The sequence below is a fragment of the Pristis pectinata genome, chromosome 33, assembly GCF_009764475.1.
Source record: "Pristis pectinata isolate sPriPec2 chromosome 33, sPriPec2.1.pri, whole genome shotgun sequence".
In the NCBI taxonomy this organism is placed as follows: Eukaryota; Metazoa; Chordata; class Chondrichthyes; order Rhinopristiformes; family Pristidae; genus Pristis; species Pristis pectinata.
This window is the reverse complement of record NC_067437.1, coordinates 20,041,944-20,104,472: the sequence shown is the minus strand read 5'-3', so window position 1 is coordinate 20,104,472 and position 62,529 is coordinate 20,041,944. Positions and strand designations below refer to the sequence as shown.

Below are 62,529 nucleotides of genomic sequence, written 5' to 3'. Positions count from 1 at the left end.
TTGTAGATGAGCCCACCAGGGGATCAGCTGTTTTGGATTGGGTGCTGTGTAATGAACCGGAGGTGATAAGGAAACTAAAGGTAAAGGAACCATTAGGAAATAGTGATTATAATATGATTGAGTTCAGTTTCAAATTTGAAAAGGAGAAGCTTACATCAGGTGTATCTTAGACAATTTGGACTGCTGCCACCAATAGAACAGGGGTTAGCTCAATTAGAGGGTAGCTTTCTGGCTGCCTGTTGGCCAGTTTTCGGGCTGTTGGGGGAGGGGGGTAGGGTTGTTTTTTGTTTTTTTTTCTTCTGGGCTAAACTACGAATTTTTCTAAGTTGTCGTCACATCCGTTTCCTCTTTGAATTTTTTTTTAAAACTTCTTCCTATTGGTAAGACTCGGAAATACCAAGATTAACCCTTTACATACCATGTTTTTTAATCTGTTAAAATGGATAAGACTATTAATTTTATTTCATGGAATGTTAACGGCTTAAATAATCTGCTTAAACGCAAGAAGATTTTTAAAGTTTTTCATAGATTATTTTCATTCAGGAGACTCACATCAGGAAAAAAGATAATCAACTTTTTTTTAAGATTTTGGAGGGGTCAACAGTTCCATTCAAATTCACAAGCAAAAGTTTCTATTTTTGTTATATAGAGTCCTCAATTTCGTTTGTCCATCATGAGACAATATCAGACCCAAATGGTAGATTTTTATTAATCTGCTTCATAATAAAAAAGTTGTTACGGTTGATGTTTATGCACCCAATGTAGATCACCCTGAATTTTTTAAACATCTATTTGCATTTTTTCCAATTTAAATTAATACACTGTGATTATGGGTGGAGATTTTGACTGCTGTTTAAACCCTCCAATGGATAGATCTGTGTCAAATCTTGCACTTCCAAACAAATCCGCTGTCTTTATTAATTCCTTTTTAGTTGAATCCGGAATTTTAGATGTTTGGAGATTTCTACACCCATATGATAAAGAATTTTCATTCTTTTCTCATGTTTACCATAACTACTCGAGGATTGCTTTTTTTTATTGATGCTAGATTAGCTCCACTTACTATGGACTGTAAATACAATGCAATTGCCATTTCTGATCATGCACCATTGACTTTATCAATTAAATTACCAGATGTATCCTTTGATGTCAGACAATGGCGATTTAATTCTTCTCTATTACAAGACTCAGATTTCGTCCAATTTATTAAAGAACAGATTTCATTTTTCTTTTCAACTAACTTTACTGAAGAAACTTCCAGTGGGATAATATGGGACATTTTTAAAGCATATATCCACGGTCAAATTATTTCATATTCCACTGGTTTAAAAAAAACAAACTAGGAATGAAATACGTATATTGGTTGACAAGATTAAAGAAATCGATAAAAAAATATTCTGATACTCCGAATCTGAAGCTTTTTAAAAAGAGAACAAAACTCCAATTACAACATAGTTTATTATTAACATCTTCAGTTGAAAATCTACTACTAAAAAACAAAAGTCAATTTTATATACATAGTGACAAATCCGGTAAATTATTGGCCAACCAATTGAAAGCTACTTTATCTAAACATCAGATTAATAAAATTTGTAAATCAGATGGTACCCATACAATAGATCATGTTCAAATCAACAAATCCTTTCAAGAATTTTATTCTTCTTTATACCAGTCAGAATTCCCTGAGGATCCTACATTAATGTATGAATTTTTAAAGAGATCTGAAGACTCCCCAACTATCTTTAAATGAAAGTTCTACATTAGATGCTCCCATTTTGGAGGAAGAAAATAAAGAAAGTAATATTTCAATGAACTCAGGTAAAGCACCTGGCCCTGACGGATATACAGCTGAATTTTTTAAATCCTTTTCTGATATTCTTGTTCCCTGGTTAGCCGAAATTTATTAAAGTGCCCTACCACAATCTTTTTATGAAGCAACTATTTCTTTAATTCTTAAAAAGGATAAAGATCCCACTAATTGTGCATCTTATAGACCTATTTCTTTATTAAATGTAGATTCCAAGATATTTTCCAAAATATTGGCCTTTAGATTGGAAAAGGTTCTCCCACAAATTATCTCTGAAGACCAGACAGGATTTATTCAGAATCGTTATTTACATTTTAATATTAGGAGATTAATGAATATTATATATACCCCTTCATCTCAAATCCCAGAATGTGTTGTTTCACTAGATGCTGAAAAGGCGTTTGACAGAGTCGAATGGGAATATCTATTCACTACACTTCAAAAATTTAATTTTAGCCCTAAATTTATATCTGCAATTAAAATGATTTATTATATACCTATGGCTTCAATACTTACTAATAATCAAAGATCTCCTTTGTTTAGGCTTTTTTGAGATACTAGACAAGGTTGCCCATTAAGCCCTTATTATTTGATATTGCTTTAGCACCCTTGGCTATTGCAATCCGGGACTCTTCAAATGTATGTAACATTACTTGCAGACAGAAGATTCATAAGATATCTCCCTATGCAGATGACCTGTTACTTTATATTTCTAATCCAGACGAATCTATCCCCGCAGTACTATCACTACTAGATCAGTTTAGTGTTTTTTCTGGCTATAGATTAAGTCTTAATAAGAGCAAACTTTTTCCATTGAATATGCAAACCCCAATTTACAGCCAGTTACCTTTTAGATTGGTAACTGACTATTTTATGTTTTTAGGTGTTAAAATTACTAATCTATCGCCTTTAATTGACCAGGTTAAACAATTATTTACTAAATGAATATTTTACCAAAATCTTTATATTTATTTCAAGTGATTTCAACTTTTGTCTCGAAATCTTTCTTTGACACTTAATTCTAAAATTCTTTCATATATTTGGCAGAATAAAAACCAAGGTTAAGTAAGAAATATTTACAAAAACTAAAAAAGGATGGTGGTATGGTCTTGCCTAACTTTAGATTATATTATTGGGCAATTAATATCAGATATTTAATTTTTTGGATACAAGATTTAGATGTAATTCAATGCCCCCTTGAGCACCAATCAGTACTTGAATTTTCACTAGTTTCTATTTTAGGAGCTTCACTCCCTTTTGCACTTACCAAATTAAGTAAACATATGACTAACCCAATTGTAAACGTACAATACGAATATGGTTTCAATTTTGTATATTTTTTAATTGAATAAATTTAACTTGTCAAGTCCTATTCAATCTATTTTTTTCTTTCATCCATCCAGAGTTGACTCAACTTTTTCCATATGGAAAAGGAAGGGAATAGTATGTTTTCGTGATCTATTCATTGATAACTGTTTTTTGAACAATTGTCTAACAAATATAATTTGCCTAGATCACACTTTTTTTAGATATTTGCAGATTAGAAATTTTTTAAAAGCTACTAAACCCTCTTTTCTGACACCTTACAAAATTGAAACTACAGAAAAAATTTTAGGTCTTAATCCTTATCAGATGGGCTTGATAGCAATAATCTATAATTTAATTATGAAAATATGTCCAGAATCATTAGACAAAATTAAGAATGAATGGGAAAGCAAACTCCAGACATCTATACCTACAGAGACTTGGAAAAAAATTCTTCATTTAGTTAATACATCTTCAATGTGTGCCAGACACTCGTTGATACAGTTTAAGGTAGTTCACAGGACCCATATGTCCAAAGATAAGCTAGTTCATTTTTATAACCATATAAATCCTATACGTGATAGATGTAAATCGAATGTGGCTTCTTTGACACATATGTTTTGGTCCTGTCCTCTTTTGGAAAAATATTGGAAAGATATTTTTAACATTATTTCAAATGTATTGAAGATTGATTTACAACCTCAACCCTATCACTGCAATTTTTGGATTACCAAGGATAGAGTCTGGCCACTCATCTGTTTCTGCTTACCGTATGATTGCTTTTGTTACATTAATGGCCAAATGATCCATTTTGCTTAAATGGAAGGATCCAATACCCCCTACTACTTTTCAATGGTTTTCTCAAACTATATCATGTTTAAACTTGGAAAAAATTAGGAGTGGTACTGTTGATCCTTCATTTAAATTTGAAGATATTTGGAGTCCATTTATTCAATATTTTCACATGATGTAGATCCCCTTTCAATAACTTTCCAACTTAGAGGAACGGAGTTGACGACATAATATTGCTCTGTTTCTACTGAGAAATTTTAGCCCATTTTTTTCTTTTCTTGTTTGTTTTTTTTAAATTCTCTTTAGTTTATATTGTTTATAATTTTTCTTATGGCTTTGGGTTTTTTTAAATTTATATAATACACTTTTCTTTCCTTTCTTTTATATTACATTCATTTACTAAGAGATCATTGGATTTACAGATTTTTTATATTTTGTTCTTTATTAACATCTATGCCATGATTGTTATCCTGATCTCCTTGTATTACATGTACAAATATTGTTGCTATATATCAATCTCTATTGTCCAGGGAGGGGCAGGGTGGCAACGACGAGGTTCCCCACAGCGCCACCGCAATGCAGTGGGCCAGACCGTTCGGCCCCTTCGATAGGACCCCACAACCTCCGCCTCAACTGCATCTGGGAGACTTAAATGACTATAAAACACATATTCCCCTCAGCAATCAGCTGTTTAACTGATTCAGCCACAATTGCCTATCAGAGGCAGGGATGTTCAGGGTGCACATTGTCAGGGTGTTTAGTTCACTGGGAGACATAAAACACTACAGCAACTGCAGGCCTTGTACTAATTAATTTTGGGTAGTCTTCTCTGGCATTTATCATTTGCATCAGGGTGCCGTTTCACTAACACAACACTGAATTCAGTGGTGAAAACCTGTTACACTGCACTCACCAAAGCCGCCACAGACCAGACCGTCCTGGAGTGTCCTCCACAGAAACATTTGGGGATTTGTGAGCCAGCCCGAGACAAACTGCCCAGTCCACCAACAACACGGCACAACTGGGTACGCAGCAGTTTTTCAGATGGACTTTAAATCACATCACACTGAATTCAGTGGTGAAACCCGCGAAGTTTCCTTCATTGTCCGCCTGAAACCAGTGAAAACATCGATTAAAATGTTTTTAAAACAAAGCGCTACCCACTCGCGGACCTGACGTCACATGCGCGCTGCCCGGCTCGCGCACCAACCGCCACCTGACCCTCCAACTGTCAACAGAGGAGGGTTGAACAATCCTGTTCCCATTGGTGCAAGGGGACGTCAATCACCAGTAGCGGAGGTGGACCCGCCGAGGGGGCGTTACCCCCGCAGACCCCGCCTCCCGCTCCCTCCCCAGACTCCCGGTCAAACCTCAGAGCAAATGTGCTGTTTTTTTATTTATTCCCATTTCCCTCCGGGGGAAGTTGGGGGCTGTTTGTGAACTGGTTTTCTCACCGACGAGTGAAGCGGCTTCCTGCGGCCGGAGCCGGTGAGTTGACTGATTTATCGGTGAGAGGCAGCAGGCCGCTCGGCCCATCAGCTCCATGCCGACCCCCGGGGGGGGAGGGATCCCCGCAGCCCTGGACTGGAGAGAGTGAGGGGGAGGTTGTCTCCGAGAGAGGGACCCTTTCATTTCGTGTTTAGAAGACCGAGAATGGCTAACTCCTGCTGTTTCTGACTCCGATGTTTTAGTGTTGTTGTTCAGTGAGGCCAGGAGAATGGAAACAGAAATTAGGGTTCATAAATATCTAAGAGATTGGAATCAAATCAGCATGTTTCCACTCTGGGTGTGAACTGTGTGTCGGGCTGGGATGGGGATCAAGCCCGTGTCTCTGGGGGGGGGGGGGACGGTGACGGGACAGATACGGACGTTAGAATAAAATGCAGCTGCTGTAACAGTGAGCTGCGCTGGAGGTGGCGGCCGGTGGGTCGGGCGGCGAGCTTGGGGCGAGGAGCAGGGTCACGTGACCCCGCCTCCCGCTTTACCCCAGGTTTCCACCATCTGTGGGGTTGTTTCCGAGGTCCCGGCCCCTGAGCTGATGACGCGGTGAGCACAGTGCGCATGCCCACAGTCTCCGGATGGGCGGCGGTTTCCTTCCTGACGCAGGAGGTTTTGCAGTTGCAGATTCCTTTCCAATCTCTGTTGAAGCGGGTTTGCGAGGCCGGGACTGGGAGGGGGCGACGACACGACGACGACCATTTTCCATCGGTGAGTATTTTCCGCCGGTCCCGGGCGGGGTCTGATGTTGGGCTGTGACTCCGGTTCTGTTCCCCGAACAGGTGGTCTCGGCTCCGCCGAACCTGCCGGGGCCGGTCCGGGTGGTGGGTCCTTCATACGGAGCTGCCTGAGATCAGCCGCCGCTGGGTCCCTGGTCCTGGGAGAGGGATGAGGCTGGTGACTCCGGGACCACGCCCGTCGTTTCCGTTATATTTGAGGGCTGTTATATCCATCCAAGGAGGGAGTTTAAAACTTTGACCCAAAATGCAGAAGGAGTGGTGATATGTTGCAGGTCTGGATAGTGTGCGACGTGGACAGAAATGTGCAGATATCGGCATCCCATGTAACTGTTGCGTCATCACTGTAAAGTTGTATCTAAACTTTTTTACTTGTGTACTTCACATCCTTGAAATAGTGGCCAACGTTATATTAACCTTCCAAATTACTTGCTTTATGTACATGCTAGCTTTGTACTTCTGTCACAAGAATCCTGGATGTCTTTGTACTGCAACATTGTACCCTTATTTGCAAGTATAGACTTCCTCTTCCAAAGTGAATAACCTCACATTTTCCCACAGAAAACTCCAACTGTCAATTTCTTGCCCTGTCACTTATCCCATCTATAATCCCTCAGGCTGTTTTTTCCCTCCTCACTAAGCCACCTATCTTTGTTCTCAGCAAATTTGGCTACAGTACATTCAGTCCCTTCATCCAAATCATGAACATAAGTTCTAAATTGCAGCACTGATGCCTGTGGCACTCAACCAGTAACTGATAGCTAATCCAAAAAAGGACCCGTTTCTGCTATTGCTGGGCTGCCAGTCAAGAGGGCTGTCCTGGATTTGTGTTGCACTTAGCAGTTGTGGGAGCTGCACTCAACAAGGCAAGTGGAGTGTCTTCCATTAGGTTCCTGATGTGTCCTTGTGCATGATGGAAAGTTTTGGTGGGTTAGGATGCCCAGCCTTTCACCTATTCTTGTGATCACAACAATATGGATGGTTCAGTTTCTCTTTGATGCTGACCCCCTAGCTGTTGATGGTGGGCAGCTTTGTGATGGCAGTGCCATTGAATAGCACGTGTTAGTGGTTTGACTCTTGGAGATGGTCATTATCTGAAATTTGTGAATGTTACAAATGCCTGTGCCTGAATGTTACCTTGGTCTGGATATTACTGAGGGTTCCCATAGTTTCTCCCTCATACTGCCATCACTGGTGGGTTTGTGGTTCAAGCTCCCAGATGCCTGAGGGGAAGACTTTAATGGGTCAAAGATGAAAGAAACTGCAAATGCTGGAATCTGGAACAATAAAAAACAGAACGCTTGGAAAACCCAGCAGGTTAAAGAGCATCTGTGGTGCATACAGTGCAAGTTGATGATTTGGGTCATGGCCCTGCATCAGGATTGAGACAGAAGAGGAAAGTTTGCCAGTATATAGCAGAATGAAGGTGTGGGACAGAGGCTAGTAGATAGGTGGAACCACATGGGGAGGGGATGATGGGCAGATGGAATCAGATGGGGGAATGAAAAAGGAAACATTGAATTTTCACGTTTTTCCAGTTTCAGGTATCCCACACCCTGGTGGTATTCTCTTCCCACACACAGTCAGCTGTTCACCTAGTTTTCTTCTACCTTTGTTCACCTTTCCCACCCCCTCCTTCACCCACCTGGTCCCACCTTTCCAATCCTGCACATCTGGTTCCACCTATCATCTTCCAGCCTCCGTCCGCCACTCTATTGCTACATATCAGCAATCTTTCTTCTTCCCTTTGTCCTGATATAGGGTTTGACCTGAAATATTGATTTTCACCTTTTCCCACCTCTGATGTTTCTTGATTCAGTTCTTTCAGGTATTGGTTTTTATTAGCTGGAACTACCAGAGGATTAATTGAATGCATCGCGAGGCAGGGTAAAAGCAATCATTGGAATTTTAGATTCACTGTTACAAAATGGTTGTGATGCTGAGTTTGCTATTTCCTTTTTCAGTTATTTCTTGTGAGCCGCTCCCACGTTACCAGGGTAACAGCCTGCAAGAGCTGCAATGGGTGTTGCACATTTTTATCGCTCTCTGGTCACTTCCTGAGAGTGGAGAGAGTGGCATTAGGAGCAGATGCAACAGAATGATAGCGGGAGGAAAGGATGCTTTGAGCATTTACTGTGTGAAATACATTATGCCTGTGTTGGAATAAACTGAGAACTAACAAACAGGTGGGAGGGGGTGGGGATGGCACTCATGCAAATCTGTTGATAATTTCAGAATGTTCCAAACATTTTGCAACCAATTAATATTAGTGCATTAAAAGAAAAAAATGTGGTTTCAGGAAACTTCAAGTAAAAAGAGAAAATGCTGGAAAGGCTCAGCAGGTCAGACAGCATCTTGGACAGTCCCAGTTCTGATACTGGTTCTTCCACCATTTCTCTTTCCACAGATGCAGTTCGAAGTACAGAGCTTCCAGTGTTTTGTTTTAAATTTTATATGAAACGCTTTTGTTTTAAATTTTATATGAAACGCTTTTGTTTTAAATTTTATATGAAACGCCTTTTGTTTTAAATTTTATATGAAACGCGTTTTGTTTTAAATTTTATATGAAACGCGTTTTGTTTTAAATTTTATATGAAACGCGTTTTGTTTTGTTCCTGCTATGTTGCAGGAAACGTCAGCCAATTGCCTTTGGCACGATCCCACTCAGCAATAAGAAAATGATCAAATAGCTCAGTTTAGCTGCTGGAGACAAGATGAAGTGTATCCGTGCCCTCCGATGACCCAGAGCCCCGTTTTCCAGCCTGAATCCTGACCCAGGTGGAAGATCACTAGGTTCCAGTTACCCCGTAGTTTGTGAACTGGAAATGGAAGGAACCCCGCAGCAAATTGCTGGCAGCAAAGAGTCCTGGAGCTGAAGCAAAGTGCATGCTCACTGGGTGGGCGGCAGTTTCCTTCCCGACACAGGAGGTTCTGTGGCTGCAGATTCCTTCCTGATCTCTGTTGAAGTGGGTCTGCAGGGCCAGGACTGGGAGGGGACCCTGTTGCCTGCGGGGCTGGGACTTTGGGGGGGGGGGGGGGGGGGGTGCCGCTGCCAGTGGACTGGGACGGGGCTGCAAGGATCCCTCGCCTGGAGGACCAGTATGGAGCCGATGGGCTGAGTGGCCTCCTGCCTGTCACGGATGAATCAGTCAACTCAGCGGCTCCGGCCACAGGAAGTCGCTTCGCTCGTCGGTGGGGAACCCAGTTCACAGATGCCCCCCAACTTCCCTTAGAGGGAAATGAAAATAAAGAAAGCAGGACATTTGCTCTGCGGTTTGACTGATAGTTTGGAGACAGGGCGGGGAGGTGGGGGCGAGGTCTGCAGGGGTAACACGTGCCAGACAGTGGGGAGCCCGTGTGCGATGTCAGACGCGTGCATGGGGAGCCTATGTGCGACGTGCGGTGTTTGTCTCGCTTTGGGTCAGAAATCCCCAAATGTCTCTGGGGAGGACTTTACAGGATGGTTTGCTCTGGGGCAGCTTTGGTCAATGCAGGGTCTCATCGTTTAGGACTTGGATAAACACAGTTTTACTGATATGGTTGGACAAAGGTTTACGCCACTGAATTCAGTATTGTGTGATTGAAACGGTTGCCGAATGGAAACTGGAATTGCCAGCGAGGTCTACACTCAATAATTTAGTCAACTAAAGACCTCCAGACCCTGGAGTAGTCAAAGGCAAAGGAAAGTTTGTGATATGCACAGGTGTAATGGAAAACTTACTTGTGTAACAGCATCATAGGCTCATAGTATAAGCAGTATTCAGAAGAAAAGCAAAATTTAAACATAAATTATATGGAATTTTTACAAGAAAAACTTAATATCAAAAATAAACACCATTTTAGTGCAAAGTGATCCAAGTGGCCATAGTGTTGCTAAACTGTAGTGATGATTTGGATTGTGCCAGTTGGTTCAAAAAAAATAATGGTTGAAGGGAAGTCGCTGTTCTTGAACATGGTAGTGTGGGACTTCAAGCTTCTGTACTGCCTGCAGATGGTAGCTGTGAGAAGATGGCACGTCCTGGATAGTGGGGAGCTTTTTTAACAAATCTGGCCTTCTTGAGGCAGTGCTTTCTGTATGTACGACCAATGTTACTGATAAGGAGCACATGGCACTAGACTACTCATCAAATGCTCCCAGGAGTTTTAGCTGGCCAGGTTTTTCCCCCACAGTTAGTCTCTGGAGTAGTGCTGGGTGCCGATGCTCTCTTTTCCATTTTACCAATGGTCTACTGGGCCCAGCTCAACTCTGTGTGTTCTGGTCCAGCCCACACTGTGTGCAATGTTTGCTCAATGTTTCACAACCTGCAGCAGCTATACACTTGACAGGTATGACATTCCTTGGACACTGTCTGCTCTTTTGCCCACCACACGGCAGATGGAGCCACTCTCCCTGTGGTATTCTCTCCATTAACCACTGTAGTCTTTGGAGAGACAGGTCAGCAGATACTGCACTCTTGGGAGTGGGGCATTCTCCCTGTGAGATTCTGTCCAGGAACCACAGATAGACTATGGAGAAGGAGAGATCAGCAGACCGTGCACACTGGAGATTGTGGAAACTTTTTTCCGTATGGCATTCTGTCCATTACCCAGAGAAAGACTGTATGCACAGTCTGTTTCTGAGCCAGCTGACAATTTTACCTGGGATCCCTTAACTTGTTCCATCCCCTATGCTCTACTGGTCAGCATTCCTCAACTTGGGGGTATAATATTAGGCAGGAAAACATTTAACTTGAGATGACCACGAACATTGTTCCACTTTTCTCTGAAGAGTTCTCAATGCGAATCCAGTCATAGTTTTGTCCCCAGGCCTTCCTCCATTAAAATACTGGGATCCTTCTTCTCCACCTCGACACTGATGGGCTTACACCGAATCACTTACACCAGTGTTTGTACCTCAGGAAGGGCTTCTGCCCCTCAGTTATCCCTTGCCCCCTCACTGAAAGGCCCAAAAACATCATGGTCAGCGGTCAGAGTAGAAGCTGTCTGTGACAGAGAACCTGGGAAAGTAAAGTCACCAACGGACTCTGCCTGCTTTCACTTCCAAGGGCTGGTGATTGCCAACTGCTCACACAAATACAGTTCAGTGCTATGTCAGTGGGCCCTTGTTGAAAGGATGTATGACACTGCACCAGGAGGTACTTCCTGTGGAACATATTGCAAACTGCCACAGCTAATGACCAACATTGCCATAACATACATTTACAGCAGCTAGAGAATCAATGGCAATTCCCCATTTTTGCAATTACTGTAGTATGACTGCACTTGGGGCATTTCAAAATGTGGAGAATTTTCAATGCACTTTGAGATGGTTACAACATAACACAGCCACACGAGCAAATTTCAGAACAACTGACCAAGAACTACTTCAAAAGATGCAAGGCATTGAAATGAGGAAACACTTTTGGAAATGTTTTAAAAGAGCTGGGCTGCTACCACACCTGGAGGGACTGAAACATGGTCTGCCAAAGACGCAACTTGGCACTTCTGGGCACATTCAGTCTCACGCCAACTATCTCCTGCCTTCCTTTGTACAGATCTGTAATGTCCAAAGGAGCAGTGTCTGAGTAAATGAGACTCACCAAGCTTTCTCTCAACTGATGGAAACTCTGGATCAGAAGTTCTGGGGCTGGTTCACTTGTTGCTGTTCCTGAGTCTTCAGCTGCTGTTCACTTCCAGCTGTGAGATTGTTTTTCCCCAATCAGTCTCTCACCACAGGACTAAATTTAACGGGATAGATAATGAAGCAGGTTAGTAATACAAAGGAAAACAAAACATTTCTGGTCAGTGTTCCTAAAAACAAAACTCGTTGAAATTTAAAGGTTGAATACAAATATAATGATCTCAGTGAACTGAATATACAATTGTCCCCCTCACTTCACAACACTCGACATGGGATATGAAGGAGTCAGCATTAAGTTCAGAGTGATATCATAAGACATAGGAGCAGAATTAGACCATTCAGCCCATTGAGTCTGGTCCACCATTCAATCATGTTTTCCAACCCCATTGTCCTGCCTTCTCTTAAGCTCCTCAGCAGTCAAGGACCTATCAGTCTCTGCCATAACAATGACAGCCTTCATTGCCCTTGGCAATGAAGGCTGTCATTGTGGCAACAAATTCCACAGATTAACCACCCCTTGGCTGAAGAAATTCCCCTCCGTTCCTTTATTCTGAGGTTGTGCCCTTAGACCCCAGGCGCTCCCACTGATGGTAACGTCCCCTCCACATCCACTCAATCCAGGTTTCTCAGTATTTGGTGGGTTTAAATAAAATCCCTCCCCCTAATCCTTCTGAACTCTATTGAGTACAGGCCCAGCTCCATCAAACGCTCCTCATATGTAAACTCATCTTTTATCATTCTTTTGAACCTTTTAAGCAACAACTAATAAGCACATTTCCAGGAACAACTTGCAATTTGGTGGCAGGGTAGTTTAATGGGAAAATCTGTGGTTTCTTTACTACTCCATTAACTTCCACAAAGTTGGACTTAAACAATTCCAAGATGGATGTAATAAAAACAAGCTAGAAATGCTGGAAACACTCAGCAGGTAAAGATCAGCTGTGGAGAGAAGAACAAATTTAATGTTTCAGCTCCTAGACCCTTTGTCAGAATAGCTTCAAACAATTTCTGTTTTCACTGCAGATTTCCAGCATCTTTACATTTTCTTTGATTTCCACCAGCTCACAGGTGACAGTGAGGGGAAAATTCCAAACACGGTTCGAATTCTGAACCACAGGTCCATTTCTCATGTTGCAAATGCAGAACTGCTCATCTATTCATGGCCTCTCCCTGTGAGGAATAGAGTGGGAATTCATTCTCTCCCCAGAGAAGCACTGACAGCTTCCAAAGAAACGCCAGACCCAAACATTTGAGCCCAGAACAGAAATGTTCGCTCAACAGCTCAAACTTGGGCAGCTTGATCCCCGGGTCCATCCTCCCCGGGTTACAAACTGTCATACCCTGGGACCCATCCTCCGTGGGTCACAGTCTGATCTGCCACTCACCCACCCCAGTAGTATCACACATCGTCCCCATGTCTCCCCATGACTTCGCCACAACCAATGTCCAACCCCCTAAACTCCTGCTTCATTGTAGAAGGAGGAACATCCAGTCCCAGTGTAGAACCACCAACCTGGGCCGAAGCCCGAACACTGACAGTTCCATATTCCTGAAGCCTCCATCCCAGGATTATACCCCAGGCATCTATACTGCCAGGAACCTTTGCTGCTGGCAAGCTGCTGCAAGGTCCCCGCCATTCCTGGTTCACAAACTAACTCTACCAAACCATGCCCTGGCAGAATTGTAACCTAATGATCCACAAACTGGACAGGGGCTCAGGCTGGAAAATCAGCTCTGGGTCACTGGAGAGTGCAGATACATTTCAACTTGCCTCCAGCAGAGCTAAACTGAGCACATTTGATCATTATCTTATTGTTGAGTGGGATCTTGCCAAGCACAATTGGCTGCTACATTTTATGCAGTGCAACAGGAACAACATGCATTTAATATCAAATTAAAAACAGAAAATGCTGGAAACTCAGCAGATTGGGCTGTATCTGTGGAAACAGAAATGGAGGGAGACCCAGTATCAGAACTGGGACTGTCCAAAATGCTGTCTGATCTGCTGAGCGTTTCCAGCATTTTCTATTTTAACTGTTCTGCAACAACTTTTTTGTAAACTTTCATGCATAAATATTAATTAATTGCAAAATGTTTGGGACATTCTGAAATAATCAACAGATTTGCATAAATGCCATCCCCCCCCCCCATCCATGCATTAGTTCTCACTTCATTCCAACACAGGCATCGTGCATTCCATGCAGGAAAAGCTCAAAACATCCTTTCCTCCCACCGTCATTCTGTTGCACCTGCTCCTGAGGCCGCTGTCTCTCCGCAGAGGGGCAGAGAGCGATTCAAAATGTGCAACATTCCTTGCAGCTCTGGCGGGGTGTTACCAGGGTAATGGAGGAAATGGCTCACCAAAAATAACTGAAAACAGAAATAACAATCTCAACGTCACATGTTTCACTGTGACAAAGATTAACCCTGAACATTCAGCCATTTTGTAAGGGTAAAACTAAAATTCCAGTGGTTGCAATTATCCTGCCCTTCAGTGCATTCAATAAATCCTCTGGTAGTTCCAGCTTCAAAGAACATTCATCAGTGCGATATCTACAGAAGCAGATCTAAGATCAAGACACATTGCTGGAAATGACTTGTCTGCTCCAAACGTTCATTGGGGGATATTTAAAAATCACACAATGAATTCAGAGGTGAAACCCATGAAGTTTCCTTTTTTTGTCCATTTAACATTAAAAATGCTGCCAAAATATTTTTGAAACAAAGAACTATATTGTCCTAATTAGCTCCAGCACAGTTGTCCTCTAACAAAAACAGATTCCTGAAAGAACTCTGAGTCAAGAAGTATCTGCGGAGGCAACAGGTGCAAGTCAATATTTCAGGTCAAAACTTATATCAGCACAAAGGGAAGAAGAAAGATCACTGATATACAGCAGTGGGGTGGTGGGGCACAGGCTGAAGTTGATTGGTGGAACCAGGTTTCTTTTTTGGGGCGGGGGGGGGTGGAGAAAGGTGTTGGAAAAGGTGAACAAAGTTAGAAGAAAACTACGTGAACAGGTGAGTGACGATGGGAAGAGAACACTGGGGTGTGGGTTACCTGAAACTGGAGTTTCAATGATTCTTTTTACATTTCTTCCCCTGCCTGGTTCCATCTACCTGTCATCCCCTCCGCACTGGGTTCCACCGATCACCTACCAGCCTCCATCCCATACCCTCATACTGCTTTGTCCTGGTAAATTCTCCTCTTCCCCCTCAGTCCTGATGCAGTGCCACGACCTAACTTGTCAACTTACACCATTTGCCTCCACAGATGCTCCTTGACCTGCTGGATTTTCCCAGCGCTTTTTTTTGTTGCTGCAGATTTCAGCATCTGCAGTTTCTCTCATCTTTGACCCTTTTAAAATGTTCCCTTCAGGCATCTGGGGCCTTGAGCCACAAAGCCACCAGTGGTGGCAGCACAGTGGTAGACAGGTACGAGGGAGACACGATGGGAGTCCTCAGCAATGAGCCCAGACCAAGGTAACATTCCGGCACAGGCAACTGTGAGTAACATTCACACAATGACTATCTCCAACAAGACCCAAAGCATCAACACTTGCCATTCAATGGGACTGCCATCAAAAAGCTGCCCACCATCAACATCCAGGGGTCAGCATTGAAGAGAAACTGAACCAGACATTGTTGTTGTGATTACAAGAACAGGTCAAGGGCTGGGCATCCTGCAAACACACCAAAACTTTCGCATCGTTCACAAGGACACAAGTCAGGAGCCTGATATAAGACATCCCACTTGCCTGGATGAGTGCAGCTCCAACAACTCCCAAGTGTAACACATAACGAGGACAAGGCAGCCCTCTTGAGTGGCAGCCCATCAGTCAATGGGATGAACAGGTCATGTTTGGATTACCTGACAGTAGCTATCTGAAATCAGTGCTAGACCTCAGATACTTGCAATCTATGTTCATCATTTGTATGAAGGGACTGAAAGCACTGTGGATAGATTTGCTGAGAACACAAAGAAATGTGGTTTAACAATTTGTGTGGAGGACACAAAGAACCTGCAAGAAATCATAGATAAGTTAAGAGAGATCAAAACATTTACAGTTGGAATATACTGTGGGAAAATGTGAGGTTATCTGCTTTGGAAGAGGAAGGCTCGACATGCTGTGAGCGTACAATGTTGCAGTGTAAAGTCACCCAAGATCACTGTGACTGAAAGACACAGCTGCCATGCATGTTCAACAAGTAATTAGGAAGGTTCATATAACATTGGCCACTATTTCAAGGATATGCAATAGGACATATTGCTGTTCCATCTGCATCTTTGGGCCAGAGTTTTGAACTCCCTCCTTAAACAGCATCATTACCACATGATTGGAATTGGCAGCTCACAAAACAAGCTCAGGGAGAATCACTGACAGTCTTCCAGCAATACACACATGCTGTATTATTAGTACATAATTACTATATAAGAAGCTCCCAAAACAACAGGGCTCAAACAAATGATAAAAATAATTATGTGGAAAGATTAGACAGCCTGGCTGCTTGCTTTGGAACTCCTGAAGGGAGACTTAATTGAAGTGTACAAATTTTTGAGGTGCCCAGATATTTCTCTCCTGAGCCGCCACCTTCTCCCCACAGGCCAGGCCCACTCCCCTGGTGAAGCTGATTTCCTGCTCTCCTCCTCCATCCCCCCCCACTCTGTCCCATTTGCAGCCGCTTGTTCAGCCCTGAGCGCCGGTCCTTGGGGTATGGGAGGGACCCGGGATCACTACGGGTGTCTGTGTCTGTCCATTCCGCACCCCCCCACCTTCCCCTTGCCCCGTCGGGTTGCTTATTCTCAATCCTGAAGTCACAGTATGTAGACAAAATACCCAGATTGATTTCTCTCTGGACTTTGGCAAATTGTTTGAAATCTGTTCCCATCAGTGACTGACTCACTTCCTAGGGGACCGATCATCTGGTTATTTCCTCCATCAGATTTACACAGAATTATGAAAACCTCTGTTGTGCATCCCTCAAACCTTCTCTGTTCCAAAATCAATGATCCTGGGTTTGGGGATCGAACTGGGAGTGTGTAATCTGGGGAGGATGGTCCATGGGGATGGGGGGGGAGGTGGTGTCATACAGTGTGACATGGGGAGGATGGGTCCCTGGAGATCGTACAAGTGTGTGACCCAAGGGAGGTGGACACTGGGGATCGGACAGTATGCGAACTGGGGGAATGGACAGTGTGTGATGCGGACAAGGTGGGTCCCAGGGCTGTCAGCGCTCAGGCAGTGTGTGTGACCTGGGACGGAAGTGGGTGGTGTGTGATGCGGGGAGGATCTGGTCCATTGGATCAGACAGTGTGTCTGTTGGTTCACAAAGCAATGTTTCCCTACCCCTCTCAATTATTGTCTAATGCTCCTGTTGATATTTATTCCAGAGCACCAGAATTTGGGACCACCTGTCACTATCATGGCTGAAGGTGCCGGCGGGGGAGGAGATGCTGTGACTTTCACATCAAGGAAACACGCAGGTGTGTGCAGTCTTCTTGAAAGTATAAATGTAGTCCTGATAGTGGGTCTGGATCCGAGGTTCACGAAGGAAGTGGGAACAAGGAAGGGGCTGAGCACAGAGGGTTGACATCTCCAGGCAGCAGCACAGATACATTGGAAGGAATTGTCTAATAAATCACCATTATTGGGGGGTTTTGATATGCGTAAGGACAGAGACTGAGGAAAGCAGCCACCTGAGGAATGGAGTGAACCGGGAAGCGGGAGGATGCCTGGAGTGGAGCGGTGGCGGTGAGCAGGTCAGAGGCAGAAATGGGAGAGCAACAGTGATGGGGTTTCCTTTGTCACGGGAATACACAGTCTTCTTAAGAGAGCAGTCTGGGAAAGGATGCAGAGGGAAAGCGATCATGGATGTTGGGTCTGAGGGGATGAATGTGTCACATTCTTCAGTCTGAATAAAAAATTCACTAAGGATATTTGAAATGTCAGAAGCAGGAGAGGTGTGATCTTATGGTAGAGTGCAGGTGTTCACTGGGACAGTGATTGGACAGTGTGTGAACCAGGAAGGATGGACCCTGGGGGATCTCACAGTGTGTGACCTGGGGAGTGTGGGGCCTAGGGGATTGGAGAGTGTGTGACACAGCGAAGGTGGGCCCTGGGGGATTGTGCAATGTGTCCAGGGGAGGATAGGGTCCTAGGGATTGGGCAATGTGTGACCCGGATCGGATAGGCCATGGGGGATCGGACAGTCTGTGACCTGGGGAGGATTTTGCTTGTGGAGGATAATCCCAGTAATATTTGCTACCATAGTAGTGCCATAAAGATCCCCTGGTCGTCAGTGTATTAATCTACTGTGTAATTTATAATCAATATTACTGTGTCTGCCCTGTTCTGTCAGACAGTGGGTGTTTCCAGTCACCTGCTTCTCGAGATGGACACCTGGCAAGTGACCCAGTTCACATTCACCAGCATAGTCCATAGAACCATACAGCACAAAACAGGCCCTTTGGCCCACCATGTTGTGCCGTCCATCAAACCACCCTCATACTATCTAGCCCTTTCCTCCTGCATATTCCTCTATCTCTCATTCCTCCATATACCTATCCAACAAACTCTTGAACCTGTCCAATGTATCTGCCTCCACCACCACCCCAGGCAGTGCATTCCATGCACCAACCACTCTCTGGGTGAAAAACCTCCCCCTGACATCTCCCCTGAACCACCCACCCATAACCCAAAGCCGTGCCCTCTTTTCTTGAGCATTGGTGTCCCGGGAAGGAGACGCTGACTGACTACTCTATCTATTCCTTTCAATATTTTATATACCTCTATCATGTCTCCTCTCATCCTCCTCCTTTCTAATGAATAAAGCCCTAACACCTAATCCAGGCAGCATCCTGCTAAATCTCCTCTGCATCCTCTCCAACGCCTCCACATCCTTTCTATAATGCAACGACCAGAACTGAACACAGTACTCTAAGTGTGGTCTAACTAGAGTTTTGGAAAGCTGCATCATCACTTCGCGGCTCTTAAACTCAATCCCACGATTTATGAAAGCTAACATCCCATAGGCCTTCTTAACTGTTCTATCCACCTGTGAGGCAACTTTCAGTGAACTGTGAATATGAACCCCCAGATCCCTCTGCTCCTCTACACTGCCAAATACCTTGCCATTTACCTTGTCCTCTGCCCTGGAGTTTGTCCTTCCAAAGTGTACCACCTCACACTTCTCCAGATTGAACTCCATCTGCCACTTGTCAGCCCAGCTCTGCATCCTATCAATATCCCTCTGTAAACTCCGATAGCCCTCCACACTATCCACAACACTGCCGATCTTAGTGTCGTCCGCAAACTTACTAACCCAGCCTTCCACCCCCTCATCTAAGTCATCTATAAATATCAAAAAATGTAGAGGTCCCAGAACCGATCCCTGCAGGACACCACTAGTCACTGCCCTCCAATCCGAGGGCACTCCCTCCCCCACAACCCTCTGCTTTCTACAGGCAAGCCAATTCCGAATCCAGACAGCCAAGCTTCCCTGGATCCCTTGGCCTCTGACCTTCTGAAGAAGCCTACCATGAGGAACCTTATCAAACGCCTTACTAAAATCCACATAGACCACATCCACCGCACTACCCTCATCAATCTTCCTCGTCACCTCCTCAAAGAGCCCTATCAGGCTTGTGAGGCAAGATCTTCCCTTCACAAAGCCATGCTGGCTGTCCCTAATCAGTCCATGATTCTCCAGGTGTTCATAGATCCTATCCCTTAGAATCCTTTTTAACAGCTTACCCACCACAGACGTGAAACTTACTGGTCTGTAATTTCCCTGGACTAACCCTACTACCTTTTTTGAACAAGGGGACAACATTCGCCACCCTCCAATCCTCTGGCACCATCCGCGTGGACAACGAGGACTCAAAGATCCTTACCAGCGGTTCAACAATCTCCTCCCTCGCCTCTCGAAGCAGCCTGGGGAATATCCCGTCAGGCCCCGGAGATTTATCTGTCTTGATGTTATTTAACAATGTCAACACATCGTCTCTTTTGATATCTACAACCTCAAGAACATTACCCTTATCAGCACTCCCTTCCACGTTATCAAGACCCCTCTCCTTGGTGAATACCGAAGAGAAGTATTGATTGAGAACTTCTCCCACTTCCACCGCTTCCAGGCACATTCTCCCACCTTTGTCTTTAATCGGACCTACCTTTACCCTAGCCATCCTCGACGTATGTGAAAAAGGCCTTGGGATTTTCCTTAACCCTACTAGCCAACGTATTTTCATGTCCCCTTCTAGCTCTCCTCAGCCCTTTCTTGTTCCTTCCTCACTACTCTATATTCCTCACGGGCCCTGTCTGAACCTTGCTGCTTATACCTTATGTATTCTACCTTCTTCTCCCTAACTAGTCATTCCACCTCTCTCGTCAACCACGGTTCCTTCACCCTGCCATTCCTTCTCTGCCTCACTGGGACATATTTATCCCTAACATCCTGCATAAGGTCCCTGAACACGGACCACATCTCCATGGTAGATTTCCCTTCAAAAAGGACATCCAATTTACACTCCCAAGTTCTCTCCTTATAGCCTCATTGTTCGCCCTTCCCCAATTAAATATCTTCTTGTCCTCTCTGCACCTGTCCCTGTCCATGACAATTTTAAAGGTTATGGAGCAATGGTCACTGTCCCACAAATGCTCACCCGCCAACAGATCCTTCACCTGTCCTGGTTCATTTCCTAAAACTAGATCTAACATGGCATTCCCTCTAGTCCGCCTGTCAACATACTGCATCAGGAATCCCTCCTGGACACATTTAACAAATTCCGTCCCACCTAAACCTTTGGCACTAAGCAGGTTCCAGTCTATATTTGGGAAGTTGAAGTCTCCCATTATAACAACGCTGTTATTTTTGCTTCTTTCCAAACACTGCCTGCCAATCTGCTCCTCTATCTCTCTACTGCTACCGTGGGGGCCTGTAGAATACTCCTGGTAGAGTAACTGCTCCTTTCTTGTTCCTTACTTCCACCCATAAGGACTCTAGAGGTGATCCTTCTACAACATCCATCCTTTCCGCAGCCGTAACAGAGTCCCTGACCAGTGTCGCCGCCACCCCTCCTCCTCTTCTCCCCCCTTCCCTATCCCTCTTAAAACACCGAAAACCAGGAATATTCAATATCCATTCCTGCCCTGACGTCAGCCACGTCTCAGTAATAGCCACAATATCATAGTCCCCCATACTTATCCACGACCTCAATTCATCTCCCTTATTCCTGACGCTTCTTGCATTTAAGTAAACGCACTTCAGTCCATCTACCTTACTACTTTTATAGCCTGTATTCTGCTTCTCCTTCCCCAAAGCTTCTCCTTCCCCAAAGCTTCTCTGCCTGTTAGATCTAAATTTTCCCCATCCCTTTCTTCCTCTGACCTACTCCTCCGGTTCACTTCCCCCTCACAAACTAGTTTAAACCCTCCCGAACCACCCTAGCAAACCTAGCTGCAAGAATATTGGCCCCCTTCTGGTTCGGGTATAACCCGTCCTCTCTGTACAGGTCCCACCTTCCTGAGAAGAGATCCCAATGATCCAGAAATCTAAAACCCTCACTCCTGCACCAACTTCTCAGCCACGCATTTATCTGCCACCTCCTCCTGTTCCTGCCTTCACTATCGCGTGGCACCGGCAGCAATCCCGAGATTGCTACCCTTTTGAGGTCCTGTTCCTCAGTCTTCTGCCTAGCTCCCTGAACTCGTTCTTCAGGACCTCATCCCCCTTCCTACCTATGTGGTTGGTGCCAACATGGACCACAACTTCTGCCTGCTGTCCCTCCCGCTCAAGAATCCTGTGAACCCAATCAGTGACATCCCGGACCCTGGCACCTGGGAGGCAACATACCATCCTTGATTCATGGTCACTGCCACAGAACCTCCTATCTGTTTCCCTGACTATCGAGTCCCCTATCACTACAGCATGTCTCTTTCCCACCTTTCCCTTCGAGCAGCAGTACCAGTACCAGTCCCAGTGCCAGAGACCTGGTTACTGCAGCTAGGCCCCTGCAGGTCATCCCCCTCAACAGCATCCAAGGCGGAAAACCTGTTACTGAGGGGAGCAGCTCCAAACTCTGCTCACCCAGAACCTCGGCTCACATTGTAGCCACCCATTCTGAATCTGTTTTGCTCAGTTCTGAATCACTCCACTGTAACCTGTAATTCTTGATTTTTCAGTTAGGAAATTAACTCAGAGAAAGTTTTCAAGAGACATTTGCCAGTCGGATCATCAAGGGAAGATGATCAGGACACAGGAACTACGACACTAAAGCAGGGTCCCAATGAAATGTGTTCCAGCCTTGTGTTTCCTAGATGAGCATGTTTTTCATCATTATCTACTCTTCAGGCCTCTGGACTGGTACCCTTTGACTTTCTCGCAATATTCCCACATTCCAAGCTAACACCATTTTCTCTTTCAACAGCCATTTTGCACACACCAAGGAGGAAATGTATACAATTCTAGCAAATTTTGCCTTTCCTTACAGCTTTGTTGAGGGTGCAGAGGAGCCTCACTAGGATGTTGCCTGGATTAGAGAGTATCAGCTATAAGGAGAAGAAACTTGGACTGTTTTCTCTGGAGCGTTGAAAGCTGAGTTGAGACATCTAACGTTACAAGGTGTACAGACAGGATTGATAATCAGTCTTTTACTGAGGCTGGAAGCATCAAATACTAAAGGGCAGAGATCTGAGGTGATCAGAGGAAAGATTAAAGGAAATGTGCGAGGCACATTTTGATGCACAAAGTTGTCAGTGTCTGGAACACGCTGTCAGTGGAAGTGGTGGAAGCTGATACAACGTTTAAGAATCGTTTAGACAGACTCGTGGACAGTCAGAGAATAGAGGAAAATGCACCATGTGCAGGCAGGTGGAATGAGTTTAAACTGAGATCATGGTTGGTGCAGACATTGTGGGCGTAGGGACTGTTCATGTGCTGAACCGTTCTGTTTCATCAAATTTGGCTGGACTGCACTTATTATTTAGATTATTTAGTCATTAATTTAGATTGTAAATAGTTGAGAATCAGCACTGATCCCTGTGGCACTAGACTATTTGCCGATTCCTCATCCAAAATTGATCTGGTTACTGCAGTGATTGTTGGGCTGCCAATCGGGCAGTTTGCCTTGTCCTGGATGGTGTTGGAACTGCATCAAATCTTGACGTGTGTCTTGTAGATTGGGGGTAAATATGGGCTGTTACGCGAGGAGTTACTCACTGAAGGATTCCCGTGCTGTGACCTGATGTTGCAGTAACTGTTGAAGTGGCTGGTTCAGTTCAGTTTTGGGTTACTGCTGACCCCCAGGATGTTGGTGGTGGTTCCCAGTTCACAAGGCAAAATCTTCCTTGTCGTCTTAATTATTGTCTGATTGTCCTGTTAATATGCTGTTTATTACAGAACACCAGATGTTGGGATCGCCTGTCACCACCATGGCTGAAGATGCAAAAAGGGGAGGGGATACAGTGACCTCAAAATCAAGGAAGGACATGGGCGTGTTCCATAATTCATTCAAATATAAATGTTGTCTTGGCATCAGTTCTGGATCTGGTGCTTCGGCCTGCAGTTCACAATGGAAGAGGGAATAAGGAAGGGGCTGAGAAAGATGGGAGAGAGTTAACCTCTACTGGGGCAGCACAGACACTGGTTGAGAGGGTAGTGGAACTGACAGTAGGGGGGGGAAGATTCAGGTGTGCATTAATGTGAGGAGAGAGTCTTCCTGAGAAATAGTGACCTGGGGAGCCGGAGGTCACCAAGAGTGATGCGATGGTGATAGGCAGGTCAGACACAGTTAAGGAGAGAAAGAGTGATGGGGTTTCCATTGTCAGGAGAATAAGCAGAGTCTTCTCCAGGGAGCAGGTCCCAAACAGATGTTGCCTCCCTGGAGGTAAAGTTAAGGGAAAGACCAAATAGAGGAGCCATCTCTGGGAAGAGAAGTATGAAGGAATGCAGTTGTGGTTGAAAGCAACAACAGTTGAGACGGGCTGAATGTCCTCCTCCGCCAATTCTTCGAGGAGACCAGTGATCCCGTATCCGCAGGACAGAGCCCGATTCTCCATCAGACTTACAATCCAGGTGGTCTTAAGATGGCTTTGAAGGGATAGATGAAATAGTGGTGAGGAACACGTTTAATAGCAGGATCTGGCAGACCACCATGCTGTTGGGGGGAGTGTTCTGGGATTTTGACCTGCCAACGGTGAAGGAATGGCGATATTTCCAAGGCAGGATGGTGTGTGACTTGGAGGGCAACTTTCTATTGGTGGTGTTCCCATGGTTTTGTTGCCATGGTCATTCTAGCTGGGAGAGACTGTCGGTGGGTTTGGAAGGTGCTTTTAAAGGAGTGGTGAGTTGCTGTCGTGCATCCTGTAGATGCTGCAAGTTGCTGCTCCCGTGTGCCGGTTGTGGAGTGAGTGAATGGTTATGTGTGGCGTCCTGTATCGTGTCGAGCTTCTTGATTGTTGTTAAAGCTGCACATCCAGGCAAGTGGAGAATATTCCATCACACTCCTGGCTTGATCCTTGTAGATGGTGGGCAGGCTTTGGGTACTTAGAAGGTGACTTACTCGCCGCAGCATTCCTGGCACTAAGACCTGCACCTGCTCCAGTTCAGTTTCTGATCAATGTTAATCTTCATTGCGGGGATTCTGTGATGGTAATGCCATTAAATGTTGGGGTCATGGCTTGATTTTCTCTTGTAGGATATCGCCATTACCCGGCATTTGTGTGTCACGAATGTTACTTGCCACCTATCAGCCAAGGCCTGAATATTGTGCATGTCTTCCTACATTTGGATTTGTATTCACCTCAATATCTGAGCGGTTCCGAATGGTGCTGAATGTTGTGTAATCATCAGCGAATATCCCTCATTAGTCAAAGAGGGGAACTGGCAGCATAAAGAGGGCGAGGCATATGGAGACTTCTGGATAGTGAAAAGGGTGGCATTTATTGGGCTGTGCATATCCAGAGACCTGGACCAAGATGGGTTGCAATGTCACCAAAGTGTCTGGAATAACAAAGTGATAAAATAGATCTGTCATGAAAGACCAGTGTCTTGTTGGTGAATCTGTAACTGCTGGATTATCTGTGGTACCAAACTGGTCCACACATCCCATTCACAGATGGAAACCCGGCAGTATTATCCTGGCCTATGTATGACTCCAGACCTAATGCAGCCGATTCCCAACTGCTCTCTGCAATGGAGGGGTTCGCTACCTCTGCAATGTGATACACAATAACGGGCGACCTTGGGAGTGATCATGTCCTGTGCATGAGCATATTAAGGGGACATGTTGAAGAAATAATCCGGGAGTAAGTACCTCATGACAAATGGGACTGGCCCAGTTCATGCTGGATGTTGCTACACATGGACATTGCAGGTGGTGATGGGTGGGGTTGGCAGAGCTGGTTGTCGTGTTGGAGATCCACATCTTTCACTCAGTTTCTAATGACGCAGGTGGCAGTGGAAATGTTGCTGAACTGAAGGAGAAATCATCATCGTCAAGAGTGGATGGTGAGGATCATCTGTGGGCTGGGTGGTGAGGGTTGAGCAGAGGAAGGTTTTATTCCTGTGGAGTTTATTTTTTCATTTGTGTTCTGGGTAGTCATTTATATTCCATTTGCGTTTGGGCAGGAGTTTAGCTTCTCGTTTTACTCACAGATCCAAAGACTACGATGTCTGAGCTCCTGGCACAGTGCGGGGATTACCAACTGTTCCAGTTGTCAAACGTCTACCGGGCAAGACTGCAACCTGCGATTGAAGAAGGGGTTGAAGGGCTCAGCTTGATGTTGAGAGAGAAGGGACATTTCAGTGGACAGGAACATGAGGTGAGTGGGAGGAACACTGCGTCCTGTTTATTCTAATGTCATGGAACTGAGGCAGCAGAAGGAAGAGAGACCAAGGTCAGTCTAGCTCCCTTTCTCACATTCCCGGGGCTCTTCACTGCAGTACAAATGGATCTCTGATCAATTTGTGTCCTACAGATCCGGCATCAGGTATAAATCTGAGACACAGCTGGGAACTACAGATTCCCTGCAAGCACGCTGTGCTTAACCCGATGGTGTGGGAGTCGTGAACTAGAACTGATCATCTGATTCAACCCCATCGGGGTATTTCATTTGATTAAACTACAAAGAACCCACCGCTGTCAGATTGTCAGGTAAAGCAGCACAAAGCTCAGTGCCCACAAGACATTATATTCAGTGGCAGCAACAGAGTTGTAACCAACCATAATCCATGGGCTCATGGACCAATATCTTCCTCACTTCACCATAACCTACAATACAATGAACACTGGGGGAGAGGGAGGGCTTATGATGGAGGGGAGATAGGGAGTTGCCCAGCTGATAAAGTTGTACCACACGTCTGCGTTGACACTGGGCAGTGGAAGCCGCATTAGAACAGAAGAATGCAGCACAGGAACAGGCCGTCGGCCCATGGTGTTGTACCAAAGTAATTCAGCTGATGATGCAGAATTAAACTAATCCCTTCTGCCTGGACATGGTCCGCATCCCTCTATTCTCTGAACATTCGTGTGCCTATCAAAGCCTCCTAAAGCCCTCCACCATATCTGCCTCCACAGCACACCCCTGGCAAAACATTCCAGGCACCCAGCACTCTGTGTTTCCAAACAAAACACTTGCCCCACACATCTCCTTTGAGCTTACCCTCTCTGACCTTAATTGCATGCCCCTGGGTATGTATTAGACATTTTGACCCTGGAGAATGATACCAGCTGTCAACCTATGCCTCCCATAATTTTATAAACTTCTATCAGGTCTCCCCTCAGCCTCCGCTGCTCCAGAGAAAACAATTTCAGTTTGTCCCACCTCTCCTTATAGTAATGCCCTCTAATCCAGGAAGCATCCTGGTGAACCTCTTCTGTACCCTCTCAAAAGCCTCCCGATAAGGGGGCAACCAGAATTGAATGCAATGATCCAGATGTGGTTTCAGCAGAGTTTTATAAAGCTGCAACATTACTTCCTGATTCCTGACAATGCCTCGACTAATAAAAGCAACCATGTCATATGTCTTTTGTACCACCCTATCAACCTGTACGGCCACTTTCAGAGAGCTATGGACATGGAACCCAGGATCCCTTTGTACGTCAATGCTGTGAAGGGTCCTGACATTACCTGTGTGCTTTCCTCTTACATTTGACCTTCCAAAGTGCAACATGTCACACTTGGCCGGATTACGCACTATCTGCCATTTCTCTGCCCATATCTGCAGCTGATCGATATCTTGCTGTATCTTTTGGCAATCTTCTACACTATTCGCCACACCGCAGATATTTGTGTCATCTGCAAACATACCAACCCACCCATCACATTTTCAGATACCACAAACAGCAGAAGTCCCATTGCAGATCTCCACAGAACACCACTAGTCACCGACCTCCAGCCAGAATAAGACCCATCGACCATTACCCTCTGTCTTCTATGGGCTAGCCAGCTCTGAATCCAAATGGCCAAGTCACCATGGATCCCATGCATCTTAATCGTCTGGATGTCTGGCATGAGGGACCTTGTCAAATGCCTTGCTAAAATCTATATGGGAAATATCCACTGCTCTCCCTTCATCAATCACCTTTGTCACCTCCTCGAAAAGGTCAATCAATTTAGTAAGACTTGATCTGTCCCACACAGCGCTATGCTAACTGTGCCTGATTAGGCTATGTTTTTTCAAATGCTCATAAATCCTATCCCAAAGAATCCTCTCCAATATTTTCCCCATCACTGATGGGGCACTCACCAGTCTATATCTTCCCTTCTGGAAAAAGGAACCACATTAGCCACTTGCCACTCCTCCAGGGCCTCGCCTGTGGCTAGAGAGGACACAAAGTTCTGGGTCAAGGCCCTATCAATCTCCTATGTTGCCTCTTTCAAAAACCTGGGGTATATCGAATCAGGCTGTGAGGACTCAGTTTTCTTAATGTTCCTCAAGAGACCCAACACCACCTCTTTCTTTATCTCAAAATGCCCTGGTATATTAGTATGTTTCACTCTGATCTCATGATCCTCCATGTTCTTCTCTTTGGTGAATACCAACGCAATGTGGTCAGTTAGGACCTCTCCCACATCCTCCATCTGAAAGTACGTTTTCTCTCCTTTATCCATGAGTGGTTCTACCCTCTTCCTGTTTATCCTTTAGCTCTTGATGTATGTGTAGAATGTCTTGGGATTCTCTTTAATCCAACTTGCCAGTGACTTTTCATGGCTTGTCACGTCTCTCCTAATTTCCTCCTTGAACTCTTTTCAGGCTTCTTCATATTCCTCAAGCGCCCTGTTCGATTTTTTACCTTCCTAAATCTTAAATGTGCTTTCTTTGTCTTCTTGACTAAATTCACAACGTTTCATAACCCAAAGTTCCTTTACCTTGCCATCCTTGTCCTTCTTTCTCACTGGAACATACTGGTTCTGTACTCTGCTGTTTGTCTTTAAATACCCTCCACGTCAGACGTGCACTTGCCCAAAATCAACTGTTCCCAATTATCTCTCCCTTGCTCCTGCCTAATACTCTCGTTATTTTCCCTGCCTCAATTTTGTACTTTTCCACAAGGTGCATACCAGGTCCAGTATGGTCCCTCCTCCAGTTGGACATTTTACATAGTGATTTAAGAAACCCTCTTAGATGCACCTAACATTCTCTGCTGTCTAGCCCCCTTGCACTAAGGAGGTCCTAGCCTTTATCGGGAAAGTTGAAGCCAGCCACTCCGACAACACTGTTGTTTTCGCACCTTTCCCCCATCCGCCTCCATCTCCGTTAATGTCTCAGTGGCTATTAGGGGTATCTTCAGTGTTAACCCATTGCAGTGATTGCACGTTTCTGCATTTTGCGTTCTAGCCATATTGACTTAATTGATGACCTTTTCACTGAGTTTATATGCAGCTCCTCCTCCTCTTTTACCTTCCTCTTGATGTCGATCTCATCTAAAACATGGAAACACTGGAACAGTAAGCAGCCCATCCTGTCCCCCTCTCAACCAAGTCTTTAATGGCCACAACATCATAGATCCAGTACTGATCAATGCTTTGTTCATTTCCCCAACCCTTAATACTCCTTGTATTAAAATAAGCACGCTTCAGCTCTTCTGTCCCATTGTGTTTATCACCTTGCTCCTGCATGTCCTTGCACACTTAATGGTCATGACATCTACCTTCCCCTCAGTCACTCCTCCTTCTGATCTGGTTCTCATCCCCCTATCACACTAGTTTAAATATTCCCGTGTAACAGTAGCATAACTCTCTGCCAGGATATCAGTTTCCAGCTGAGGTGCAATCTGTCCCCCTTGTACACATTGTCCCTGCCCCAGAAGAGGTTTTACTGATCCAAGAACCTGAAACCCTGCCCCCTTCATCAGCTCCTCAGCCACTCGTTCACCTGTTCAATCTTTCTGTCCCTGTCCTCACTAGCACATGGTGCCGGGAGTAATCCAGAGATTATTACCATTGGTCATGCTTTTCAGCCTCTTTCCTATTCCCGATACTCACTACGCGGGACCTCATCCCCCTTTCCACTTATGTCATTCGTGCTGGAGTGTACCACGACCTCTGGATCCTTATTCTCTCCCCCCCCACTTAAGAATGTTCTGCAGCCACTCCGAGACATCATTGACCCTGACACGAGGCAACACGACAACCTTTCCACATTTTTGCAGCCACAAAATATCCTGTCTGTTCCCCTAGCTATTGAGACTCCTATCATTGACGTACTGAATCCTCTCTTCCTCACTGAGCGTCAGATCTGGCTGCTGTTGCTGTGCCCTGATAGGTCATCCCCCCAGCAGTATCCAAAGGCGCACACTTGTTGCTGAGGGGAACGACCACAGGAGAATCCTGTGCTGTCTACCTGCTCCCTCTACCTTATCTGGTAGTCACCCAACTATCTGCTGCTTGCACCTTTAGTTGTGCCAACCTTGGTAAAACTCATCATGGATGATGTTAAGTCCGTCCCGCTCCAGTTCCTTAATGCAGCCAGTCAGGAGCTGCAGTGGGCTGCACGTCCCACAGGAGAAGTTTTCAGTCTGCTAGCAGTTTCCCTGATCACCACATCCTGTAGCAGGAGCATACCACTGCACTCACTGCCATCCCAGCTGCACTGATCCAAAGAGTAATTTTTGAAGAAAATCCTAACCTGCTTTTACCTGTTCCTCTGCTCAGCATCCTTGCCGAAGACTCTCGAGCCACAGCCTCAGCACTTACACTCGAACACTGCACTTGCAATTCACAGCTGTTTCATTTCAGCCTGCCTTTTACTTATTGGCTGGTGTGCTTCAAAATAAGCCAATCAGAGATGCTGCTGCATTGCTCTGCTCCGCCTTCTGGCTTCAAACCAGTGTTGTCGACAGCTTGATGATCCCACAGCCAATGGAGCAATTCAAAGCCCCACGGTCCCGTCATATCCAGTCATGGAAAATTAACCACACACTGGTGGGGACTCAGTGCACATTCTAATTCAATCAGTGTTGTCCTTGAGGGTTTCTAAGGGATGATGCTTGTGGGTGCTGGAGACGTAAGGTGAGGAAAAAGTGGGGAGCAGATGGGCCAAGTTTGGGGGGGGGGGGGGGGGGGGGTTGAAGGTGAAGATACAGAGGCTGGAGGACAGTAAGTGGGGACCCAGGAGTCTGCAAGTGTTGGTGTCTGATAAGTGAGGAAGATGATAATGGAAACCAGACAAGGGGTAGATGATGGGCAGGTGGAGCCAGATCTGGCTCTTAAAGGTAGAGGTCAGTCTGCAGATGACAACGGCACCACCCCTTTTGGCGGATTTCATGCTGATGTCGACTTGGTACAGAGTGCTCCTTCCTCGGTGTGCTGTTTGAGTAGGCGGGGGAAGTGGAGAAGTCAAGGCTGTTGATGCCGTGACAGCAAATAGAAATGACCACCCTCTCTCTGTAACTTCCTGGTCCACTCATGCACCTGGCACATTCCCTGGAACCGAAGGAGGTGTCATACCAGTTCCTACTCCACCTGCCTTACCACCATCCAGGGACTTCAGCCCTTCCAGATGAGGCTAAGATTCAAATACATACTCCTGCAATCTCATCTCCTGCATTCATGGCCTCCTCGACATGAACGAGAGCAAGTGTAGACTATGCGACTGGTTTACCGAGCACCTGCGATCTGTAGCCACCTGAGCTCCTGGATTGATGCTATTTCAAATACCCTTTCCATTCCCACACCCACCGCCCTGTCACTGGCCTCCACTACCAGCGCAAGGCCCAACACAAACTAAAGAACAACACCTTACATTCCGAGTGGGTGGTCTACAACCCAGTGGTAGGAGCACTGAATTTTCCAATCTCAGGTAACCTGCATTTCCCATGTTCTCCTTCCGATCCACCTTTGGTCCTCCTGAATTTTTATCCATACCCCTTCCTGCTCCCATCACCTATTTTTGTGTTTCCCACAGGCCCAGCCACCTGGTTCCATCCACCTATTATGCACTAGATCCCCTCCCCCATCGTCTGCCCATCACCTCTACCTTACTTTGTTCCCATTTATCCACTTCCTTACATCAGATTCCAACACGTGCAGACTCTTATAACTTCAACTCCCTCCTCAACATGACTCAATCTGACTCCCATTTTTCCCCACCTGTCACCCACCTCCCTTTGTTTCTCAACTTGACCTCTGCCCCGAAATTTTATTCCATGACCTCTCCCTTTCCTTACCATCCCTGCTTCCCGGAGGGGAGATAAACAGCACAGAAAAAGGCCCTTCAGCCCACTGAGTCCACGCCAACCATCAACCGTCATCCTTGATTTACTCATTTTCTCTCTGGTCCATTCCGCATGCATGTCCTTCTCTGGAATTGTTTTTATCTGGATTGCATATGATGTTGATGGAAATCCTGTTGCTGGATACGTGGTCCAAGTCGCTGAGGTTTTGTATCAGTAGTGGATGTGCCAAAGAAAGCTGTCAGCGTGAGTAAAGTGATTAGCTATTTCATTCTTGTAATTGGTTGGTGACAAAGATTAAATGAACAGAATTGAGTGAGATTACCTGGTGGTAACTGCAGTTTTTCAACTGTCCCTGTCAGTTAAAATACTTCTTATGTGCTAGTGATGCTTCCATTTATTGCTGGTTATTAAGTGAATCATCGATTATAAAATCCAACCATGTTCTAAACATGAAAAATACTGGAATGTCAACCTGAAATATCTGTCCACAGATGATGCCTGACCTGCTGAATATTTCAAGCATTTTGTGCTTTTATTTTGGATTTCCAACACATGCTGTGTTTTGCTTTCGTGCAAGTGAGTTGTGCTGTTGGTCAGTAAACTGATGTAACATTGGAGAATGAAGGACAGAGGAAACTAATCACTTCAAACCTGAGTCAATGATCCCTCACCCTGCTACAATAGTACTGATTTGTAATTCCCACAGTTAGTGATTCACTGCCAAAGACTGAGTCCAGAGATTTACACAATGGATGAAGAGGCTGCCAGTGACTGTTGTTGTGTTCAAAATTACTGGGACGTCCGATCACTGAGCAGATATCTTCATCATTGTTCTGTGTCCATCAGCCCACTCCTAAATACATTCAGTATTGTTCTTTACAGAAAGTCATTGAGCTCATGGAGAAGAGAAACCGGATAGGGGGTTCCAAATTCTTCTTCAGTCTGGTTATGGAGAAGGGATCCAGAGCCCGGAGAGTGATGTGGGAATCCTTTGTGAAAATGCGGAATGAGTTACCAAAGTTGGACAAAATACTGAATGAAATCCAGGAGCTCGGTACGGTAAAACAGCATTGAACTGAAAATCACATTGAAACACTTTACTTAATTTATTATTCAGGTCTGGTTTCATGAAACCTTGTTAATTTAAACAGGTCCTGATCCATATGAATACATGAACATCATCCAAGATTTATGTGATTTATCCTCACAACTGAAGGGTGAGTGCTGAAACACAATTCAAACCAATTACTTTACATAACTGATGTTGAACTGCAGCTGTTTGAGAGCATGGCAGAATGTGAGTCCAAATGTCAATGTCTGGAGAATAGAATGGATGCTACAGAATTCACTGTCAGTGAATGACTGATCTGTGTGTTCAAGTTACAATTCATACCATTTCTGCCACACTGAATATCTCAATTCAGTGTTTCAGCTAATCCAGCTGTGAAATACACTGTGAAACCCCGTACACTTCTGGCAGGGTCCTGATTAGTGATCGCGTAGTTGAAATGGTACGTTGGAATAGCTGAGACAGAAACTTTAAATTCCAATTCCCGTAGCTGAGCGGATACTCCAAAAAAAAACAACCGTGATTCCATGGGAGAATGTATTCCCAGCTGGACTGTAAGTGATGCACTGTGAAACCTCAGACACACCTGATATGTTCCTAAAGTTGTTCTGCTGGTTCATTTTTTCAGTATCACTCTCACATCCAGGATTTAATGTCACTCATTAAGTAATGGTATAAATGTCAATCTGTTGGTGTGTTCTTTGGAGAACTGACTGGGCACTAAATCTTACCACAAGTACATGCTCATTGCACAGATCTCTGGTTTCACAGAGCTCCCACCTGAACCAAATGGTGTGTGTTTCTGTGCACTTGAAAACTTACCCCATCAGGATGTTCGGGTAAAGGCATGTGGAATGTGGGAATATTGTAAATTCACAGCACGCAGTGAGTTGTCTGCAGTTGTAAGATCCTATCCAAGAAACTGAAAAGATATTAATTTAACAACACATTAGTCAGTGGAGGAAAGGTGAGACTGAATGTGTCACTGTGGGCTGGCTTCCGATTCACAGATACAGAACAGTTACGCAGTTACAAAGAGTATCCCTTTCATTCAGGATTCATTTCCGACCCAAAGTAGTCCATGGATTACAGTAATTTTAGTGGTGGACAGAACTTTATTTCAATTTGTAATTGAGGAATATGACATGTTGAAGATCTGCTAAGTGCACAAAGCTCCTATAATGTTTGCAATTTCAGAAACTGAGTATAGCTCGAATGTTCAGCGCCTGGAATATACCTTGTGGTCTAATTAAACCCATCACCGTGGGAAGTGAGGCAACCCGACACAGACCTCCACCTTCCATTCCCAGTGTCCACAGAAACATGGTCACTTGCCCTTTGACCCTACCTGCTATGTCCCTTCAACCTCTAGAGCTGGTGATCAAACCTTGGCAAGAGAAGAAAGCACTTTCCCCTTTCTGGGCTGAAAAAATAATTATTCTCTTCATTATTTAGGGAATTTTGAGCATGGTTCTTAGACTAGTGCTGGGAATTCCATTTGTAAGATTTTAATGCATCCCAATGGATGGTCAGTCTCTTAAACAACTTGATATAATAAACTCCCTAACACTCCCCTCAGCAGAAAATCCCAATAATTTCCAAACCTTTTCTGATTCCCCCCTATGGCCTCAGTTTTGCAAGAACAGCTGCCTGTAATTCAGTGACTATAAAGTTGCATGAAATATTCCACAATATTTCTCCTAGTCCTGATCGAGGCATTTATGTTGTGTGTTTTCATGTTCTATCCCTCTCTGCGTGTACAGTACAGGAAGTTCTGCTAGAATGCAATGGTTACATTCCTAAGAAACCTCGCGTTTTAGAATGCCGCGTTATAGCAGAACAGACTGCAGTGGTCTTCAAAGCACCGATCTCAACAGGTTTACTGATCGCACGAAAACCAGTGTGGCCTGTGCAATGCAAATAGTGTTCACTAATCCAGTTACAACCAATTCACGTTATGAAACATGGGTTATAGCAGAAGTACTCGTATCCTGGATAACCGAAAAAGTAACAAGAGTCTGAGATGAGGTGGGGAGGTTCCGGGAGGGAAGGTTGTCATTTACATCTTCAGAAGCTGAAAGGCACAGCAGCCAGTGGTCTGGAAATTTGGGAGGATCAGCATGGGTGAATTGGAGGAACACGGGGATCGTGAGGAGTGGAGCAGGTTACAGGGAGGTGGTGTGGACATGTTGTGGTTCAGTAATGGAAATTATCTTAACATGGATGCATTTCTGGAGTGATGGTCAAAGTAGAGAGAGGTGTGAGGTTGTTACATGAATGGGTTTGCTGCGAATTAGGGAAGGCTGTCAAAGATATTATTTATTTATTCATTAGTCACATGTACGTCGAAACACAGTGAAGTACGCCTTTTTGTGTTACTGATAATGTGCTGGGGACAGCCCACAAGTGTCGCCACTCTTCCGAGGCTAACATAGCATGCCTACAGCTCCTAACCTGCATGTCTTTGGAATGTGGGAGGAAACCAGAACACCCGAGGGAAACCCACATAGACGTGTGGAGAACGTACAAACTCCTTGCTGACAGTGGCGGGAATTGAACCCGGGTCGCTGGCACTGTAGTAGCGTTACGCTAACCACTACAAGCAAAGCTCAAGCTGATGAAGGTTGGGGCAAGGAGACCAACTTGAAGTCTGAGGAATAAAAGGAGTGGCTGGTTTCACCTTGGGCACAGAGCAATAGGGAAGTGATTTTGTCGAGCTGAAGTGGACGGGGCTCAGTGTGGTTGGGGTTGGGGTGATATGGCATCAGGAGCCCAAGTCAGGCTCACCTGTAACGTTCAATGGAAACTATCAGTTAGTTTTCTGTTTCTGACCCAGTGCACTGAGAACTCGTATAACCAAGCCTGGAACTGATGCAATCCCAGTAGAAACTGTCTATTCATGCACTGCTCCTGTCGCACTTCACAGAGTGCCCCAGATAACCTGGCCAGGGTCTGAAGCAGCAGCCACCACCAGCTTTGTGATATCTACATTGCTTCTTCCACCTGCATCAACACCGACTCTCTTTCTTGCAGCACTTCCCTTCCCACTATCCAGGGACACAGTCACCTTCCTAGTGAAGCAGTGATTCACCTGCACTTCTGATTCAGTGTATTGCATCAGGTACTGAAGATGTGGCCTCCTCTGAAATGGGAAACAAAACACAGCCTGGATGACCACTTTGCAGTCAGAATCCCCCTCTGTGTAGCCCATTCAGTTGACAAGGGAGGCTAAGTTTTCAATTGCCTTACACTTTAAATCTCCAACCCTCGCCCAGTCTGACCTCTCTGACTTGGGCCTCCCACACTGTTCCAACAAAGCCCAAAGTGAGCTCCTGGAACGACACTTCATCTTCAACATGGCACGCGACAACTTTGTGAGATCCACGTTGAATACAATATTTCCTGATAACCAGCTTCTCCAGTCTGTATCAGATTTTCTCTCTAAAACATTGTCAATCTGTAATGTCGACTCGATCATTCCTCTGCCTGGCCTGTTGGTTTGTTTCACATTTCCAACATAACATTCTTCTCACTTTCGTATTCTATTATCCACACTCTCCACCCCCGCCACCAGACAGATCAGCAGCAATCACCAAGACTTTGTCACCCTTTCCTGTCCTGAACCACCACGATATGCATCATTGACACTGTCTTGGTCTTCACCCCATTTCAGACATCCCATTTGTCGGCTCTTGGACTGTACTCACTGGAGTACAGAAGAATGAGAGGGGACCTCATAGTGACATTTAAAATGTTGATAGGAAAGGACAGAGTAGATGTGGCTAGGCTGTTTCCCTTGGTGGGTGAGTCCAGGACCAGAGGGCACAATCTTAGAATTAGAGGGTACAGTTTCAAAACAGAGATGAGGAGAAATTTCTTTAGCCAGAGGGTGGTGAATTTGTGGAACTCCTTGCCACGTACAGCAGTGGAGGCCAGATCAGTGGGGGCGTTCAAGGAGGAGATAGATAGATATCCAAATAGTTAGGGTATCAAGGGATATGGGGATAGGGCTGGAAATTGGGATTAGAATAGTTTTTTGTTGTTTACCCCCTCCATTCCCCATTTCTCATTTCTTTTTTCCCTTTCCTTGGAGCAGACTCAATGGGTCGAATGGCCTGCTTCTGCTCCCTTATCTTGTGATCTTCCCTCTCCCTTCTCTGCAACATACTTCCAAAAGTAATCAACCTGAAACTTCAACCCTGATGCTGCCCGACCTGAGCATTTCGAGCACAATCTGTTTTTATTTTGATGCAACCGCAGTGAATCTGCAATTTGTCCCTTTGCCAGAATACCCAATGCCCTGCTCCCCATCTTCACACACCAGATCAAGACAACAGTTCTCAAAGATTGGACAACAACAGAATGACATATGCAGTTGTAACAGAAGTTGTCTATGAGAGGGCAGGTAGATCATAAAGTAATGGGGGAACATTCACTGTCACAGTTCAGTTAATATCAAAATAGGAAGATCTGATATTTTCTTGACCAATACAGACCGCCAAGTCACTTGTCTGTGACCCGAGTCTTACTTTCAGCAATAACATCCCTGAAAGCATTGAATTGTGTCTTGTCATCTTAATATCTGAGGATGGTTGAGGGTTTATAAGTTCTCTTTGCTTTGGACATCTGAACTTGAGATTGCTTTCCCTCTGTTCCCTTGGAAGATGTTCGACAGAAACACAAGGAGGCTCTGCAGGCACAAACTGAAACAATGAGAGTAAGCACGATCCTGAGGAGGAAGAAGGTGAAGGTTTTCCAGCTGGTTGATCAATACACTGAGCTCACAATCATTTCTACTGTTCGAGATCAGATACTTGTGGGACATGAGCTGCTGGCAAGAGGCCGAGACCATGAGTGGAGAGAGAAACATCTCTGGGGAGAGCTGGAAAAAGTCCGGACTGATCAATTGTTCCAGAGCAGCTTTTCCCAGAGTAAATCTAAATCTGGGTGTTCAGCAGCAGTGGCCGGAGTTGCGGGGATTGGAAAAACAACAATGGTGCAAAAGATTGTTTATGACTGGGCCACGGGGAAAATATTCCAACACTTCCAGTTTGTCTTCTGTTTCAAATTCCGGGAGTTGAACAGCATTAATTGTAGAATAAACCTGAGTGAACTGATTCTGGATCAGTATCCTTACTTCAGGAATATCCTGGGAGAGGTCTGGAAGAACCCAGAGGGATTGTTGTTTATCTTCGATGGTTTGGATGAATACAAGCACAGAATTGATTTTGCTGATAGTCGGAGAGACACAGAACCTCAGCACATGTGCCCAGATCCCGAGTGGCAGTGTGAAGTGTCTGACATTGTGTACAGTTTAATCCAGCACAAGCTGCTCCCAGGGTGTTCAGTGCTGGTGACAACCCGCCCCACTGCGTTACATTTATTGGAGAATGCTGAAATAAATATCTGGGCCGAAATACTGGGTTTCGATGGTGAGCAGCGAAAGGAATACTTCAAAAGATTTTTTGAAGATAGGACAGTGGCAGAAGCTGTTGTCAAATATGTAAAAGAAAACTACATCCTCTACACCATGAGCTACAACCCCTCCTACTGCTTGATCCTCGGTCTGGCACTGGGCCCCTTCTTCACACAAAAAGACAGGGACCCGCAGCGAGTTCCCAAGACCATCACCCAACTATATTCCTACTATATTTACAACATCCTGAAAAACCACAGCCGTGAGATTGAAAGGCCCCATGATGTGTTACTGAGGGTTGGTCAGATGGCCTTCAGAGGATTGTTGGACAAGAAGATTGTGTTTACAGAGGGAGATTTGATCAACTACAGTCTGCAGCCTTCCCAGTGCCTGTCTGGGTTCCTGGTGGAACTTTTGGAGAGAGAGGATTCTGCCCGGAGCGTGGTGTACACATTCCCACACCTCACCATCCAAAAGTTTGTAGCTGCACTCGCACAATTTCTGATTCTGCATCCCGGAGATATCCTGAAACTCCTCACTGAAGCCCACAGCGAGGAAAGTGGGCAATTCGAAGTATTTCTCCATTTTGTTGCTGGTCTCTCCTCCCCAGGGTCAGCTCAGGGGCTGGAGGAGTTTCTGGGTCCATTTCGCCATCAAACGACCTGCCAAGTGATTGACTGGGTGAAGGAGGAGGTGAAACGTCAGATTGGAAACACAGGGAGTGAAGCTGGTAAAAGGACCCTCCTGAACACACTGCCATACCTGTTTGAGTCTCAGAACAGTGGACTGGCTCAGGCCACGCTAGGATCTCTGGAAACACTTTCATTCTGTGGACTGCGCCTGACCCTGATTGACTGCGCCATCCTGTCTCATGTCATTGGGCTCTGTGATACAATAAATCACCTCGATCTGGAGCGCTGCTCCATTCAGTGTGAAGGAATCCAGCAGCTGCGACCCGGGCTGCACCAGTGCCGGGTGTTGGGGTAACTGTTAATTTGCTTCTATTAATATATTGTAAAACTTTCCCGATCTGTATTGCTTCTGTGTGACTCCCTCCTGGTGCAACTCTCTTTCATCTGTTCCCTCAACAGGACTGTCTCGCCTACCCCCACCCCCAGTGCAACCACTCTCCCTCCACCCTGCATCCCTGGCGTGTCCACACTCACTCCCCGCCATCACTGGCCCATCCACTTGCTCTCCCACCCCTGGCCCAGCCACAAACACACACACCCTCTCTCCCCCGCCACTGTCACTCCCCCCACCCCCATCGCAGCCAGCCCCCCTCCCCCCTCAGTGTAACTCTTCCTCGCCCTTTCTCAGTTGTAGTTTTGTCCTCCCCTCCTAACGCATTGCCTGTGGGTGACTTCCCCCCCTACTCCGCCCAGTCTCTCTCGCTCGGTCTCTCACACACTGAAACTGAAGGGGAGAGTTTACACAGCACTTTGTTGGATAAATTCCTGACATTCTGTGAGTGACCAGGTGCTGGTCACTGAGGGGTGTAATAAGTAATTAATTCCCTGAAGTGCCTCATGTCACATCAGAGTTTTTTCCTGTTATGTCAAACTCTAAATCAGTTTGTTCCTCACTCTGTCTGTCTGTGTTTAGACTGGGGCACAACAACCTGGGAGATTCGGGAGTGAAACTGGTGTCTGCGGCTCTGAGGGACCAGGAGTGTAAAATACAGAAATTGCAGTAAGTCCCAGATTGAGAGAGATTGTGCTTACAGTCACTGGGTGTCTGACACTGAACATTACTGTGGTCAGTAATTGTGTTACTGATAAACCGTGGGGATTTGCACTGTCTCCTGTGTCTCTGTCCCTCACCCTCACTCTCTCTCATCTCCAGGCTGAGGGAAGTCGGTCTCACAAGTTCTGGTGCCAAGGATCTCATCTCCACTCTCAGTACAAACCACTCACTGAGGGAGCTGGACCTGAGTGATAATAACCTGGGAGATTCAGGAGTGAAACGGGTGTCTGCGGCTCTGAGGGACCCGGAGTGTAAAATACAGACTCTGCGGTAAGTCCCAGACTGTGAGTGATTGCGTTTATTGTCACTAGGTGTCTGACACTGAACATTAATGTGGTCAGTAATTGTGTTACTGATAAACCCTGGGGATTTGCACCATCTCCTGTGTCTCTGTGTCCCTCACCCTCACTCTCTCTCATCTCCAGGCTGAGGGAAGTCGGTCTCACAAGTTCTGGTGCCAAGGATCTCATCTCCACTCTCAGTACAAACCACTCACTGAGGGAGCTGGACCTGAGTGATAATAACCTGGGAGATTCAGGAGTGAAACGGGTGTCTGCGGCTCTGAGGGACCCGGAGTGTAAAATACAGACTCTGCGGTAAGTCCCAGACTGTGAGTGATTGCGTTTATTGTCACTAGGTGTCTGACACTGAACATTAATGTGGTCAGTAATTGTGTTACTGATAAACCCTGGGGATTTGCACCATCTCCTGTGTCTCTGTGTCCCTCACCCTCACTCTCTCTCATCTCCAGGCTGAGGGAAGTCGGTCTCACAAGTTCTGGTGCCAAGGATCTCATCTCCACTCTCAGTACAAACCACTCACTGAGGGAGCTGGACCTGAGTGATAATAACCTGGGAGATTCGGGAGTGAAACTGGTGTCTGAAGCTCTGAGGGATCCTGAGTGTAAAATACAGAGACTGTGGTAAGTCCCAAACTGAGATTGTGTTCACAGTCACTGTGTGTCTGACACTGAACATTAATGTGGTCAGTAATTGTGTTACTGATGAACCCTGAGGATTTGCACAGTCTCCTGTCTCTCTCACCCTCACTGTCTCTCTCTCTCTCATCAGGCTGAGGGAAGTTGGTCTCTCAGATTCTGGTGCCAAGGATCTCACCTCCGCTCTCAGTACAAACTGCTCACTGACGGGGCTGGACCTGGGATCAAACTTACTCACAGACCAATCTGTCCCCACTCTCCGCCACCTCATCCTGACCCTCCTGAGTCTGGAGCAGATCGGGTGAGTGTGTGTTCATGTTTAATGTGATTAAAATATCAGTGGTTCCGTGGGATTTTCTGGTGACATTTGTCTGCAAGTGTTGTTGAAACATTAATCCCAGTTACTGACACTGATGTGTAATCTGTTTATTTCCTCTTTATTCTTCACTGTTTCAGGCTGCAGGAGAATCAGTTCAGTTTAAATGGACAGAATCAGCTGAAGTCGCTGCAGGGAACCAGATCCGGACTGAGTGTGTCGCTGTAAACGTCCCAATGTACAGACATCCCCGCCCATGGGAAGCAAACATTTTTTTGGCCGGTTTCCCGCCCTCGCCTTTAAACACATGAGCGATCCTGGTTTAAGTCCCAATGGCTGGAGCAGAGCGCGCACCCCTCCCGCTGTGGCATCGGGGGAGTCCTGCTGACATGCGACTTGGATGCCCCCAGTGGGGCCCTGGGGGATTACACAGACATGAAGGTCCCAGGACAGTCTGGGACATGTGTGATCGCATTCAGTGTCTGGGGTGGGGCTCAGTCTGGGACACGAGTGATGGCATTCAGTGTCCCAGGTTGGGGCTCAGTGTGGGTCACCGGGTTAGGAACCTTCCTGGCCATGTTGCTGAGGGGGTCGGGGTGGAATATTTCCTCCATTCAGCAGCCTGTGTACATAGCAACAATAATTTGTAAAATACCTCAATAGATAACCGCAGACCCGCAGCGTTCTCGTACACGGCCCGAAGTGTGATTTATAATCAGTATGCTGTTAATTTGAGTGAAGACAGAGAGCATCCAGCAACTCCTGGTGCGGAATGACGTTGATAAAAGGGGCTGATTGTTTAACCTGCCACTCATTGTCACATGTCTTAATCGTGCATGAATTGTAACTAGGTTATTTTACCCGCACATCAGAAAGTTACTCTGTTTAAGTTATAATCGGCAAAATGAACTCAATAAAGCATGGAGGTTAAGTTCTGAGTTCCTGTCTTGGTGTCTGTCCTGATAAAAATGAGCAATCAGATACCACAGCGGCACATAGTGCCTGTTTTGCGGAACGCGCCCAACGCTGCCAAAACAGCAGAGTGCAGCACAGCATAAGCCCAGAGCATCCCTCACCAAAAGAACACCAGCAGTGCACTGTAACATCAGCCACAGCGTCCCTCACCGACAGAACACCAGCGGTACAATGTAACATCAGAACGAGGGGACAGAAAGAAGGGAGAGAGGGAAGGAGAGATAGAGGAGATGACGGAGACAGGGAAATAGAGGTGATGGGAAGTGGAGAGAGATGGGGAGATAATGGAGAGAAAGTAGGAGAGAAGGATGAGAGAGGTGGAGGGGAAAGGGGAGAAAGTTGAGGGGAGGGTGGGAAAGGGGTTTCGAATGTGAGAAACGAGGGGGTGAGCGATGGACAGATGGAGGGAGAGGTGAGTGAAAAGGAGATAGAGGTGAGGACTGAGGGCAGATGGGGAGGGAGCAGTGGTGAGACGGGGGTGGGGGAGACAGAAGTGAAAGAGACCTAAAGCAGGAGAGACAAGAAGCTGAAAGGGGAGAGGGAACAGAGAGAGCCAGGAGAGGGTGTTGTGGGAAAAGGTTCTTCTGGGTCTCAAAAGCAGAGGTATAAAAACACATTCTTTTTAAAATCCAAAGACAAACACAGAACCAGAATGATGGGAGCGAATGCACACTCACGCACGCACTCGGGTAATTGCAAAACGTGAGGGGAGTCGCAATGGGGGTGAAGTGTACACACATGAACACACACACAGAGTAAGCTAGTTATAAATGGTCAGGGGAAAACGCAATACGGTGCCTGAACCCCTCCCTGTCTCTGGGAGGAGCAACTGCTCTACGCTACTGCGAATCTACTTAAAAATGCCCCTATAGATGCACACACTCTTAGTGGTCACTTGACATGGTTTTGACCCTGGCAGCAATTGAGAGAGAGAGAGAGAGCCACACACATGGGCATCCTTTATCGTGCTGGACAGCTGGGTGGAGCTAGCTCAGGTAATTCAAGTCCAATGGGTCGTGGCCAGGTAGGAGAGGTGTCACGGGGACCAATGGTCAGAGTGTGCTGCTAAATGGCTGGGTGGGGCTAGACCCTGATTGACGGTGGTGTCACTTTCGACCAGTACTCAGTGGTGTCACATGACAGCCATGACCTTTCACATTACAAAGGGGAGAGTTGAATAGAGAGGGAGGGAGACGTGGAGACAGGTATCGGGGCCAGAGGGAGTTCAGAGACGGAGACTGGTAGAGGGGAGGAGTGTAGGGGCCAGAGTGGTTCACAGAGACTGGGGGGTGGAATGGAGGGCCCGAGGGATTACAGACATGGTGAGTGGTGTAGGGGTCGGAAGAGGTTACAGACACGGCAGGGTGCAGGGGCAGAATGGAACACGGAGACGGGGATAGTTGTTCAGACCGGAGGATGTCACGGAGACTGGGAGGGGTGTAGAGATAGGAGGGGGTCACGGAGACGGCGAGGGGTGCAGGGGCCGGTGTTGGCCACAGAGAGAGGAAGACGTACGTGCGGGGGGTGGGGGTTACAGAGATAGGGATTGTTATAGGGCGATTTATGGGGAGAAATAGTGAGGGGTGTTGGAAACGGAAAGTTTACAGAATTAGGGAGGGGTGCAGAGGCTGGAGGGGATTATAGCGATAGGGTGACTTATGGGGTTTGATGGGTTTACAGAGATCGGAAAGGATGTCGGTGGGGAGGGGGTCACAGGGAGAGGAAGGGTCGTAGGTGCCGGAGGGGGAGTTTACAGATACAGAGAGGGGTGTAGGGACTGGAGGGGGTTACAGAGACTTAGAGGGGTGTAGGGGCCAGTGGCGGGTCACAGAGACGTGGACGGTTGTAGGGGCCGGAAGGGGTTACAGAGATGAGAGGGGTGTTGGGGCCAGAGGGGGTTACAGAAATGGGGGGGGGGGGGGAGTTTAAGGATACAGAGAGGGGTGTAGGGACTGGACGGGGTTACAGAGACGTGGAGGGGTGTAGGAAATAGGAAGTGTTGTAGGGTCTAAAAATGTCTAAGCCTTGGCAGTGTGACTGACTGGGGTTCTGAGTGTTAAATCTGGCATTAACTGTGTTCGTGCATCAGGGTGTTTTCCAATCATCATGGGACCTAACAAGTACGTAGGCAAACCTGTTCAGGATGCAGTCGGAGCAGCTTCTCCAAGACCTTATAAAGGTTTATAAATCCATGAGGGACATAGATATGGTGGAGGATCATAGCATCTGTCCCCAGGCTGGGGAGCCGACAGCTGGAGGGCAGAGGTTTTGGGTAAAAGGGTAAAGATTTCAAAGCGACCTGAGGCGCATGTTTTCCACACAGAGGGTAGTGAGTCAATGGAACGAGCAGCCTGGGGAAGTCACAGAGGTGGGTACATTCACAACATTTAAAAGACGTCTGGACAGGTACATGGATAGGAAAGGTTGAGACGGATATCGGTCAAATGCAGGCCAATATGATGAGAGCTCAGGCAGGCAGCTTTGTTGGCATGGACAAATTGGGCCGAAGGGCCTGTTTCCGTGCTGGATAACTGTAAAATATGTCTGATCAGTTTATTGTCATATACGCCAGGGTGCAATGAAATTCCTTGCTCGCCTTTGCCATCATTTCCTCTTCTTTTCTGCTGGATTTTGGGGATGTTGATTCAGGGAATCCCCTGACTTTCAAGGATCTGGAGTTTGGGAATCCCTGGATTTTAGGAATTCCCTTGGATTTTGAGTGTATGGAGTTTGTGATTCCCCCTGGGTTTTGGACACTCACTGGATTTAGAGAATTCCCCCTGGTTTCCTGGGATATGTGGTTTGGGAATCACCCTTGACTTTTGGGAAATGGAGTTTGCTGGTCACCTGGAGGTTGGGGATCTCGATTTTGGAAATTGGAAGTTTGGAAGCCGTTTGGATTTTGAAGGATCCTGTAGATTTCGAGAACCATAGATAACAGAAATCTCAAGTATTCCCGATTTTTGTGAGCTTCCCTTAAACTTCGGGGGAATCCCGATCACTCCTGACTTCCGGACATTCCCCTTCACTCCCCACTTCCCGGGCAGAGGAGCCGGGTGAGGGTTGGGGCTTCAACCTGGGACCATCTGCGCAACGGGAATATTTCGCCCGGTCCGGGACTTGTCGACTTCTCGGGAGTTTGACAGAGAGGGGTCCCCCGTCCACTGCAGCCAATCAGGAGTCCGCATGGACCGTCCCGCACTCGAGTTTCTCCCGACCTCCCGCCGGCAGCAAATCCTTAATTTTTGATGGTGGATGCAAAGCCGATCCCTTAATCCTGCACAAATTCCCGACTGGAAGTCAGAAAGTTCCGTGGGTTTTTGTTCTGCAACACTCTCTGTACCTTGTTTCCGAGACCATCCTGAACTCCCAGCCCCGTTTCTTTCCTGCGATTATCCCTGAATCTCAAGGAAACTAATGCTGCCTTTCTGCCCCCTACTAGATTGTCAAAGAGGGAGTTTCTGGTCCCCGCACGGATCCAGAGCTTCACCGCCACAGAAGACGTTGGAAAAGCCTTTCGATCGGAGGGGTTTCAGGAATTCGGTTCCATGCAGGGCGCCCCTCCCGGTCTCCCTGCCCGTCCCACTATCCACGGGTTCTGACCCGGGACCGTCCCTCGTTTCCATTACCGAGGTGGGGTGGAGGGGGGAAGTCTGGCACGGATCTCCTGAGCTGCCGTCGGTGTCCACCAACAGCTGACTGCAGGATTCACATTGGGTGGAGCCTCGGAGCTGGAGGGAGAGAGGCGGTGAAGGGGTCTATGTGGGATAGGGGCGGAGAGGGGAGGTGGTGTGGGAGAAGGGCGGTAAGGAGGGCGGCGGTGTGTTAGAGGGGCGGTGTGTATGGAAGGGTGTGGGAGAGGGGCGGTGAGGGAGGGGTGTGGGAAAGTGTCGTTGACGGGGAGGGGTGTGGCAGAGGGGCGGTGATGGGCCGGTGTGGGAGAGGGGCGCTGTGGTGGGAGGGGTGGGATGTGTCATGGTTACATCCCGTAACCACTCCCCTTTTTTTCTCCCCTTCCCACCCTCCTTTTCTTCCCTCATCCTTGTGGCCCCTCCCCTTCTCTTTCCCCTTTCCCCGCCTTTATGTCCTGCCCACCTATTCCCTTTATTCCATGCTCCACTGCCTACTGCGACCGGATTCTTTCTTCTTCAGCCCTTTGCCTCTACTACCTGTCACCTCTCAGCTTCTCATATCTCCACCCTCCCCACCCACCTACCTTCCCCCTATCTCCTGAACTCACCTATCCCCTGCCTGTGTGTGCTCCTCCCCCTCCCCCTCCCCCACTTTCTTATTCTGGATTCTGCCCTTTTCCCTTCCAGTCCTGATGAAGGGTCTCAACCCGACATGTCGGCTGTTAATCTCCCTCCATAGATGCTGCTGGACCAGCTGAATTAGAACCATAGAACCATACAGCACAAAACAGGCCCTTCGGCCCACCATGTTGTGCCGTCCATCAAACCACCCTCACACTACCTAACCCTTTCTTCCCGCATATCCCTCTATCTCACATTCCTCCATATGCCTAGCCAACAAACTCTTGAACCTGTTCAATGTATCTGCCTCCTCCACCACCCCAGGTAGTGCATTCCATGCACCAACCACTCTCTGGGTGAAAAACCTCCCCCTGATATCTCCCCTGAACCTCCCACCCATAACCTTAAAGCCATGCCCTCTTCTCTTGAGCATTGGTGCCCTGGGAAGGAGGCGCTGACTGCCTACTCTATCTATTCCTCTCAATATTTTATATACCTCTATCATGTCTCCTCTCATCCTCCTTTCCAGTGAATAAAGCCGTAGCACCTTAAGCCTCTCCTCATATTCCATACCCTCTAATCCAGGCAACATCCTGGTAAATCTCCTCTGCACCCTCTCCAACGCCTCCACATCCTTCCTATAATGAGGCAACCAGAACTGAACACAGTACGCTGTGGTCTAACTAGAGTTTTGGAAAGCTGCATCATCACTTCGCGGCTCTTAAACTCAATCCCACGATTTATGAAAGCCAACATCCTATAGGCCTTCTTAACTGCTCTATCCACCTGTGAGGCAACTTTCAGTGAACTGTGAATATGAACCCCCAGATCCCTCTGCTCCTCTGCACTGCCAAGTACCTTGCCATTTACCCTGTACTCTGCCCTGGAGTTTGTCCTTCCAAAGTGTACCACCTCACACTTCTCCAGATTGAACTCCATCTGCCACTTGTCAGCCCAGCTCTGCATCCTATCAATATCCCCCTGTAAGCTCCGACAGCCCTCCACACTATACACAACACCACCGATCTTCGTGTCGTCTGCAAACTTACTAACCCAGCCTTCCACCGCCTAAGTCATCTATAAATATCACAAAAAGTAGAGGCCCCAAAACCGATCCCTGCGGGACACCACTAGTCACTGCCCTCCAATCCGTGGGCACTCCTTCCACCACAACCCTCTGCTTTCTACAGGCAAGCCAATTCCTAATCCACACAGCCAAGCTTCCCTGAATCCCTTGGCCTCTGACCTTCTGAAGAAGCCTACCATGAGGAACCTTATCAAACGCCTTACTAAAATCCACATAGACCACATCCACCGCACTACCCTCATCAATCTTCCTCGTCACCTCCTCAAAGAACACTATCAGGCTTGTGAGGCAAGATCTTCCCTTCACAAAGCCATGCTGGCTGTCCCTAATCAGTCCATGATTCTCCAGGTGTTCATAGATCCTATCCCTTAGAATCCTTTTTAACAGCTTACCCACCACAGACATGAGACTCACCGGTCTGTAATTTCCCTGGACTATCCCTACTACCTTTTTTGAACAAGGGGACAACATTCGCCACCCTCCAATCCTCCGGCACCATCTGCGTGGACAACGAGGACTCAAAGATCTCCCCCCTTGCCTCTCGAAGCAGCCTGGGGAATATCCCGTCAGGTCCCGGAGATTTATCTGTCTTGATATTCTTTAACAACTTCAACACATCCTCTCTCTTGATATCTACAACCTCGAGAACATTACCCTTACCAGCACTCCCTTCCACGTCAGCAAGACCCCTCTCCTTGGTGAATATCGAAGAGAAGTATTCATTGAGAACTTCTCCCACTTCCAACACCTCCAGGCACATTCTCCCACCTTTGTCTTTAATCAGACCTACCTTTACCCTAGCCACCCTCCTACCCTTCATGTACGTGAAAAAGGCCTTGGAATTTTCCTTAACCCTACTAGCCAATGCCTTTTCATGTCCCCTTCTAGCTCTCCTCAGCCCTTTCTCAAGTTCTTTCCTCGCTACTCTATATTCCTCACGGGTCCTGTCTGAACCTTGCTGCTTACACCTTATGTATTCTACCTTCTTCTCCCTAACTAGTTCTTCCACCTCTCTCGTCACCCACGGTTCCTTCACCCTGCCATTCCTTCTCTGCCTCACCGGGACATATTTATCGCTAACATTCTGCATAAGATCCCTGAACATCGACCACATTTCCATGGTACATCTCCCTTCAAAAAGGACACCCAATTTACAATCCCAAGTTCCCTCCTTATGGCCTCATAGTTCGCCCTTCCCCAATTAAATATCTTCTTGTCCTCTCTGCACCTGTCCCTGTCCATGACAATTTTAAAGGTTATGGAGCAATGGTCACTGTCCCCCAAATGCTCACCTGTCGCGGTTCATTTCCTAAAGCTAGATCTAGCATGACATTCCTTCTAGTCTGCCTGTCGACATACTGCATCAGGAATCCCTCCTGGACACTTTTTACAAATTCCATCCCATCTAAACCTTTGGCACTAAGCAGGTTCCAGTCTATATTTGGGAAGTTGAAGTCTTCCATTATAACAACCCTGTTATTTTTGCTTCTCTCCAAACACTGCCTGCCAATCTGCTCCTCTATATCTCTACTGCTACCGGGGGGCCTATAGAACACTCCTAGTAGAGTAACTGCTCCTTTCTTGTTCCTTACTTCCACCCAAACGGACTCCAGAGATGATCATTCTACAACATCCATCCTTTCCACAGCCATAACAGTGTCCCTGACCAGTATCACCACCCCTCCTCCTCTTCTCGCCCCTTCTCTCTTTTAAAACACCGAAAACCAGAAATATTCAATATCCACTCCTGCCCCGACGTCAGCCACGTCTCAGTAATAGCCACAATATCATAGTCCCCCATACTTATCCACGACCTCAATTCATCTCCCTTATTCCTGACGCTTCTTGCATTTAAGTAAACGCACTTCAGTCCATCTACTTTACTACTTTTATAGCCTGTATTCTGCTTCTCTTTCCCCAAAGCCTCTCTACCTGTTTGATCTAACTTTTCCCCATCCCCTTCTTCCTCTGACCTACTCCTCTGGTTCCCTTCCCCCTCACAAACTAGTATAAACCCTCCCGAACCACCCTAGCAAACCTAGCCGCGAGGATATTGGCCCCCTTCTAGTTCGGGTGTAACCCGTCCTTTAATTCGTCCACTATCTTGTGTGTATTGTTGAGTAAAGTTCAGATCCGTTTGATAATAAGTAAACAAACCACAGCTTTATCAGTTGATGCCCCCACGCCCTGTTCCCTGATTCAGGGCTTGTTCTAAATCACGCGCTGTATTGTGCAATTCGGTTTGTTGGAACACGTTCCTCGCCTTTGTTACCTCCGTGCCTGGTAACAGTGATTGTGCTTCCCTCAACTTTCCTATCTGCGCTTCATAAGAAACGCCATGAGCTGTGGCCCGATGTGATATTACGCCTCAGTTTAATAATATTGTTTACCGCATAATTCGTTTATTGCCCAACAATAAACACTAGAGGGAGAACAACAGAGATCACTCTAACGTCTTCGGCCTCCAGGAACCAATGAAAGACCGCAGTTGGCGCAGAGAACTCTCGCCAACTGCGAGAGTATTTGAAATCATCTTTTCTCTTGCACACTGCCTGTTCCTTTCCCCAGATCCTGTCTGCACACATTCAGATTGTAGCTGCGTTATTCGAGGCATCAAGCCTTCTATCGAGCAAATCTAATCCCAGTGTCCTGACTGGATTATTATAGTTAAGAAGCATCCAGTTTTTTTTTAAAAAGCACATGTTCTTCCAGATCCAGAAAGCTACACAATATACTGACAACATTGAACTGCTGGACATACCAGAAATACTGCCGTGACTGGTGAGTTTATTAAAATGCTCTAATGTTGCCCTTACCTTGTACTGAGCTCCTGGTTCCAGCGAATCCGAGCACCTGAATTTTATGGGTGTTAACAGTAAGTGAACACACTCTGGGTGAGGTTCAGTTGATAACACACTCACAAACCTGGACTTCAGCCTCATCAGCACAGACCTCCACACCCTGATGCCTAACGCTTGTATTGAACCACGCAAAGACTCATTCAAGCAAATAGTTCTGACATGTTGTTCGATCCAAAATTACTGTTTCAGTGCACGGTGACAATACGGTTCTCTCGACACTTTTGTCTGTTCCAGAGAACAGTCACGACACGCATCCTTGTTGCCGTCGTTTTGATTTGTTGTTCACCTTGCAACCCGTTTATTGTCAGACTATAAACCCCAGCGACAGCTGAGGACAGGGATCGCTGTTGGTTTATTGGACAGAGACAGCAGAAGGAAGGGCACTGTGAACGCTGGTGAAACGTTACACATTTGGAATAACCTTTTATTTTGAACACTAGACATTCCTTTCTCCAGATTTAACTGTGGACCCGCTGCTTGCGGCTACTCCAATCTGGGCGTCAGACCATTGACAAAGGTATCTTCAACAGTTGTGCCCAATTGGACCATGACACAATGGGCAATGCAGCAACTGTGCCGAGATCATCATCTCCTGGAGATAACCACGTCTAAAGTCCACAGCAAGATAAGAATGTCCTTCACCTTCAGTTATGTTTTCACTTACTGGAAATGTTACCATTGACCTTCTTCCCGTTGGTGTATTTCCCTGACATCACATTTATTTTCCAGATACATCAACCGTTTCTTGTTAGTCAGTGATCGAAAACCCCTGACATGAAATTCACTGGGTCTCTTTTTTGTCAGAAGTTGCTGCTGGCATATTGAATAAGGAGCAGGACATTCGGCACCTCAATCCTGCTCCACCACTCACTGTGATCACGGCTGATCTGTCGGTGATCTCAGCCCCTCATTCACATAAATACCAGCGGTTACACTCAAGTGCTTCCTCGTCGATCCAACACCAGCGCATAAGTTCAAGTCACCTCTAATTCTTCTAAATCAGCAAAAACAAGCCAAGGTTGACAGATATGTCCTCACAAAACAACTCACAAAGTCCAGGTATCTCTCCACTGAACATTCCTTGAACTACTACCGACCTATTCACGTCCTTTCCAACACAAGGAAGCCGACACCGCATGCAGTGATCCACAACAGGTCTCACCAACAGCCCATATACTGGCATCATCTCCCCACGTTTACCCTCACTATAAACGGCAACGTGGGCAGTTTTACGAATTACTTCCTGTACCTACTCACTGAAGGGGAATCGTAGATGGCAAGATAGTGTCGATCTCGCCAGACAAAGAATAAATAGACAGAAGCCTCGGTTCATCCCATCCGGGATCAGTAAACCCCAGAGTGTGGAAGGGTCAGCGTCCTACTGCTGGACGCACTGAGGTGGGGACGGTTCGGGGCTGCGGGAAGCTCCCATCTCCCCAGCTTTTGCTCTTTATTCCTAACTTGGCGGAAAGTGTGGCATTTTCAATAACACCTCCAACAGCACCAGGTTCCCGCGGGACTTGGTCAGAAAATCGTTCGTTCTGTCAAGAGCGAATTTGTTACAGATCCAGCATTCAATAATTTCCGATCTTAGGAGTTCAAAAGCATGCTGTGCCTTTTTCATGCGAAATCTCTAAAGTTTATTTTCAGTATATCCTGGGTCCTACCTTGTACTGAGGCTCCAGACTCTGTGCCCAGTGAGTCCCAGTCAGTGTGCGTTCTGGTTCTGCAGGTAAATGAACACACCCTGGTTAAAGATCAGCTGCTGGTGATAATCATTAAATAAACCCACAGATTTATCAGTGGATCTCTCCGTGTCCTGTTCCTTGGTACATAAGAACATAAGAAATTGGAGCAGGAAATAAGCGGGTAGATTATTATCTAGAAGGAGAGAAGATTGAAAGTACGGTAGTACAAAGGGACTTGGGGGTACTCGTATACCTTAAAAGTTAACCACCAGGTTGGATCGGTGGTTAAGAAAGCGAATGCTATGTTGGCATTCATCTCGAGAGGTATAGGGTATAAAAGTAAGGAAGTGTTGATGAGGCTCTACGGGGCACTAGTGAGGCCTCATTTGGAATACTGTGCGCAGTTTTGGGCCCCATATCTTAGGAAGGATGTGCTGACGTTGGAGAGGGTTCAGAGGGGATTTACGAGAATGATTCCGGGAATGAAAGGGCTTACGTATGATGAGCGTTTGTCGGCTCTTGGACTGTACCCACTGGAGTACAGAAGGATGAGAGGGGACCTCGTAGCGACATTTAAAATGTTGTCAGGAAAGGATAGAGTAGATATGGCTAGGCTGTTTCCCTTGGTGGGCGAGTCCAGGACCAGAGGGCACAATCTTAGAATTAGAGGGTACAGTTTCAAGACAGAGATGAGGAGAAATTTCTTTAGCCAGAGGGTGGTGAAATTGTGGAACTTCTTGCCACGCACAGCAGTGGAGGCCAGATCAGTGGGGGTGTTCAAGGAGGAGATAGACAGATATCTAAATAGTCAGGGTATCAAGGGATATGGGGATAAGGCTGGAAAATGGGATTAGAATAGTTTTTTTTTCCCACCCCATTTCTTTTTCCCTTTTCCTTGGAGCAGACTCGATGGGCCAAATGGCCTGCTTCTGCTCCCTTGTCTTGTGATCTTGTGAGTTGGCCATCTGGCCCGGCGAGCCTGTTCCCCTATTCTGTAAGATCATGGCTGATCTACCTACCTTTTCCCCTTGACCCTTAATTCCCTAATTATGCAAAAATCCATCAACTGTATCTTAAATATATTTAATGAGGTAGCCTCTACTGTTTCCCTGGGCAGAGAGTTCCACGGATTCATTATCCTAGGGAAAAGCAGTTTCTCCACATCTCCATCCTAAATCTGCTCCCCCACACTTGAGGCTGTGTCCCCTATTTCTAGTCTCACCCAGCAATGGAAACACTTTCCTGCCTCTGTCTTATCTATCCCTTTAATAATTTTATATGTTTCTAAACGATCGCCTCTCATTGTTCTGAATTACAGTGAGTATGGTCCCAAGCAACTCAATCTCTCCTCATAACCTAATCCCGTCATCTCTGGAATCAACCACCGCCTCCAAAGACAGTATACCTTTCCTTAGGTAAGGAGACCAGAACTGAAGGCAGTACTCCAGGTGAAGCCACACCAGTACCCTGTACAGTTGCATCATAACCTTCCTGCTCTTAAATTCAGTCCCTCCAGCAATGAAGGACAACATTCCATTTGTCTTCTTGATAACCTGTTGCAGCTTCAAACCAACCTCTTGCGATTCATGCTCAAGCACTGCCAGGTCCCTCCGCACAACAGAGTGCTGCAGTCTTTCACCATTCAAACAATAAACTGATCTTCCATTCTTCCTTTCAAAGTAGATGACTTCGCATTTACCGACGTTGTACTCCATCTGCCAGACCTTTGCCCACTCACCTAACTTTTCCATGTCTCTCTGCACACTGTCCGCATCCTCTTCACAATTTGCTTTGTCACTCAACCACACACTGTTGTGTACAAACAGAACTGCTGTAACAAGTTACTGTTTTCCCGCTGCTACTCGGTCAGTGCTCGGTAACAATGACAACGATGCCATTAACCCTTCCATCTGCGCTTCAGAAGAAACACCGTGACCTGGAACTCGATGTGACCCCATACCACCAGTTTGTTATATTTTTCACTGTATTTGTTGGAATACCCAATGTTGTTCCTCTGTTTCAGAAGGGAAATGTAGACAAATCAGGAAATGACAGGCCGGTGCACTCTCCACCGTGACAGGGAAATTGTCGGATAAGATTCATAAGGATAGGATCCAGTCGCACCTGGAAAAGCAGAGAGTTACTGGGGATAGTCAGCATGGACAGCCAGGATCTTCGGTGACCAGCCAATCTAATTCCACTTCCCATTCCCACACTGACATGTCTGTCCACTCTACTGACAAGTTGAGGCCAAATGCAGATTAGAGGTACAACACCTCATATTCCGTCTTGGTAGTCTCCAACCTGACGGCATCAACATCGATTTCTCTAACTCCCGGTTACCACTCCCCTGTCCCCCTCACTTTGGTTTTCCCTCATCACGTGCCCTGTTACGGCTTTTCTTTACCCTGCCTGCCTTCACGACCAGTCACACCTTCCTCCCTCTGGTTCCCCACCTCCTTCCCTTTATCCGATGGCCCACTGTCCTCCCCTATCAGATTCCTTCTTACAGCCCTTCACCTGTTCTAACTATCATCTCCCAGCTTCTCATATCATTCCCACCTCCTCTCTCCACCTACCTACCTTTCCCCTCACCTGACAGCTTGTGCTGCTCCCCTCACCCTTTATTCTGGCTTCTGCCCTCTTTGTTCCAGTCCCCATGAAGGGTCTCGGGTCTAAATGTTGACTGTTCACTTCCCTCCTTCGATACAGCCTGATCTGCTGGGTTCCTCCAGCATTTTGTGTGTGTTGCTCCAGATTTCCAACGTCTGCAGTCTCTCTTGTGTCTCCATGGAGTTATTCGGGACAGTCAGCAGGACTGTGCAGGAGATGTCAGGTCTAACAGTTATGACAGAGGTTTTTCAGGAGGGGACGAAGATACTGGTGGGAGTAGGACAGTGGACGGTACACACATGAGGTTTACTGAAGCTTTTGATCAGGTCGCTTCATGGCGGGCTGATCCAGGAGATTAAGGCACACGGAATCCATGCAGAGTTGGTAGTTTGGGTTCAATCCTGACTTGGCCAGAAGAGAGAAGGTGGAGGATGTTACACTGATTGGATGTCTGGGACCAGTGGGGTTCAGTAGGGTTCAGTGTTAGGACTCATGATGTGAGTGACATATAGATTGAATGGGCTGTTTCGTAACCTGTTGGTGACACAGAATTTGGTGGAGTTGTGGACAGTGAAGGGGGGGGGGGGGTTGTCAAAGGATTCAGAGGGAGGAGGGGCAGAGAAATGTCAGATGGAGTTTAATCTGGACAAGTGTGAGGCGTGCACTTTAGGTGATCAAATGTAAGAGCACACAGTAAATATTAGGACCCTGAGGAACACTGATGTACCGAGGGAATCTGGGGTGCAAGTCCATAGCTCCCAGAATGTGGCAAGACGGGTAGGTAAGGAGGTGAAGGAGGCGCACGGCACACTTGCTGACATCGGTCAGGTGGTGAGTGTAAATGTTGGGAAGTCACGCTGCAGCTGTATAAAACTTCTGTCAGACCACATTTGGAGCATTGTGTGCAGTTCTGGGGCTTCAGAGAGGGTGCAGAAGAGGTTCATTGGGATGTTGTCTGGCTCAGAGAGTGTCTGCTGGAGGGAGAGGTTGGAAGACTTGTGTTGTTTTCTCTGGAGCGACAGTGGGGGACGGGAACCTGATAGAAGTCTATACAATTGTAAGGGTACAGACACAAAGACAATCAGAGTCTTTTTCCCAGGGCGGAAAATTCAAATACTGTGGTTTTATGTGAGGGGGGAAAGGCAGGTTTTGGACACAAAGGGAGGTCGGTGCCCTGGATGCGCTGCCAGGGGAAGTGGTGGAAGCAGATCCGACAGCAAAGTTTCGGAACCATTCAGCCAGCCACATGAGCAGACAGGAATAGAGGGATGTAGACCATGTGCCAGCCAGCGGGATTAGTGTGGATGGGTATCATGGTACAGCACAGACATGGTGGGCCAAAGGAGCTGTCCCTGAACTGTTCTATATCCCATGTTCCCCGACAACAAAGCCTGGAGAGAGACGGTCAGAGAACAGTGGGACCCGGCACCAGTTGGGCAGTGATGCCGCTGCCCCACTCCCCAGTGATGAGAAACCGTCCCTTCCCCTTCCCGCCGCTGCTTCCTTCCCCCAGAGCCAGACGCTGGGCACTGCCAGCCTGGGACTGCGTGAACAGGGACATCCGACCTTTTCCAAAGCAGCCCCGAGCCCACTGCCTTGAGCGGACATTTGCGGTGCAGACTGTGCTGCAGCAGCCCCGGGGACACCAGCTCCTTGCCTCAGGACCCGGCCAATCACAATATCACAAGACAAGGGAGCAGAAGCAGGCCATTCGGCCCATCAAGTCTGCTCCAAGGAAAAGGGAAAAAATGAGAAATGAGAAATGGGGGGAGGAAGAAGAAGAGCAAAAAAACCTATTCTAATCCCAATTTCCGGCCTTATCCCCATATCCCTTGATACCCCAACTATTTAGATATCTATCTATATCTTCCTTAAACGCCCCCAATGATCTGGCCTCCACTGCTGTACCTGGCAAGGAATCCCACAATTTAACCACCCTCTGGCTAAAGAAATTTCTCCTCATCTCTGTTTTGAAACTGTACCCTCTAATTCTAAGATTGTGCCCTCTGGTCCTGGACTCACCCACCGAGGTAAACAGCCTAGCCACATCTACTCTGTCCATTCCTTTCAACATTCTATATGTCGCTATGAGGTCCCCTCTCATTCTTCTGTACTCCAGTGAGTACAATCCAAGAGCTGACAAACGCTCATCATACGTAAGCCCTTTCATTCCGGGAATCATCCTCGTAAATCTCCTCCGAACCCTCTCCAACATCAAAACATCCTTCCTAAAATATGGGGCCCAAAACTGCGCACTGTATTCCAAATGACGCCTCACTAGTGCCCTGTAGAGCCTCATCAACACTTCCTTACTTTTATACACTATACCTCTCGAAATGAATGCCAACATAGCATTGGCTTTCTTTACCACCGATCCGACCTGCACGAGTACCCCCAAGTCCCTTTATACTTCTGTACTTTGAATTTTCTCTCCTTCTAGATGATAATCTGCCAGTTTATTTCTGATTCCAAAGTGTACAACTGCACATTTCTCAACATTGAATCTCATCTGCCATTTCCTTGCCCATTCTCCAAAACTATCTAGGTCTCTCTGCAAACTTCCTGTCTCCTCAATACTCCCTACTCCTCCACCTATCTTGGTGTCATCCACAAACTTAGCCACAAAACCATTTACTCCATCATCCAAATCGTTAACGTACACGGTAAAAAGAAGCGGCCCCAATACCGACCCCTGCAGAACACCACTAGTAACCGGTAGCCAACCAGAACAAGATCCTTTTATTTCCACCCTTTGCTTCCTGCCAACCAGCCAATGCTCCACCCATTCTGTTATCCTACCTGTAATTCTACGACCTCTTATCTTATTAATCAGTCTCTTATGAGGCACCTTGTCGAAGGCCTTTTGAAAGTCTAAATACACAACATTTACCGCCTCCCCCTTATCCACCCTACCTGTAATTTCTTCAAAAAACTCCAATAGGTTGGTCAGGCAGGATCTTCCCTTCACAAAACCATGTTGGCTAGGACCTATCTTGCCTTACACTTCTAGGTATTCCATAACCCCATTCTTGAGGATAGATTGCAATAACTTTCCCACCACTGACGTCAGACTGATAGGTCTGTAATTTCCTTTATGCTGCCTCCCTCCTTTCCTATACAGCGGAACTACATTTGCGACCCTCCAGTCCTCTGGGACCATGCCGGAATCTATCGATTCCTGGAAAATTATCACCAATGCCTCCACTATCTCTAAAGCCACCTCCTTCAGAACCCGAGGATGGACCTCATCCGGTCCGGGAGACTTATCAATCTTTAGCCCATTTAGTTTTCCTAGCACCTTCTCTCTAGTTATCTTAACTGAACTCAGTTCCATTTCGTGAGACTCCTGACTAACTGGCACATTGCTGATGTCCTCCACAGTGAAGACCGATGCAAAATACTCATTCAATTCCCCTTCCATCTCTTTATCATCCATTATAATATCTCCTGCACCGTTGTCAATTGGTCCTATATCAACCCGTGTCTGTCTTTTACTCCTTATATATTTAAAAAAAACTTATAGTATCCTTTCGAATGTTATCCGCCAACTTCCTTTCATAATTCACCTTTTCTTTCCTAATGACCTTCTTAGTTTCTTTCTGCAGGTTTTTAAAAGTTTCCCAGTCTTCTGTTTTCCCACTAATTTTTGCTTCTTTGTACGCCGTCCCTTTTGCTTTTATTTTAGCCTTCACATCTCTCGTTATCCACATTTTTGCCTTTTTTCCATTCAAAACCTTCGTTTTTCTTGGAATATATCTATCCTGCATTTTCCTTATTACTTGTAGAAATTCCTTCCATTTCTCCTCTGCCGTCCCTCCATCTAGCTTACTCTTCCAATCAATTTGGGCCAACTCCTCTCTCATACCATTGTAATTTCCTTTTTTCCACTGAAATATCGATACACCAGTTATCAGCTTCTCCTTCTCAAACTTGAGACGGAACTCAATCATATTATGATCACTAGTTCCCAGTGGTTCCTTTCCCTTTAGTTCCCTAATCACCTCTGGTTCATTACACAGTACCCAATCCAAAACAGCTGATCCCCTGGTGGGCTCATCAATAAGTTGCTCCAAAAAACCGTCCCGTAGACATTCCACAAACTCACTCTCCTGAGTTCTACTGCCTTGCTGGATTTCCCAGTCCACCTTCATGTTAAAATCCCGCATAATTATCTTCACATTGTCACTCTGGCACGTTTTTTCTATCTCAAACTGCAACTTATCATCCACTTCCTGACTGCTATTTGGGGGCCTATATATAACTGCCACTATTGTCCTTTTACCCTTGCTACTTCTTTGCTCCACCCATAAGGATTCCACCTCTTCTGACCCAATGTCCTTCCTTTCTATTGATTTTATATCGCTACTAACCATCATGGCCACACCTCCCCCTCTGCCTACCCGCCTATCCTTCCACACTGTGTGTCCCTGGACATTCAGTTCCCAATCACATCCATCATAAAGCCATGACTCGGCGTTTGCCACAGTGTCGTATTTATTAACCTGTATTTGTGCCACTAGGTCATCTACTTTATTCCTAATGCTACCTGCATTTAAATATAGTACATTTTGTCCAGTATCTGCTATTGATTTTGTTGTACTTCTATTGTTCAGCAGATTATCCTGACTTTTCACCTGCCTATCCTTCTTACCATCTTCACTACACACTCTTAGACATGTCTCTATATACCTCATCTTCTATCCTAACATCCTGTATCCTAACATCCTGATTTGTTGTACTTCTATTATTCAGCAAATTCTCCTGACTTCTCACCTGCCTGTCCTTCTTGCCATCCTCACTGCACACTGTCTTGGACTTGTTTCTATAAACTTCCTCCCTTACCCTAGCATCTTGTATCCTAACATCCTGGTTTCCATCCCCCTGCCAGATTAGTTTAAACCCTCCCCAACAGCTAAATTATACATTCCCGCCAGGATATTGGACCCTTTGGAGTTTAGGTGCAACAGCAGGAGCCCACAACTTGCTGCTGCATTTGCTGCCTATAATGGTCATTGTTTACTGGAGGGCGAACGTGAACTGATCCTGTGTGGCTCTGTGATTTGTTCCCCACTGATGTACTTCACATCCAATTGAACACTTTAACCAGACGCCAAAACATTAATGCTGTGACAGACAGACAACAGCCGAGAGGGAGCCCAATGGGACGTCCAGCACTGAACACGATATGAACAAGGTTGAGTTCCCGATCTGCAGCTCCCCACAGCACCTTCCCCTAACAGGACACTCTGCTGTCCCGGTGATTTCACACACTGTCCCGCCCCTGGTCAGTGGCCCAGTGCCCGCACCCCGCCCACCCTGAGGTGGGCTCAGTGTGGGGCCGGGGAATAGCCCACATTCCCCTTCACTCCCCCTAAGCTCAGGTAGTGTCCCCCCAATTCTGGGAAAACTGCCCCTTCCTGCCGCCCCACTATCCCCGGGGACCGCCTCTTCCCGGGAGTGCATGGCACAGGGATAGGGGCAGAACGTTCCCAGTCCTCATGGCCCGGCAGTGGCAGGTGGTTGGGATGGTGGGGGCACAGAAGGAGTTAAGATAAGGTAAGATATTTTCATTAGCCACATGTACATCAAAACACACAGTGAAATGCATCGTTTGCGTTACTGAGTATGTGCTGGGGGCAGCTCTGTATGGCCTGTATGTCTGTGGAATGTGGGAGGAAACCCACGGAGACACGGGGAAAACGAACAAGCTCCTTGCAGACAGCAGCTGGAATTCAAACCACGTCACTGATGCTGCAATAGCGCCGCACTAACCAGTGCACCACCGTGCCAGAGAGGTGGGTGTGTGGGTACATGGGTAGGCGGGCGGGCAGCTGGGTGTGCAGGTACAGTGGCATGCAAAAGTTTGGGCACCCCAGTCAAAATTTCTGTGAGTGTGAATAGTTAAGTGAGTAGAAGATGAACTGATCTCCAAAAGTCATAAAGTTAAAGATGGAACATTCTTTTCAACATTTTAAGCAAGATTAGTGTAGTGTCTTGTGCTATTTTAGAATGAAAAAGGGAAAGGAGCACCATGCAAATGTTTGGGCACCGCAAGAGATTTGAGCTCTCAAATAACTTTTACCAAGGTCTCAGATCTTCATTAGCTTGTTAGGGCTATGACTTGTTCATAGTCATCGTTAGGAAAGGCCAGGTGATGCAAATTTCAAAGCTTTATAAATACCCTGACTCCTCAAACCTTGTCCCAACAATCAGCAGCCATGGGCTCCTCTTAAGTGACTGCTTAGCACTCTGAAAATTAAAATAAATGATGCCCAAAAAGCAGGAGAAGGCTATAAGAAGATATCAAAGCGTTTTCAGGTAGCCGTTTCCTCAGTTCATAATGTAATTAAGAAATGGCAGTTAACAGGAATGGTGGAGATCAAGTTGAGGTCTGGAAGACCAAGAAAACTTTCCGAAAGAACTGCTCGTAGGATTGCTAGAAAGGCAAATCAAAACCCCCGTTTGACTGCAAAAGACCTTCAGGAAGATTTAGCAGAATCTGGAGTGGTGGTGCACTGTTCTACTGTGCAGTGACACCTGCAGAAGTAAGACCTTCATGGAAGAGTCATCAGAAGAAAACCTTTCCTGTGTTCTCACTACAAAATTCAGCGTCAGAAGTTTGAAAAGGAACAAATAAACAAGCCTGATGCATTTTGGAAACAAGTCCTGTGGACTGATGCAGTTAAAAAAGAACTTCTTGGCCGCAATGTGCAAAAGTATGTTTGGAGAAAAAAGGGTGCAGAATTTAATGAAAAGAATACCTCTCCAACTGCTTAGCACAGGGGTGGATCGATCATGCTTTGGGCTTGAGTGGCTCAGGGAACATTTCACTGATAGAGCGAAGAATGAATTCAATTAAACACCGGCAAATTCTGGAAGCAAACATCACACCATCTGTAAAAAAGCTGAAGATCAAAAGAGGATGGCTTCTACAACAGGATAACGATCCTAAACACATCTCAAAATCCACAATGGACTACCTCAAGAGGAACAAGCTGAAGGTTTTGCCATGGCCTTCACAGTCACCCGACCTAAACATCATCGAAAATCTGTGGATAGACCTCAAAATAGCAGTGCATGCAAGACAGCCCAAGAATCTCACAGAACCTGGAAGCCGTTTGCAAGGAAGAATGGGGGAAAATCCCCCAAACAAGAATTGAAAGACTCTTAGCTGGCTACAAAAAGCATTTACAAGCGTGATACTTGCCAAAGGGGGTGTTACTGAGTACTGACCATGCAGGGTGCCCAAACTTTTGCTTTGGGCCTTTTCCTTTGTTGTTATTTTGAATGTAAAAGATGGAAATAAAAAAGTAATCTTGTTTAAAATATTTAAAAAATGTGTCATCTTTAACTTTATGTCTTTTGAAAATCAAGTCATCTTTTACTCGCTTCACATCTTTTACTTTACTCACAGTAACAGAAATTTTGACCAGGGGTGCCCAAACTTTTGCATGCTACTGTATATTGTCTCAGGAAACTTTCTTGGGCACATTTTACAGATTCCACCCCATCCAGGCCCTGAACTCTCGGGTTAGTCCAGTCAATACCGGGGAAATTAAAATTTCCCACTAATACAACTTTACTATTCTTACAACTGTGAGCAATTTCTCTCCACACCTGCTCCTCAAGTTCCTGCTATTGGGGGGGGGGGGGGGGGGGGGGGGGTGGGGGTGGGGGTGGGGGTGGGGGGGGGGGGAGATGGTTCTATAATAATATGCTTCCCTTCTTGTTTCTAAGTTCTATCCATATGGTCTCACTGGAAGATTCCCCAAGAATATTATCTCTAAATCTATCTTACCCACCCTTCATTATCAAAAAGGCAACACTTGTTTACCTCGATTTCTTCTCCCTTTCCTCATCGCTAGAACCATAGAACAATACGGCACAATACAGGCCCTTCGGCCCACCATGTTGTGCCGCCATTCAAACCACACCTATGATTATATAACCCCTTCCTCGAACTTAAATTCCTCCATATGCTTATCTAACAATCTCTTGAACTTGTCCAACGTATCAGCCTCCACCACCACCCCAGGCAGCGCATTCCATGCACCAACCATTCTCTGGGTGAAAAACCTCCCTCTGACATCACTCTTGAACTTCCCACCCAATACCATAAAGCAATGTCCTCT

General features: G+C 46.3%; 1 protein-coding gene across 11 annotated transcripts; it reads left to right on the top strand.

Moving 5' to 3' along the window:
* Positions 1–5,254: 5,254 nt before the first annotated feature.
* Positions 5,255–41,858, top strand: LOC127585522 (NACHT, LRR and PYD domains-containing protein 12-like). 11 transcript variants are annotated; one of them, XM_052043051.1, is made up of 15 exons: positions 5,255–5,392; positions 6,023–6,112; positions 17,148–17,240; positions 21,940–22,120; positions 25,208–25,264; positions 25,412–25,578; positions 32,319–32,490; positions 32,588–32,653; positions 37,170–38,904; positions 39,527–39,613; positions 39,767–39,937; positions 40,093–40,263; positions 40,419–40,589; positions 40,738–40,905; positions 41,061–41,858. In XM_052043051.1, the coding sequence occupies exons 4-15, from the start codon at positions 22,075–22,077 to the stop codon at positions 41,146–41,148; spliced, it is 3,099 nt and encodes a 1,032-aa protein (XP_051899011.1). In that variant the 5' UTR covers positions 5,255–5,392; positions 6,023–6,112; positions 17,148–17,240; positions 21,940–22,074; the 3' UTR covers positions 41,149–41,858. The 11 variants fall into 11 exon arrangements, with proteins under 11 accessions (XP_051899011.1, XP_051899007.1, XP_051899009.1 ...); XM_052043047.1 differs by lacking the exon at positions 21,940–22,120 and adding an exon at positions 15,135–15,238; XM_052043049.1 differs by lacking the exon at positions 21,940–22,120.
* The last annotated feature ends 20,671 nt before the right edge of the window (positions 41,859–62,529 follow it).

Bases quoted from the DNA above. Each gene is read 5' to 3' on its own strand.
- LOC127585522 (XM_052043045.1), top strand. From the start codon at position 5,983: ATGGGCGGCGGTTTCCTTCCTGACGCAGGAGGTTTTGCAGTTGCAGAT. The intron at 17,241-25,207 runs GTGTGTGCAGTC...CTAATGACGCAG, and splicing joins CACATCAAGGAAACACGCAG to GTGGCAGTGGAAATGTTGCT. The intron at 25,579-32,318 runs GTGAGTGGGAGG...TGTTCTTTACAG, and splicing joins TCAGTGGACAGGAACATGAG to AAAGTCATTGAGCTCATGGA.